Source organism: Vicia villosa, linkage group LG6, assembly GCF_029867415.1.
Source record: "Vicia villosa cultivar HV-30 ecotype Madison, WI linkage group LG6, Vvil1.0, whole genome shotgun sequence".
NCBI classification, from domain to species: Eukaryota; Viridiplantae; Streptophyta; class Magnoliopsida; order Fabales; family Fabaceae; genus Vicia; species Vicia villosa.
In genome coordinates, this window is record NC_081185.1 from 158170753 (window position 1) to 158242841 (window position 72089).

The 72089-nt window shown below is 33.1% G+C and overlaps 7 protein-coding genes and 1 non-coding gene across 8 annotated transcripts; 7 read left to right on the forward strand and 1 right to left on the reverse strand.

The window, feature by feature from the left end:
- The first annotated feature begins 879 nt into the window (after positions 1–879).
- Positions 880–1840, forward strand: LOC131612951 (large ribosomal subunit protein P1-like). The gene is made up of 4 exons (XM_058884687.1): positions 880–961; positions 1092–1167; positions 1344–1553; positions 1644–1840. The coding sequence occupies exons 2-4, from the start codon at positions 1099–1101 to the stop codon at positions 1695–1697; spliced, it is 333 nt and encodes a 110-aa protein (XP_058740670.1). The 5' UTR covers positions 880–961; positions 1092–1098; the 3' UTR covers positions 1698–1840.
- A 7562-nt stretch (positions 1841–9402) lies between these two features.
- TRNAC-GCA (transfer RNA cysteine (anticodon GCA)) lies at positions 9403–9474 on the forward strand. Its single transcript has one exon. It is a non-coding gene; the product is annotated as a tRNA-Cys (tRNA).
- Positions 9475–11646: 2172 nt separating this feature from the next.
- Positions 11647–14523, forward strand: LOC131610780 (pyruvate dehydrogenase E1 component subunit alpha-3, chloroplastic). Its single transcript, XM_058882826.1, has 3 exons — positions 11647–12058; positions 13026–13806; positions 14021–14523. The coding sequence occupies exons 1-3, from the start codon at positions 11834–11836 to the stop codon at positions 14296–14298; spliced, it is 1284 nt and encodes a 427-aa protein (XP_058738809.1). The 5' UTR covers positions 11647–11833; the 3' UTR covers positions 14299–14523.
- A 2377-nt stretch (positions 14524–16900) lies between these two features.
- LOC131610781 (conserved oligomeric Golgi complex subunit 4) lies at positions 16901–20129 on the reverse strand. Its single transcript, XM_058882827.1, has 2 exons — positions 18270–20129; positions 16901–17634 (listed from the first exon to the last, which is right to left on the reverse strand). Exons 1-2 carry the CDS (start codon positions 19875–19877, stop codon positions 17005–17007), a joined length of 2238 nt encoding a protein of 745 aa, XP_058738810.1. The 5' UTR covers positions 19878–20129; the 3' UTR covers positions 16901–17004.
- Positions 20130–23460: 3331 nt separating this feature from the next.
- Positions 23461–25093, forward strand: LOC131610782 (small ribosomal subunit protein cS22). The gene is made up of 4 exons (XM_058882828.1): positions 23461–23860; positions 24110–24211; positions 24301–24606; positions 24689–25093. Exons 1-4 carry the CDS (start codon positions 23528–23530, stop codon positions 24743–24745), a joined length of 798 nt encoding a protein of 265 aa, XP_058738811.1. The 5' UTR covers positions 23461–23527; the 3' UTR covers positions 24746–25093.
- Positions 25094–46981: 21888 nt separating this feature from the next.
- Positions 46982–49064, forward strand: LOC131610783 (pentatricopeptide repeat-containing protein At4g01400, mitochondrial). Its single transcript, XM_058882830.1, has one exon. It carries the CDS (start codon positions 47407–47409, stop codon positions 48784–48786), a length of 1380 nt encoding a protein of 459 aa, XP_058738813.1. The 5' UTR covers positions 46982–47406; the 3' UTR covers positions 48787–49064.
- Positions 49065–60832: 11768 nt separating this feature from the next.
- Positions 60833–65734, forward strand: LOC131610784 (two-component response regulator-like APRR3). Its single transcript, XM_058882831.1, has 8 exons — positions 60833–61217; positions 62133–62294; positions 62403–62533; positions 62635–62784; positions 63132–63243; positions 63329–63731; positions 64312–65038; positions 65304–65734. The coding sequence occupies exons 1-8, from the start codon at positions 61064–61066 to the stop codon at positions 65409–65411; spliced, it is 1947 nt and encodes a 648-aa protein (XP_058738814.1). The 5' UTR covers positions 60833–61063; the 3' UTR covers positions 65412–65734.
- Positions 65735–66415: 681 nt separating this feature from the next.
- On the forward strand, positions 66416–67450 carry LOC131610785 (NDR1/HIN1-like protein 26). Its single transcript, XM_058882832.1, has one exon. The coding sequence runs from the start codon at positions 66690–66692 to the stop codon at positions 67299–67301; it is 612 nt and encodes a 203-aa protein (XP_058738815.1). The 5' UTR covers positions 66416–66689; the 3' UTR covers positions 67302–67450.
- The last annotated feature ends 4639 nt before the right edge of the window (positions 67451–72089 follow it).

The following is a 72089-nucleotide window of genomic DNA, read 5'->3' on the forward strand; positions in this document are numbered from 1 at the left end:
TCCCAATCATATTTTTACAAATCTTAATCCTAAAATAATGACGAATGAGAAAAGGGAATTAGACTTAGATAAAATCATGATGATAATGAATATACTTACTCCATTTCCTTGCTCATTGATCTTAATTTCATCATCTATCTACCCAGGTCCGACCCAAAGGGTAGGTAAGCTAGGCAATGTCCTAGGGCCTCTAATTTTTCTGACTACTTATACCCTATAACAAGTAGCATTAATACTTCTCTCATGCTCTATGCTCCTTTTTCATATTATGTAGCATTAGTAGTATTACTATTAATGTTTTCAGGATGCTCTATGTTCCTTTTTCCTAAACTGACAATAAAAGATAGGGTCATGCTAACATGTGCCCTAAGGGCACATGTTAAGGATACTATAATTAGAAAAAATCAAATATAATTAAATATAATAAAGTTATATTTAAAGTTTCGAGACATTGAATGCACATGTTTCAATAAAATATTTCTATAAATAGCTTATTAAATTGTGCCCTTAGGGCACATGTTAATTTTTCCCTAAAAGATATAGGTCAACAGTGAAATCCAAGATCTTTAGAAAAACATTTTTTTAAGAAAAACTTTTCTCATTTGGCCGAGATCTTTAGATAAGCATATTTATGAGTTTTTTTAATTCTACACAAGATAATCTATATTAAAAAAAATCGAAACAACCGTCAAAATTTTAAATTAGGTTAAATTTCTAATTTTATAAGTTATTGTTTTTCTCAAATCTAAATATATTCCAAGTAGAAAGCATTGTTGCTACCTACACACCTCTTACAGCCGTTACAGATCTATGGTTTTCAATTGGGCTAAAATAGAGAGGCCCATAAATTACCATTGTCACTCCCTTTTAAACCCTCAAACCCTAATTCGATTACATTTGCGGCGCTGCAGAACTCTCCTCACTCTCCGGTCGTCTCCATTCTCGTATTCTTCCATTTCCGGTAACACCACTTCGTTTCGATCATGCTTCTGTTTTATTTAAATATGTGATTATAATCTGTTTTTGTTGTTCAACTATCGTTTCAATCAGATCTTGATTCGCATTCTCTCCTGTTACTTTTTGATTTGTAGTGTGAAAATGTCGCTTGGAGAAACTGCTTGCTCTTACGCCCTTCTCATCCTTGAAGATGATAAAATTGCCGTCACTGTATCCTTGTTCAATTTACTCAATTAGGGTTATTGAATTCATGTTATTTTTAATGTAGATTTACTCAATTAGGGTAGGGTTATTGAAGATGTTTGATTTGGGTTTTCAATTAGTGTGAAATAGTTGAATTTTGAATATGACGTGTCAAGTGTTGTACCTTAACTGTTGGTTAATAGGCTGACAATATCACCACTTTGTTGAAAAGTGCAAAGGTTGAAGTTGAATCATATTGGCCCAGCCTTTTTGTTAAACTTGCTGAGAAGAAGAATATTAAGGATTTGATTGCCAGTGCTGCCGGTGCTGGAGCTCCAGGAGCTGTTGCCGCTACTCCACTTGCTGCTTCAGGTGGTGGTGCTGCTGCTGCTCCAGTTGTTGAGGAGAAGAAGGTATCTTATATGTGAAAACTTTGTTATTATGGTATTTGTAAATTCTGGCCTTTTTTAGTTTTTCTAATTGAGTATGTTTCAATTTTGCAGGAGGAACCAAAAGAAGAGAGTGATGATGACATGGGATTTAGCTTGTTTGATTAGGTTCTGTTTTAATATAATTCAGTCAATTTTTGCTGTGGTACCTTTAGTTATCTGAATATTATTCTACAAGTTTTAAGTTTTGTTATCACTTGTGCTCATTTGAGGATTCAATCAGTTAAATGTTACATTATTCTGTCTTTTCACTATTTTGTTTCAATGTTTCACTGATATTAAATCATAGTTTTGGCTGTTATTAAGTCATAAATTTGTGAAGATTTTCTTCTGAGTCAGATCAAAACAAGTTTTGTTATCTTCCTTGATCGGTTAACATTTAGTTGTCGGTGCCTATTCTGATTTGTGGGAATTGATATTCTTGAGATTTTATTTAAGTTCAAATGTAATAAAAAATGTTAATGATTGGTGAGAAACATTTAATAGATTCTCATGAATGTTTATTGTTGCTATTCCTCTTTCTGCTTATTTTGTATAACACATGATGCCCTTGCCGCTATTTACTTTCTTTCTAGTATTTCAGTCTTATTATTACTTGAGCCGTGTCTCTTATCTATTACATTTATTTAAGTATATAACAGTGGAGAGGATACAAGCAGGGATGTTGTGTGTTCATTTTAAATTTAGGTGATATTTTTAAATGGTCCTCTATTACTGTCTTGTTCTCTTCTCTTGCAATATTTATGCTGCTAATTACCAAGTTCATCTACACATTTCATTCTGTATCTACTTGTTTGTTTCTAGATAGAGATTTCCTTCCTTTCTGATTTTGCGAAGATTTCTTTTTTGATGTAAAAAGCTCCTTTTGAAATCTGAAAATTGCTGAGCTTGTAGTTTTTTTTAGTTGTCTCCAATTTTAGTTCTGGTCTACCCTTAAATTTTCAATTGATTTTGAGCCTAAGCTTTAAACACAATAAAGTGTTGGTTTAATGAAGTCAAACAAATGTTTTCTAATTAGTCTACTTTTTATATATTCATTTGTTAATTTGAAGATTGTCATTTTCTACTCCTTAACTTCATTTGATGTCATTGGAGTCAAGCTCAGAAAAATAGAAAACTAATTATAATTAATGGGGATTATTATTATAATTATTATTGTTTTTAAAAATTAGTTATGCAAATAATTCCCTCTTATAAAAGAAATTCTTTTTTTAGAAGTACATGCTTTAATGTTTCTGTTTAAAATTATAGAAATGATTTTAAATAAATGTATTGTTTATAGTAAATTATAATTATTTTTTATAGATTTTATTAGTCCAAATTATCGACTTTTAAAATAGTGTGGAATTTTTGTCGATTTACATTTTCAACTATTAATTTAGAACATCAAAACTCTTATTTGAAGATTTATCGGCTATTTCAAATGTTCATGCTGTCCTATTTGATAAGCTATGGAGATTCCGAGAATTGATGATGTTAATTTTTTGGTAACTATTTTAGTTACTTTTTGAATGTAGATGCGGAGATTAGGAAATTATTTCATGATACACATATTTATTAGTCTGGTTTAGGTTAGGGGAATTGATGGTGAAATCATATTAGCATCTATCAAATAGAGATAATGAGAGATGGTTATCGGAAGCAATACTTCCATCCGATTTCGGTAAGTTTTTTTAATCTACTAATATACACTTCCATATTATAATGCACGTTTCGTCGAATCAACATTGACCTTGCCATCTTGGCACCTTGCCTAGTCTGTTCTTTGCTGAGCTTATAAGTGGTTAACCACATCAAGGCTTGACCATAACAGTCATGGATGAAAACGAATTTTTGTTCTAATTTTATCACACTTGGGACATAACTAACGAAGATATATAAGTGGGACCCTTGACTCTTTGAAAACTTTATATTGATCCTATTATATTGATCCTCTTATATTGATCCTATGGAAGTTGGGATTTGGCCCCCTCACGATAGTTGTGAAAGAAGTAGAAATTTGAGTAAGTCCATCATCTCTCGTTTGGCTTTAAAGGAAAGTAAAGAAAATTGAAATTGGAAATTATATTAACAAATTTGTCAAATATAATGAAGAAAATAAATGAGAATCATTGTGACTATCAATATCCAAGAACCTTGGAAATGACCGATGTAAAGGCGCCAGATTTATGTTAATGTGTGATATTCTTTGTCACTCAGAATAAGAAGTTTGGCAACAACAAAAAATCGAGCTGGGCCAATTTCTTTGGAGATAGTGGTTTTTTTTTTTTTTGATAACAAGATTAAATTTTATTAATAAAGAGTACAAGGGCATATTAATAAAATCCAAAGGAGCATGCACCAATTATAAAAGGAAGAACATCTTCTACCTCTCGATCCGATCGCATGTCAAATCCACGAAATTACTTTTATGTTCGCAACCAAGTCCTCTAGCACACAAGGCTCATTCTCAAAGCAAAGTTTGTTTCTTGCATTCCAAATTATCTATATAGTTGCCAACCAAATTAAACATATTTTTTTCTTCTTTACTTTCCTCTTGAGAGCTACTATACACTGTTCTAGATGATGAATACCAGCCCCCTCATCCAACAGCTGAATTTATAACCACATTCCTATGTTACTCCACACATTTTTAGAAAGCACACAAGAAAACAACAAATGATTTAAGTCTTTCAACTTAGTCCCGCAAAAAACGCACATTTTATCTTGTCCATTCAGAATTATACCTCTCCTAGCCAATTGAATTTTCGACTACAATCTATCAAGGAGCACTCTCCACCTAAACACCTTGAGTTTTGACGGAATTTGAGATTTCCAAAACAGATTTAGTGTCGTTGTTTTGTTCGCGTCAACAGCCTCTTCCTCAAGCCTATTGCGCAATGATAAGTAGCAGCTTTTCACAGTAAATACACCTTCCACAACCGGCCACCATTTGAAACTGTCACTCTCCATTTCCACAGGATTAACAGAAGCTAAGATTTTCACCAGTTCCATGGCTTCCATCATAGCTATTGGATCATCCAACAACAATTCTCCTGGAATGTCAAGCTCCCAACGCCAAGAACCCTCCTGCCAGCCACCCATTTCACAGACCATGGCGTTCGACCGACGCGACAAATTGAAAATAGAAGGAAACGTGGACTTTAAAGGGGAGCCCCCAATCCAATTTCCATACCAGAATGGGATGATATTGCCATTTCCCAGAACAAAGCTAATATTACCTACAAAACAATCTAAAGCGTTAGTATTATGCGTACTCGCCGCACATAAATCCTTCCACCACACTGAGTCTTTCACATTGGTTTTATGATTTGAATCCCTAAACACAGCCTGATTTAAATCACCATATCTAGCTTCCAAAATATTTCTCCACACCGAAGCTCTTTTTGTTAGTATCCTCCACTTCCATTTGCATATGAGCGCTTTGTTGAAGAAGCCCATATGTTTCACTCCCAATCCGCCTTCCGCTTTTGGTTTGCAAATATTTGCCCAGCTGACCCAACTAATGCATTTCTTTTCTTCATTACCACACCATAGGAACCGACTTTGAATAGAAATAATTTCTTTGATTATCTTGACCGGAGCTCTGTAAAACTACATCGTGAACATCGGGATGTTGGACAGAACCAAATTTAGAAGAGTTACCCTGCCCCCTATGAAAATCATACGAGCCTTCCACGTCGTTAATCTTTTCTTCAAATTGCTCACTACCGGAGTCAACGAGTTGCATCTTCTAGGATTAAGCCCAACTAGGATTCCTAAGAATTTGAAAGGTAGAACGTCTCTACTGCAACTTAGAAATTGAGAGGCTCTATCCAAAAAGTCTTCCCGCACATTAATTCTGAGTACTTTACTTTTGCAAAAATTCACCTTCAGCCCGGAGATTAATTCAAAACCCTTGAATATCGCTTTAATGCTCCATAAGTTTGCCCAGGTTCCGCTACCCACCAACACCGTAACGTCTGCAAACTGCAAGATTCTTACTTCCAAGTTATCCTTCAGTTTGTAGCCTTCAAACCTCCCCATTTCAGCAGCTTTCTGTACCAGAATTGCCAAGCCTTCAGCTACAAAAGAGATGCGACTGAAATCAATAAAGTGGTGGTGGGTAGCCTTCAGCATCAAAGGAAGATAACAGGGCAAACATACCGAAGGAATTGATATTGAAAGTGTAATAGAGAAGCATATTATTAACTCCGGTGATTTAAATGATAACCCTTTGATTGATAATAATGGTGAGCATTCTTTGTATGAGAGTTTTAATTGATAGACACCCGCCAACCAAACAAGCGATTTTCTCCCAAAGATTGAGTTATTAAAGGAGACTATCTTAGTAGTATAGAATGATTTGTCCCTTTAATTTTAAAAGTGTGTTTGGATGAGATAATTGAAAATTTTATAAAAATTTAAAATTTAAATGATTCAATTGAAATTTATTCATTTTTAAATTACTTTGTTTGGATGAAGTATTAAGATAATTCATTGTTAGGTTTTTGGGTCATTTTTTATAAAATTTAAAATTTTTAAACAAAATTAAAAAAATTGAAAAGTTAATTTGCAATTTTTAAAAATTTAAAGGACCAAATTGTAAATTTTAAAAATTATTAAGGACCAATTTGTAATTTGTTGAAAACGTTTTGGGTCAATCTTGTAATTTTGAAAAATATGAAAACCAATTTGCAAAATTTAAAGAAATAATAGTAACAAATACACTATATGAAAGTATGAGAGGAAATTTTTTGTGCCATTTTAAAATGATTATATTTAACTTACATAAAATACTCCATAAATTTCCATCATTTTAATAATTCTTCATTTTTGTATCCAAACAATAAATTTTGTGCAAATCATTTTAAATTCTCTCAAAACATTACATTACCTCATTAAAATATTTCATCTAAACACACTCTAAAGATAAATTGAATGGAATGGTGATTTGAATAAGCCAGCATGACAAAAGAATGAGGTTCCGTATGCTTAATTTATGTAGGGGGTGCCAAGCGGATATGTCCGCTCTGTTTAAGACCGCTTCCATAAATACTTGCAAAAAATACAACGAGAGAAACATTATTAAGAGTGCGAGTCTAAAATTTTAGTTCGCTTCATAAAAAATTGAATGTGGAGCGGGGTAGGCCGCATCCATTGAACTTTTACCTTTAGGGTGTATTTGGTTCAAAGATTAGAATTGCATTTCCGAGAATCTTACATTGGAAAAACAACAAATTCACATTTGTTTCAAGTTTTTAAAAATTATTCTAGGGTATTATGTATTCCAAGGAACATTTTTACACATGATTTTTGTTTAAAATTGTTTCCATGCTTAATGGGTGGGAATCCAACATTCCCATAAAAATAAAATTTAATTAATTATAACTTCCCACTACTACTTACATTTACTTTAATTTTTATTTTTTATAATTTTTAAATTAAATAAATATTATAAACATTCATAGGAGTTTTAGTTTTTAACCAAACACTTACATAGGAATATTATTCCTAGGAATAATAATCCTGAGAATAGAATTTCAAGAAATATTATTTTATAACTTGAAACAAACGCCCCCTTAAAAATAAAAAATTGCAAAAATTCCTGCGTCCGTAAAAATTCGTAAGAAAATGAAATTGGCGGAGCTATATTAGGGGTGTTCAAAATCAAACAAATCCAATAGAAAACCGCAAACCAAAACCGCAAAAAATCGCATTTGGTTCGAATATGTTTGGGTAATGTTTTAACAAAACTGCACAGTTCGGTTCAGTTTGCGGTTTGTATTTTGTAAACCGAATCAAACCGCATTATGTTACAACCTAATTTTTACTTAAACCACATCCAACCCAAACTTAAACCTATTATACATTAGCCTTATGATTACGAACAATTTTTCCATCCTTACATAAATGATTTTAGTCTCGATCTTCTCAAATCTCTAATAGCATTATCGCGCCTTCTTTGCCACATACATCTTCCCTCTTCTTCTCTAATATCTACTCTCTTATATTCTTTCTTTTTCACCTTCTCATCTTTATGCAAATGTTCTCTATTGTAGTTTCGTTTTTATGACACATCTTCTTCTCTAATCTCTCAACTCTTTTGTTTTTTCTTTTTAATCTTCATTAATCTGTCATCTCTTCTATTTTTTTAGTTTCATTATAATAATTTTTTATATTGTTTTATGCTATTATTTTATGTTTATTATTTCACTTTTGTCTAATTTATTTTTTACATATTAAATGGAAAGTTATAGTCAAAATATGACGAGATTTGTTATTATTTGATAGTGTATGAATGTCTAAATACAAAGTTATGTTGTCATCTATATGTGTATGTATGACTCAATAAAATATTAGTAAAAAACCGAATCAACTAAACCGAACCAAACCGCATCGGTTTGGTTTGGTTTTTTTTTCTAAAAACCTACTGAACCAAACCAAACTGCACGATTTTTTCTCTTGCGGTTCGGATGATTTTTTTTTGTTAAAACCGCCCAAACCGCGAACACCCCTATGTGTATGTGACTCAATAATTTTTTTAAAAAACTGAACCAATCAAACTAACCCAAACCGCATTGGTTTGGTTTGGTTTTATTTATAAAAGCCCACCAAACCAAACCGAGCCGCACACATTTTTCTCTTGCGGTTCGAATGATTTTTTCCATCAAAACCGTCCAAACCGTACTGCGAACACCCCAGAGTATATATTAGAGAATGCAACCCTAAAAATTTAGTCTGCTTTGCAAAAAAGTGCAGGTGAAATAAGAAAATCCGATTAACCGTTTTGTCACCCTTAAATTTATAATTATGTATATGATAACTATAATAATAGAAAATGAAAGATATAATTTAAAATGGAACATTTAAGTTAGCATTATTAGTATACACTTAACTCGTTGCTACACACTGAATTTAAACTAATTGAAAAGTGTAGTTTACAGATGTCTACGAAAGTGCAACATTATGAGCTTATTGGTAGATATTGAGAACATTTCAATGACATTACGTGAAACCACATAAACCAATTAATATGGCTCGAGTTTGTTGCTAATACACAAGGAACTAATCAAAGCCAAACCTCTTTCGCTTAGAGAAACATTAATGTGTGAGAATCATAAGAGGAAACATGTTGATCTAACCCCCGAAAGGGGGCAATGAAATATTATTCTGCAAGAAATTGGCCAAGAATGGGACATCTGGTGCTTTTTTCATTGGTACATTTCTCTCTACTTCTTTCTTGTTGTTTGATTTTTAATTTGGTCATTGGAGCTTTTACTTCCTTTTACTTTGTAAGGGTTGAAATACCCTTTGTGCATCTAGTATTAATAAAATTTGCTTATTAAAAAAAAATTCTAGTCCATTCCATTCGTGTTGCTTAAAATTTGTGAAACAAGTCTAATTGCTAAGAATTATAAATTTTCTACTACTAAAACCAATATACAACATTGAATAATAATCATTTGGCTTGGCTAGTATTCATTCACCGATTATAATATAATTAAATACACAGTAGTAACTAAAAAATTAGTTGGTAACTGACTCATAACAAACTAATCCTAAAATGTAAGATAAATAACAGTGAAATACAAATAAATTAAATAACTCTAATAAAGGGAGAGTTCGAGAAAATTCATCATTTGTGTATATACATTTTGTCACATACACATATGCAAACCAAAAAAATGTTGAGTTTATGTGATTTAATAATGATGATTTTAGGATTTGATGCAAATAATATAACGATGATTGGTGTTTCTTCATTAACATGATGGAAGTGTGTTATCGCTGAGTATATTTAATTAGGTTTTAGCAAGCGCACATACAACAAGGGTCCATAGCTCAGTGGTAGAGCATTTGACTGCAGATCAAGAGGTCACCGGTTCGAACCCGGTTGGGCCCTTTTTTGTGAAGCATTTTTTGAGTTTTTATATTCGTGAATCTCGCTTAATAAACTGTTTTTCATATTTTTGTACTTTTATGCTTGCACGGACTATGGAAAGTAGAAAATTATATTTTCCAAAAGAGAAAACAAGTTATTTATACACATTGATAATTTCATCGTTTGATAAGTTTTAAGGGATTTTATCTTACAATATTATAATCATAGACGGAATTTTCAAACTATTTTTACAATAAAAAGAATAAAATTTATTTTAATTTTATATTAATATCCTATGGTAGATTTTTATATGATCAATTTTATGCACATACAAATATTAGATGATGTGGTAAAATATTATGTCTTGAAGATTGAATGATTGTGTAAAAATTGATTTATTAAATAGATAGCTTTTTTTTACAAAAATTAAACATATAGATTATATCAACAATGTTTTACACAAATATAAAAACATTTGATAAGTTACTAAATTCAAATTAAATTTGTAAAGTCCTATTAAATCAACGACTTAGTTGTTAGTTATGCCTAAACTACTTACCTACTCTAATCTCCATAAGTTTTTTCTTGAGATTTTCACTAAAACAATCTTGAACTTTTATACAAGATCGACCCAAACAACCTTAAAAACAACTTGAGTTTTTTAATATGATTGAGACACCGTAAGTGTATAACAATGCAAAGTAGTATACAAAAATATTTATCGAACCAAAAACACTAAATGTTAAATATTGAATTTGAGAGGGAGAGAGAGAGAGATTGGGTGTTGTGGAGAACACATACATTATGTTGCGAATATATGAGCTGAGATCTTGAATTTATGAACTTGATGATGTGAAAGTGTGAAAGCACACACGGACTTGCTCTTAGCGTTCTATCTAGTTTTCACTAGTTAATTATAAAAGAAACAAGAATAAATCTTGAGGTACTAAGACAATTCACACACATACTAAATATTTTCAAACCTCTCGTCTTCTTGATTAAACTTCTTAAAATTAATCCGAGCAAGTGCTTAAAAGACTAAGAAATTCGATTGGGCAATTAAGAAGGAAAAATAAATTGTTTCATCGATTAAGCCTTAATTCTAATTGATTAAAACAAAGTGAAACACGTCCTAATCGACTAAAAAGACTAAGAAATTTGATTGGTCAATTAGGAAGGAAAAATAAATTGTTTCATCGATTAAGCCTTAATTCTAATTGATTAAAACAAAGTGAAACACGTCCTAATCAATTAAAAAGACTTTGAAGCGATCAAATGATGTCAAAATTCAATGTTTTCTTTTCTGGTTAAGTTATTCGATTAACACATGTTTTTAATAGATTTAAAAGTGTGAAAAGCCCATGAATTATTTTTTTTGAGCCAAATTTTTCTTATGTAAAGGAGACTACTCATTTCAAAATAAACCAATTTTTTAAACACAAAATTTTTTTCTCTCTCTTTATTTTATAAAGTTATTTTTCACTAAAGTTGCCTTAGTGTTAAAATAGTGAAAAATTTCATCTGAGAATTATATTGTATTGGTGATGTGTTATAGTTTTTTATTCAAGAGTGTAGTTCTCGTGTAATCTCTTTGTAATAGATTTGAAGATTGCAAGCTAAACCAGTAAACATATTGGATGAATGTTATTGAACTTATCTCTGTAAAAACTTTGATTGTTTGTTAAAGGTTTGTGGGTTTATCTATTCAAAAGCTCAAGTTGTTTCTAAGCTTATTTGGATAGTACCCAATATACACATTTAAGATTGTTTTAGTGAAAATCTCAATGAAAGCTCTTGAAAAATAAAGTATATCAAATAGTTTAAGCAAAATTAGAATAAATATCTAATGTGATCTTTCTATCTCTCATGTATTTCATTTTTGTTATTTATGTCTCGCTACGTATTTTTCTATCTTTTCTTTTCTCTATTATTCTATTGTTTCATCGTTATCTATTTTTTTTTTAACACAAACAACTTTAAATCAAAATATTTCTATAAACCAATTTTTTTTATAAATACAAATATCACAATTGACTTAATCTTGTGTTTGGAGTCACGTGTTTATGAATTAAAAAAAACAATGAAAGTTATTAGATTGAATTGGTGGATACTTGTAGGCAAAGTTAGTTGAGTTTTGGTAAAGTCCATGTGTATTTAATATGTTAAATGAACATAGACATGTAATGTAAAAAACATAGTTTACATAGGTGAACGAACTAACAAGAGTGAAATGAAATGAGAAATTGCCAATGCACTTGACGGTGCTTTCCACCTTTTTCTTGTTCCCTCCGCCCATTTTCTCTCTTCACTCCAAACAACAATAACAATAACAACCTCTTCTTCTTCTCTTTCTCATTCCACTCATTCACAATACAACACAATGTCTGTGTTCTCCACAACACCCAATCTTTCTCTCCCTCTCAGATCCAATGCCACTAACCCTATTCTTCCTTCTCCCAATTCCACATCACTCGCACCTTTCTTCGGATCCACTCGCAGATTTCACTCCAATTCTTCAATTCAACTTTCCAACAACCCTCGCTCCGTCCTTGCCTCCGTCTCCGATGCTGTCAAGACTAAGACTGTCACTTCGTCTTCCAATTTGGTACTCAATCTGTTTTCCCTCTTTTTTATTTTCTTATCAGTTTTTGAATCTTGACTTGTTTAACTTATTCAATGTAGCATGGATTCTTCATAACGTGTGTTTTCATTTTGAAAAGCTCTCAACTTTCTGCTTAATTTAATCCCGTTTAATTTGTTTGTATAAGCTGCGTGATTCAGGCCCTCATTGAATAAACTTTGATTTTGAGTGAATTGATTCTGTAAAATTGATTATGGTTAGAAGTGAGTTGAACATTAAATGATTTATGTTTGCATAACGTTATGCAAAATGGATTTGAACATGTAAAAAGCACGCTTAAACTCACAAGCAACAAATTCTAGCTTCCAGTAGAATTAATTTTGGAGGCAGATCAATTCTACTTTACAGGAACCAAACACTTCAAAATCAATTCTACAACTCAAGAATTACTTTTGGCTCTTCCAAAAACTAAACCTAACATACACTAAATAGATTATTTGCAACTTATAGCACAAACTCTTGTCATGATAAGAGCTTATGTTTATGCTTCTATAAGTTATTTCTACAGCAAAAGATAAAATTGTTGGATTTGGCTTTATATATATGTTATAAGTTGATTTTTATAATAAGCTATCTTGAAAAACTTATGAAATTAAGTCGAAAAAAGCTTATGAAAAATGGCATAATATGTTTTTGTAAATTTTCTCAAACTGTCTCATAAAACTTAGGACAATGGATAAGCTCGAATAAGCCAATTCAAAGAGATCCTTAATGTTATATTTCAATTGGTTAGATACTCACAGTTTGATGGTGTATGTATTTCACTTACCTTGTGTGAAATGTGAGATGAGAAAAGAAGAGATCTTGCTTTGCTGCTACTTGTCCATTTAGCTTCGGATTACAGATGAAAATGAGTGTTTGAGAGTGTGGTGTTTTTTATTTTGATTTGTTTGTGTGTGGTGTTTTTAATTGGATTTGTTTGTGTGTGCAGCTAATTACGAAGGAGGAAGGTTTGGTGATCTATGAAGACATGATATTAGGCAGGGCTTTTGAAGACATGTGTGCCCAGATGTATTACAGAGGAAAAATGTTTGGTTTTGTTCACTTGTACAATGGCCAAGAAGCTGTGTCGACTGGATTCATCAAGCTTCTTAAGAAAGAAGACTCCGTTGTGAGCACTTATCGAGACCATGTTCATGCACTCAGTAAGGGGGTTCCGGCACGTGCCGTGATGAGTGAGCTCTTTGGTAAGGCCACTGGATGCTGCCGGGGTCAAGGTGGATCTATGCACATGTTCTCAAAAGAACATAATGTGATTGGCGGGTTTGCTTTTATTGGGGAAGGAATTCCTGTGGCCACTGGAGCAGCGTTTTCCAGTAAGTATAAAAGGGAGGTATTGAAACAGGCAGATGCTGATTATGTGACATTGGCATTTTTCGGAGATGGAACGTGTAATAATGGACAATTCTATGAATGCCTAAACATGGCGGCTTTATGGAAATTGCCTATTGTGTTTGTGGTGGAGAACAATTTGTGGGCTATTGGGATGTCACATCTAAGGGCGACTTCAGATCCTCAGATATGGAAGAAAGGTCCAGCATTTGGAATGCCCGGGGTTCATGTTGATGGGATGGACGTTTTGAAGGTACGAGAAGTGGCAAAGGAAGCAATTGGAAGAGCTAGGCGTGGAGAGGGACCAACTCTGATAGAATGTGAGACCTATAGATTTAGAGGACATTCATTGGCTGATCCTGATGAGCTCCGTGACCCTGGTGAGCCTTTACATTATTCAGAAAATATAGTTTTGAATGCTTGATCCGATTTTTCCAATATTTTGATTTTGTTTTGGCCATGTATTTTTCTACCTTTCAATTTATCAATAGTCTGAGTTTAGTTATATTTTCATTGTGTTCGCCTAGTTCATATTTCTTCTATTTTTGTCTTCCAAGTTGGTAACTAACAACCCATTTGCTTTTGCTTTGGCAGCTGAGAAGGCACACTATGCTAGTAGGGATCCCATCTCTGCATTGAAGAAATATATTATCGAGAACAAATTAGCCAGCGAACTGGAGTTGAAAAACATAGAGAAGAAGATTGACGAGGTCATTGAGGAGGCTGTCGAGTTTGCAGAGGAGAGCCCCGTTCCACACAGGAGCCAGCTTCTGGAAAATGTCTTTGCTGATCCAAAAGGTTTTGGAATTGCACCTGATGGCAGTTACAGATGTGAGGATCCCAAATTCACTCAAGGCACAGCTCATGTCTAATCTTTTCAAGTCTGGTATTTTTCTGCTTGGAGCTTTCAATTTCGGATGCATGTTCTTATTCATATACTTTATAGAGTTCAAATGTTAATTAGAAAATGTATTACCCTTTATAAACTATATAAGCAGGATTTGTTCTTTAGGATGGAATTTTATATGTTTTCTCCTCCTATTTATATCATTGTTTAGGAACTAGTGTCAACAATGAAAATCCTTAAAATTTGATTCCTTCTATTCTCATATATTTCTTTTCTTCACTGTAAAACTTTATTCATGTAGTTTGAATGGATGCATTGACAGCATTCACCTGCTTATGTGATTCCTCTAGAGTGTCTTGCTTAGTTATTGGATTTGTTGTGTTATGATTTTCATGATTTGTGGAATACAAATTTACTCAGTTATCCAAAACCTTTTTTTTTAATTATAAATTGATATTTCAAGCATGGTTTATTTGAGGGGAAGGGCAGGCAAAGCATCTGTCATATTGAATCCATGTTGTTTGAGCTGAGGGACTTGAATCTCCACGTTGAGTCACAATCGTGTTCATGCTTTGTACTTCGCAGCAATTGGACGGTTAAGTGTATGTGATAATGTGAATCAGACCACTTGAACTTAATATGTCTGAGGCTTCTAGTTTAATTTGAAGCACAAAATGATTGATTTATGCCGCTAATGGACAACTATATTCTATTCTATTGCAATGGTGGAGACATTGTCTCAACATTTCTTTGAAATTGAATTTCTCACAAGCATCAAATTAAAAAGTGATTCATCCTCCTATCTAAATGATGTGATCTCGTTTCTCATATAGAGAAAGTATTTAGTTAGAAAATTTTCAGTTAATTCATTTTACTTGTTAATGGAATTTGGCTCCAATGAGTTGAACCAACGTTTAGCATGGTCCCTCAGGGAATACAGAAACAATCTGAGTTTGAGAATATAAGTTGTGATGACATAAATTTTGAAGCTATTTGCCACCTCTAAGAATTGTCTTAGGTGTAAGTGTGGATCATCTGTCGCAACATCTGAAAATTGCCGAACAGTTTGCAACATTTGAAATATCACGAGCTTATACGTAAACTCAGGCAGTGATCTCAAATCTGCTGATTCCAGCGATCATGACATTGGGATCAAATACAACATAATCTCTTATATTCAATTCTTTGTCATCAGTAATGCCAATGATGTCTTGATTTTTTATGTCTCCTTCCTCTTCCTTATCTTTTATTCCTTCTTCAACTTGCTATATCTCAACAATATGGTGTTCTTCAAATAGATAGTGATTCTGTTGAAATCTCCTTAGAATTCTAAATGTTCTTTTGGCTCAGGATCAAGTCTCTATTCAAGTGAAGTCAACCTACGCATTTACTGATGCTTCTTGTCATTTTAGCAATGATCACAGAACACATTAAATTCTCTAATGAATAAATGCAAAATTTAGAAAACAACCCCAACAGCAATGCCACAAACTTGTTTTGGATGAAACAGGTGCAAGTATACACAAAAATCTATTGTGTTTTAAGTGATTCATAAATCATCCAAAATAATAAAATAATTTATGGGTTAAAAAGATACTAAAATTGAGTAACATGTCACAAGTTTACCTATAGTAAAAAGTAATAGTAATAAGTTGTCTATAGTAAAAAGTAATAGTAATAAGAAATGAGTTTGAATCATGACAATGATTCATTTAATACGGTATGGGGTATTAAATCTTTGACTTGGAAATGGAGCTTTATAGGGGGTATTACTCATTCCATTTGTAGTTTTTACGAATTTAACAAAGATCCTTTGTTATATCTTTCGTAATTCTAATTGATTTGTAATTTCTCCTTTTTGCGGATCTTGTTCGATCTTGTGTAAAAAGGCTTTGAGAACCCTTAGTTCTCTTTATTAATATATCCTTGCTTACACAAAAAAAAATGATTCATTTAATAATTTCATATAATATTTGCGATGTCGTGTCATCTATGGCTAGGGCTAAACCTTAGTGAACAATGCAAAAATAGTTAAGATTAACTTATGTTTAAATGGTCATTAACACCATGATTCTACAAGTAAAACTTGTACTTTTTACTACATGACTCTAATCATTTGTCTAAAGTGATTTAATAAACAATGTATATCATTAAATAAACAATGTATATCTACTCGCTATTTAACCGTATTAGTTCTTGATGTATATCTACTCGCTATTTAACCGTATTAGTTCTTGATATTCATTTATTAAGCATTACCGCAAACAAATATGACCCAAAATCACAATTTATCACATTCAAAAGATTGATTACTTGTTGATAGAATTTCACATTATCCAACAAAAACAGAATTAACTTGTAATGACCGCAGTTACTACTAATAATTGAGAATTTATGTTACAAAATTCTTAAATTGAGAGGATTAAAATGATAAACTTAAGAAGGAACAAAAATCTCTTGCAATTTTCTAATTTCAAGTGACTTTTAGTGTAGTGACTCTTGGCGTCAACTTGAAACCATAATGGATATGATAATTGGAGAATAATGATGGGTGGTAAATCCGATTACACTTGTGGCTTAATTTGCTTTTGAACCTAGTATAATGCAAATACCATCACAAAACTGTGTTGCCATCTCAAACACTAAAATTAATAACATTAAGAATGAACATGTAATACATATCGAGAAGAAAATTGAAAGAAAAAAATGTGAAGAGATCATATAGACGATATTACAACTTCAGAGCAGCTATTGCTTCTGGTTTAAAATCAACTCGCAGACCCAATACACGCCTAACCTCGGCTGGAGTTAATCTCCAGGTCATAGGTCCAGAGTTCTCACCCCAGAAATCTAGAATCTCAGAGACCTTTTCTAAATTTAGAATTGTTGCCATTTGAGTAAGTCGTGCAAACTTGTCTCTAACAGTCCTCTGTGTCATGATGCTGAAATGACTAACTAGAGCTCGAGCATCTCTGTCAAGCTGAAGACCACCAAGCTGACTAAATCTTTTTTGCATCATAATGACTTCAAGCCTTTTCACTATGAAGTCAATAACCAAATGAACAAAAGTATCATAATTGTTGGAAGTCATTAGTGGCTGTAGCCAAGCCACATTTGTCTCCACAGCATGGAGAAGTCTCTGAACCCATGGGTCATTCACCTCATTATCTGCATACTCAGCCTCCGAAAGCTCATAGCTGATTGTTCCTACACTGTCTAATAGTGGCCGTATCCGTGGTGCAACGGTTGCTACAAGTTGTTCTATGCCATAATTCAAAGCTTGCTTAAAAGCATTGCTGCTATCTCCCAACTCAGACAAACAAGATTTTACCTTATCTCGATCAGCTAGTGCAGGAAACACCTGTATGAAGTAATTCAGCCAGTTAATGTGGGTATTTTATAAGAACGTACATTATGTAGGTAAATCAAGCCTCTACCAAAAAATATAACCTATAGTTTATGACTTCATAAAAGAGAAAATTCTGTTTAAATTAAGAAACAATTTTCTAAAAAAATCGCAATTCAACTCCACCTACAAACAGCATATCAATTATAGAGGGAGAGCAATTGTGGAAGCTAACGACAAAATTTGCAGTTAATTTGCAAAATTATACCAGTGAAGATACACCCAAGGTTTAACAAAAAGTGATCCTTCCTGTATAGAATTGAAGATTATAACGGTCTCTATTGGTATCAAACAAACACTGTCCTTTCTCTACTGAAAAGACGGAGAGTTAAAGATTTTACAGTAATCAGATGTCTTTCTAAGGTCATCACCAATATTTTGATAATTGACACTAAACAATATGAACATTAAACAGGAAGTATTCAGTTCTCAAAGTGAATTCATCAACAAACAATCCCATTTCCAAAGCACATTTTGATGGCATTCCTACAGTTAACTATCTTCAAATATATGTAAATAATATCAGCCATTAATAGATACAATTTCACTGTCAAGTATATATAACTAGAAATGAAAAATATACCACCTACCTCAGCACATTGTTCTTCAATTTCATGTTTCAACTTGAGAACATATTCACTACTAACATCCATGTTATTCAAAGCTGTGGCAATATCTGTCCCAGTCTTTTGCACACCAACACCACCAAAGAACAACTTTGCACCAAGGTTTGGCTCTCTAATTTTCTGTTGTAATGCTTCATGATATTCATTGTTTAGCAAACTACTAGCACCGCTCAATACAGCGACAACAGAACTGATATTGGAAGTGGATATAGCCCGTCGCAAGCAACTCTGCAAGACGTAGAACACATCATCCACCATAGAAGTGGTAAGGCTATCAGGGTCATGTTCATCAATCATTATCGCCTTCCTAACATTCTCAACCATGAAGAATCCCTCAAGAATGACGTAAAACCCAGTCAAATCCTGCGCAACTTTACTGAAGCTTCCACTCCTAAAAGCCTTGGTAGCACGAGGAAGCAATTCAGGGTCAACAGAAGTGAGGCCTTTGATCTTCGAAATCATGAACTCAGTATAATCCTCACCAAGCTGCATAAGCGATAGAATCTCTTCCAAGTACAACTCAACCTCTCTTGGATCAGGTCCCTCGGAAACTCCTCCAACAGCAAGCAAATTGTTGTTGCGTGCATTTATTTCAGACGATAACTGAGCCAATTTCCTATACTCCATATACTTGTTCAAAATAACCGAACCCCTAGAATCACATTCCTCCTGAAGCTCACAAATTGCATACACAATACCATCCTCGCCACACAAACCACTCAAAATCTCACTATTCTCTTCAATAGCCAACACAATATCCTTAAACAAAGACGTCAAACATCCAACAAAATTCACATTCCTCTGTTCATTCGACATAGACTCCACCAATTGCTCAAACTCCATCCTCGATCTCATCCCAATCACTTTCTTCAAATACCCAACATACACCTGCAAACCCTCCTCCTCAAGACCAAGCGGAGTATAAAGCCTAACAAACCTAAGAATAACAGGATGATCCCTCTGATCCACCGCAAACGAAAGCTTCTTCCTCACAATCCCCTCAAGCTGTTTCTTCACATCAAGCAACCTCTCCCTCTGGATCTGAATCTGATCAGAACCAGAATCCTTAAACTGCGCATCAATCTGAAGAAAAGTCTGAACATACCGAGCAGCAGACTCATAATCCTCACTCTCCAACGCACGCAGAACACCGTCAAGACAATTCCCACGCTCCACAATCGCATCAATCCGATGAAGCGTGGATCTAACGCGCGACTGCGCAAGATCAAGCTCCCGAACCTTCAAACTAACCTGATCGGCGAGATGAGAAGTGGAAGTCACATTCGAAAGCATGTAATCGGAATCGGATTTAACGATTTCGAGAACGTCGGAGGAGCGTTGAAGCTGAGTGAGGTGGCGATCGAGATCGGTGCGCTGTGATAAGAGATCGTCGAGCTGCATATCGAGGGAGCGCTGGTGGGCGATGCATTCGTGGAGGAGACGCGTCATTGCTCCGACGTCGGTGAGAGTGCGGACGTATTCGACGGCCTCTGATTTGCCGAAGTCGATTGACCATTTGTTTTCTTCGTCGGGTGCGGTGGTGTGAGTGTGGGGAGTTGGGATTGAACCCATTGTTGAATCCGGTGAGAATGTGTTTGCGAGGGGAATGGTTGGTTGGTTATGCAGTTACAGGGATAGTGGTTGTTGGGTGAATTGAACGTTGATGGTAGTGATGCTTGATGCTGGTGTGTTGGATTGGAAGAAGAGGAAGAAGAAGAAATAAAATTGGTTATAAGTGGATGAATTATGTATAAAGATTTTTTTATTTGTAAATTTTGCACTAAATATTTAATTAATCAAACATCCATTTGAAATCCAAAGATTAATCGACTAAACGCATACTCAATGATAAAATAACTACAATTAAATGACCAAATCAAACTCCATTGTGTCGTATCATTATCATAAATTTAAGTAGGTCTTCACATCAACGTCCTTGAATTCACAATTATAATTCTTCTGAAGATATAATTTTTAACGTGTTTTTTTCTCTATTGGTTAGCATGTGTCTCCTCCTCAGTCAAGATAGGGGATGGACTTAGGAATCTCAACACGATTAATTTCTCCGTCAATATTTAGTAAATTAGTAAAAGGGTTTATAATAAGTTGGGTGAAGAAGTTTCTTCCTCCAAAAATTCTGAAATACCCTTTTTTAAATTAGAGTTGTCAGATAATAAAAGTATGATTTCTGTTTCCAAGTGATTACGACCAAGATGGAGGAAAGTGAGAATCAGAGGATATCCCCATTCTCAAAACAAAAGAGGTATCGCTCTCAGAATCACTCCCTAAGTTAACAACACTAACACTCATCTTGATTAGAAAATAAGAAATGTTGAAGAAAAATTTGAGTTCAAGGAGGTACTTGAGATGTGAGACTGATAAAGCATAATGAATAAAGAAAGTTGAGATTTTGATTGAGAAAATGTGAACGAAAAGTTTGCAAAAAGAAATGAAGGTGATTACTAAAGCAGTGAATATGAACGAACTTGAAGACAATGATTGCGAAAAGTTTCCAAAACGATCAGCTTCTCCTACTTATAGGTGAAGGCAAAAGAGCGATCCAAATCAGCCGAGGGAGAAGTTTAAACGACTAGACTTGTCCTTGTAGATACACGCGAACTCGAGTACACTGGACTGCACTATAAACCTTTTCATGCCTTAGCTAGTCACTACCATAAAAGAGATCAACATCACATTCATTTGCATCCATTTATTGTTCCCGAACATAACTCAAATCAACAAGTATTTACAATCTTCATACATGCAAGTAAATAGATTCACACCTACCACACTGCTAAATAAATTACCTTAAAAACCAATATCAATATCACAATCATGACACACGTCACATAATATTTGCATAATCACCCAAAGACAATTAATATTCTTTCCCGAGCCATGAAATGACTCATACAATTTAAGATAAAAAGAATCATGCTTAAATAATAATTTTAACAAAATGTTAAGATTTGTGTGGTGGTGGTTATGATTTTTTTTTCTAAAATCTACTAGGCTAAATTGAGATTGAGTTGGTTTGTTTTTTATTTAATTTTAAAAAACAATCATTAAAGCTTAAAACAAACAAAAATATATTTGATCTTACCTGATCAGAATGAATCGTCAAGGTCTGCAACTATGATCTTCTATGAACTGAGCAGTGTACCTACAAGGTACTCCGATGCTACAGTAAGAATGAGAGCAAGGAGAGCAAGTACGAAATAGGTGTGAAGGAGTGAATAATGAATATCTGACCCTATAATAAAATAGGGTATTTATAGCCCTTAGTTTTGGGCTAAGATTTCCTAATTGGGCCGGATTCATTGGAGGCCCTCGTGCTAGGAAACTGCCAGAATCCTACGTGGTAGAGTTAAGTCAGCAAGTGACTTTTATTCTGGATGAGCGTAGCGTAGGGTTCGAATAGAGTTGTTCTAACCCCTCGCAAGCGAGTTTGACCACGCGCTCTTCGTGTAGCACGTGGGTTGAACTCGTAACAATCCTAAGGGGTGTGACAACAGTTGGGCCTAGAGGGCAATCTGGGTCTGCTTGTCCACTGACTGGGTATTGGGCCTGCTCGGCCCAGTCTAAAACAAGATTTATTTATTTTTTCAATTTAAATGCTAAGACTTCACACTAAAAATTAGTAATACCTACTCAAATTCTCTTTCTAGTCTCATTGATCAATGTCATCTCCCACTTTAATCACCATTGATCATCTCTCATTATCAATTTTATCCATTTATATTTTTCAATATAAATAATTTTGATTACCATTTTGACCACCACTTAAGCCATTGTTAATTACTGATTCATCCACCTCAATTAATAAATTAGTCACTAGTCCGCCACCAACTACCACTCTAATCACCACTCTAACAATCACTAATCACCACTAGTGTCCACTCTAAAAACTTTAACGTAAAATTGGTTTTGAACTTTAAAAACAAGACTATAAATTATTTACTTTTAAGAAATTGTTACGCAGATATAAACATTACACGTAATCTTAATTAAAAACAAAATTATCTCTCTTATCAGAAGTACATAATTTTAATTAAAAACAAAATTAAATTTTAAATAAATTAATATTTTATATTTATTGATTGTTTCTAAATTTTTTAAAATATATGTATTTAATGTATTAAAATACAATGGAAATTAAAAATTTTATTTTTATAAAAAATATTTTCTTTACCAAGATCCTTACTAGGGTGGCAAAACGGATTGTGGTCTGCCGTACTGGCTCACGCACCCACTAAAAAATGACGGGTTCGATTAGAATTTTAGGTCCGCCGCTTACCAAAGTCCGCCACCGGCCAAAGGATTCCTTATTATTTCTTTTACTTTTATGGTCTTTGACATCCACGTAGGGCTGGCAATGAACCAAACTAACTTGAAAATAGTTCGAAATTCGATTCGAAAATTAACTCGTTGGACTAGGTTCATGAACCAAATGAGCTGAGTATGAGCTAAAAACTAAGTTCGTTACCTAAATGAGCTGAACTTGAACTATACATAGTTCGACTCGTTAGGTTCATGAGTCAACTCGATTATATATGAGATAGATTATATTGTCTTTAAAGTAGGTTAAATATTTTCTCTAAATCTTAGTATCATATTATATTTTAATCTAACAGTTTTAATTGATAATTTATATTCTCTAGTGAGCAAAATATTTCTACAAATAATTATACAAATAAAATTATTAAATTGTATAAATTTCAATTTTATAACATTTATTTTATTTCTATATTTTTTATTTTAAAAAAATTTATTTAAAAAGTCAAATATATATATATATATATATATATATATATATATATATATATATATATATATATATATATATATATATATATATATATATATATAAATAATAGACTTTAAAAAAATTACTTTTAAGTTTGTGAAATAAGCGAGTTTGACCTGAAAAGAAAGTTCGAGATAAACTCGAACTCGAACTCAAACTCGGTCAATTCTTAACGAGTCGAGTTTGAGCCGAAAAAAGAGTTCGTCATGAACTCGAGCTCGAACTCAAACTCGACCAATTCTTAATGAGTCGAACTGAGCTGAGGCGAGTTCGACTCAACTCGACTCATTTCCAGCCCTACATCCACGTTTTATAACCACAACGGTATTTTAGAAAAAGATGAAATTAGAGATTTGGATAGGGATATTACCCGCAACATAACAGCGAAAGGAGATTGGTCAGACTTGGATAAACAATGGCTACCAACGCTACCACTCTCTCTCTTTCCTTCGCCACAACCTCTTCTTCTTCCTCGTTACCCAGCTATAAACCTTTATTTTCAAAACGATCCGTTTCATTTTCTACGGTGCCTTATCTTGTTGTCAGTCACAGCTCCAAGCCTAGGGTTTCCACTCCCTTTGCCTTAGCGGCTGTCGTCAATGACCAAACCGCAATCGTCGATGGAGAACAAAAACCACGGAAGCTCGGAAATCCGACTCCAGTTTACGTTTGCAATCTTCCTAGAAGCTGTGACAATCAACAACTAATTCAAATCTTCACTCCTCATGGAACCGTTCTATCTGCGGAGGTTAGTTTTTTTTGTTAGAGTTAGTGGTTATAATTGGTTGTTATCCGTAGTTGTTAGTTAGTTAGTTTTGTTACACGTGAGTTAAAATTTGTTAGTTGGCCATGAACGCCATATAAAATGTATATGTATTCATTGGAATATGAAATCTTACATTGACTCAATACAAAGCAATTCAATATCTCTCATTTTATTATAATTTTTTTTCTCGGGTTGGTTCAATGTGCTTAATTGCTGTGTGCTATGAAGCAGGTTTGTCGGAATGCTGAGACAGGTGAGAGTAAAGGAAGTGCTTATGTAACTATGGGATCTTATAATGCTGCTAAAAATGCAATTGATGCATTGGATGGATTGGTTAGTGACTGTGAAATTTGATCAATGTGTTTTTTTTTTTTAAGATTGGAATTTGATTTGAAACTTTGTTTTTTTTATTCGAATTGAAGGATGTTGGTGGACGTGAAGTGCGGGTTAAATTTTCAATTCAGATGAATACTAAGAAGAAGAATTCAGAGACGTTGAATCCATCTCCGTGGAGAACTATATACTATGAAGGTCCTTATAAGGTGTATATTGGGAATCTTGCTAGGTCTACTACACCTGAAGATTTGAGAAATCTCTTTGGTAAATTTGGAAATGTGGCTAGTGCGAGGGTGTTGCACGATTTTAAACAGGGGAAAAACCGAGTCTACGCCTTTGTATCTTATCTTACTCAGACAGAACGTGACGCCTCGTTGTCACTCAATGGAACTGTAAGATATGCTTTCGCCACTTTTTATCGTTTTGCTGCATAGTTCACTTGTTTGTATCTGATGTTTTGTCTTGTTTTTGCAGGAATTTGATAGTCGAAGTCTAGTGGTTAGAGAAGGCGTGGAGAAGACAGTGACGTAATAATTGGAGCTTTCAAATTCTGCTTAGAAAATATTGCAATTGGGTGTCTGGGATGGAAGAAGGTCTCTGTTCTGCTATATACAAACGATATTGGCGCGAGAACTTTCTGAAACTACAAAATATCAGTTGTAAGTGGAAGTGGTCTAGTGTAATTCTTCCATCAAAATCTGAGTTTTCATTCTTATATCTTTGTTGCAATGTCTGTGGAAAATGATTTTCCTTGTGACAAAGTATTGGTCAAGAACAAGCACTGTCACAGGCTGATAAATGAACTTCTATTCCTTTACATGTAGATACTTAATCTGTTATGAAGTGAGCAAGTATGACAGGAGATAGAATTCTGATTAATGTTCAATTAGTTTAACCGATTAAAAATACTGTTGAACAGTTTATTAAATAAATATTATGTAGCTAAACTTCATTGATAAGTTATATATAGTTATAGGTTCACAACTTAAATATTGAAAAAACACCCATTACACAAGAACAATTTGAATGAAACCAACAAAAAATTTATATAAAATAAGATAAAAACAATTCTAACCAAAATTAAACATCGCAAATTCGAACTCACACGCCTACTTCTTCTGATATCTTTGTAGAACTGACTCACACGCCTACTTCTAATATCTTTGTACAGCTGAGTTAGCTTAATGGGACAAATTAAACAATGGGACAAATTAAACATATATCTAAAATAATCTAAAATAACCGTGTAACAATTTTAAATACCTAAATTAAATAGGATAGAATACAAAATACAAATAGATAAATAAAATAAACCATCTAAAATAAAAAAGAACAGTAAATTTAAAATACTTAATTAAATAGAATAGAATACTTAATTTAAAAATACTTAATTAAAAGGATGAAATACAAAAAAAAAAAGAACAAATATATTTAATTCAAAAATAAATTAAACTAAAATTAAACAAAAACAAAATACTTAAAATAAATAGTTAATACCTAATTCGTCCATGTCATTTACAATGTAATTAGAAAAAGTTTAAATAAACACATTCCTATTTCTATACGAAGATTTTCTAATTTTGACCATTCATTAGATTTTTTTTATTTTTATGATGTGACAATGATACATTGATTATCCGTTTTATTTTGAAAGTTTTTGACCTATTTGATAGGTCTCAAAAGTAAAATAAAGGGTAAGAAGAGGAGAAAAGCAAGATGGCCATATGCATACAAAAGGCTCCCCATATGTGTATGAAAAACCTGATGAACAAAAATCCAGACACCCTCCTAGCATACATACACCCTGCACCTCTGCTGAAAGGCGTACATATGCCCCAGATGGCAGATTAAGTACGTACGCCTACGCAATAGTAAAAGAGAATCCAAACGCCCAGGAGAGGGCGTACACAAGCAAAAATCCTTCTAGCCAAAAGCGTACGTACGTCTTGTTGGACAAATGACTTCAATTACAAGCGTGGAAAGGGGTGAATTGTGTGAATTTGAAAAATGATGTTCAAATAAAAAATCTTTGATAAAATTAGAGTTTAAAACAAGTTTGTAAAACAAACAAGGAAGTAAATATAGAGAAATAAATGGTTAAAAAGATAAGGGAAGAGAAAGATGCATCAGAGATTTATAGAGGTTCGACCTAACCACTTGACCTACATCTCTCTCAAATTCTTGAGAATTTCCAGCATATTATGAGTTTTTTTATAAGTTTTGCTTACAACCCTCCTAACAAACAAACTAGAGTTTTACAAAGGTTATCCTCCAAACCAATGAAGAGTTTTTTTTTTTTTTTGGTAATAAAGAGGGCTAAAAGTCCAACAACAAAGAAACTAAACAGAAACGATTCTAGCGGTCGAAAGACCCCTAGCATCCTCATCCAAAAGGTCCAACAAGAACTCAGGAGCTAGATCAAAAACACTCATTTCTGGCCAAGGACTACAACCAAAATTAGCTAATCTATCTGCACATCTATTCGTTTCTCTATAGACATGACAAAGTTTGACATTCACAAATCCTTCCATCAATCTCCTAGTATGAGAGATAATCGCCAAGCATTCCCGCACATTAGAAGTCCCTTTGTCAACTGTAACGCCCCAGACTGCTTTTGGGATGATCGACTGACCCCACAAACCAACACGGGTCTTTTCAGCATGCTTTGACCTCACTCGCATGCTTTCCGGGAAACTTCCCAGAAGGTCACCCATCCCAATACTACTCCAAGTCAAGCACGCTTAACTGTGGAGTTCTTATTGGACGGGCTCCCGAAAAGAAGATGCATCTTGTTGGTATAGGTAGTACCTATCAATCCTTATAAGCTTTCCTTCAACCATGCAGTCTCATACCTGCACGGCCTCAGGATTCCTCTCATTCCGATGTGGCGACCACCATTGCCCACTTCGGCCTTAGGTGTTCCATGCGGTGCAACCAACCCTCGCCTTCTTCGGCCTCGGGTGTTACATGCCCACCAGCTTCCGCATGGTTCGTCCTCGAACCACATCGTACTGGGAGAAACCAGGCTCTGATACCATTTGTAACGCCCCAGACTGCTTTTGGGATGATCGACTGACCCCACAAACCAACACGGGTCTTTTCAGCATGCTTTGACCTCACTCGCATGCTTTCCGGGAAACTTCCCAGAAGGTCACCCATCCCAATACTACTCCAAGTCAAGCACGCTTAACTGTGGAGTTCTTATTGGACGGGCTCCCGAAAAGAAGATGCATCTTGTTGGTATAGGTAGTACCTATCAATCCTTATAAGCTTTCCTTCAACCATGCAGTCTCATACCTGCACGGCCTCAGGATTCCTCTCATTCCGATGTGGCGACCACCATTGCCCACTTCGGCCTTAGGTGTTCCATGCGGTGCAACCAACCCTCGCCTTCTTCGGCCTCGGGTGTTACATCAACCGCATGAAACACCAATAAAGAGTCTGTGTTAATTTCCAAATAATGAATTCCTAAAGATTTAGCAAACTTGATTCCTTCAAACAAGCCCCATAGCTCAGCCATAAAACTACTACATTTACCAAGAGACCTGGAAAAACCTCCCAACCAAACACCGCTATGATTTCTAATCAGCCCTCCGCAACCAGCTAAACCATCATCTTTACACGCTCCGTCTACGTTCAGCTTGGCCCAATTAATATATGGAGGGGACCAAGCAATCCACCTAGTAGTCTTTTCCAACCCCATGATGTTGTTGTTCAAAGCTGCAGCTTCGCCGTAATCATTCACTTTGTGCAAGATATAGGCAGTTGGCTCATTCGGTCTAACAAACTCTTCGATATGCTCTTGCTTGTTACGCCAACTCCATAGAAAATAACATGCCATGACCCAGTAGCAATTCCACTTCACACCCTCCTTAACCTTGACATTAATATTAGCATTGATCCAATCCGCTAGATCAAGCTGATAAAACACACCTGCTAATTCCACTGGAACTGTGGAGTTCCAAATCTGATTAGCTTGATGACAGTCCCGAAAAACATGTAACGTATCTTCGCACACATGACCACACAATCTACAATCTGCAGTGCCCATACCTTTTCGGCTTTTGCTATAATTTGTTAACAGTTTGTCGTGCTTCAGCATCCAAAGAAAGCATCGGACCCGTTCCGCAACATCAAGCTTCTAAATTTTCATCCAATCTCGATCTACATCTTGAGCATTCGCACTATCAGTTAGAGCTTTATACATGTCCTTGACTGAATAAGCACCTTCACCAGCTCCAGCAATAACAAGCTTGTCCTCACAATCATCGACACTAGGCGGCATAACAGTTTTGAGACTATCTAACAAATGTTGCGGCATCCAGTTTTGAAGCATGTTCCAGTGCCAATTATCATTTGCATCCACCAAATCTTTAACTTTAGCCCCAAGCATATAATCAGGAATGGAAACTACATAATCCTTAATACACTCACCAGGGATTATCCAACTATCTTTAACCAATGAAGAGTTTTAATAACAACTAATCTCCAATCAAATAGGATTTTTAGCAATAACTACCCTCCAAACCAAACACAAGATTTTGTAAAAGGCTAATCTTAAACCAGATGAGTGCTTTTGCACTAGACGCTAGAGCTGTCAAAATGGGTTAGCCCATATGAACCGGCCTGCCCTGCCCGAAAAATCATAGGGCTTTGGCCTTAAAATTGAGCCCATATTTTTCAGGGCTTTTTTAGCCCAGCCCTAAAAAGCCCGCTACCCATTAAGGCTGGTCCGCATAGGCCGTGGGTAGTCTATTAGGCCCGCATAACTATAAATTATTAAAAAATTATATTAATACTTATGTTGTCTTACTCTAAAATATCACAATGGTTTTTCTCCCTTCACTAAATTTTATATTTATTCTATTCAATCTTTCTCTTTTAAATATTATACATTAATATAATCAACACTTTTTCCTCGAATTCTATTAGTTTCACTTATGTTAAATATTCAAGTATCATTTTATACAATTTAGATATATATTATATTTAAAAACACATTATAGTATTTATAAAAAATAATATAGTACTTAAAAATATATTATGTTTAAAAGAATATAAGTTTTAATTTTATCTAAATAAATATTATGGGGTTAGTATTTTAATTTTTTATTAAAAAAAGTCCGTTTAGGGCCGAGTAGTCCGAATCCCATCTAGGGTCGGACTCGAGTAGTAATTTTCGAGCCCATATTACAACATGACTTTTTTGACCAACCCTAAAAAGTCCGGACCCACTAGGACCTGGTAGCCCATTTTGACAACTCTACCAAACGTAACTCACGAACCAATTGAAGATTTTAACAAATAATCTATTGAACCAAACAAGAGTTAACGAATAATCTCTTGAATCAAACAAGACATTTTACAACCGACGAAACTCACGAATCAAAAGTGAAACTTTGATGAAAATTCTCACAACCCAAACAAGAGCTTTTTAACTTGGCTTAACTCAGAACCAAACAACAAAAGTCTCACAAGAGATATTACACAATCTCTCCACACCAAAACCAAATATATCATAGGTAATTTTCACTCTCAAAGAACTAAAGCAAATGTGAAGAAGAGATAAAGAGGGAGAAGAAAATGGAGAGTGACAAGGAGTGTTCAAAATATATTTTATGGTGTGAATGAAACGAGAAATGGGTAATCTATTATAGGACAAAGTGTGGCTCAAAAATTAAAAGAATACATGAGTTTTTTAATGCCCGTAATTGATTATGCATATCACATAATCGATTATGTAGTTCAAATGCGGAAGGTTTTTAAATGGAATATTCACTAATTGATTATCAGGGTTACAAAAGTTATAAATGATTAACCCTAACGGGCTAATAGATAATGCCATAGAAAAAATCTCTTTAATTGTTTAGAATGAGTCTTTATTCCATTAACAAAAATGTTTTTCATCTGAAAAGGTCATGCATTCATCACATTTTGCATAACACAATCATCAGGTCAAGGTTTAGTGATGTTGGTTTTAATCGGTTCAAAGCGGATTTTTGAAGCAGATGTTATATGGTATTTATTCGAGTTTCTTTCCCATATTTATTTATGGTGTGGAATCTTTATGTGAGATTCATAGTTGTCAGAATTATTACTTAATTCGAAAATCGCTTGAATTTGAAGAAAAAGGGCAAAATTAGAATAAAAGAGAACATTTCATTAATCAGAAGTTCAAAGGTACATCATGAATCGCTTGGGATACAAGTCATAAGAGTGGACTAGAAGGAAACAACGGGAAAAAATTACATTTTTGCTTTAGTTGACTTTTGGTCAAACATTTGACTTTTTGGTCAACTATTGACTTTCGGTCAACTTTCCGCCTCCGACTCAATTTTTTATTCCTAAATTTCCTAGACCTATTCCATTATGATTTAATACAAGATTCATCACCATTCATGTGAAAAATGACTTATGTCATGTTTATGTTACATGAGAATTTCCAACAAAAAACAACTTCTATCAAGCCTTCTTGCCATGCCTCTATCTTCACTTTTCGATATCAGTTCGAGCTCGTTCTTTAGCCAGGATGTTCACCTTGCTTCAAGAAAGAAGACACGTCAAATAATTGGCAAAAATCATGAATCAAAGTCACCCAAAAGTTGCTCAAAAGTCAAGGAAAAATTCTGCAATTTACACTTAGAAAAAATTTGGCATGGTAAGGTTTTGTTTTTGCAACATTCCCTAAATTTTGCTTAAGTAAAAAAAACCAGAATTTGACCACCAACAAGAGCACTTATATCCTACAAAATTATTTCTCAAGGAAGAACATTCAAAGGAATGACTTAATTCACAAAAATTCAAAGTAAAAGTGATGAATTTAAAAGGAAATACAAAGCAAAATTCAAGTTTATTTCAAGTGACAATTAGTCTTACATTGAGACTTGGTACTTATGCTAAACTCCAACATGTTTTGCCTCTAACTTCCTTTAACTACCTATTTATTCCCAAACTCATGCATTTATCTATTTACCCTTAACCTCCCTAACTAACTTCAACTTCCTTAAAATTTCCAAACTAACACAAAATCAAACAAATTTACTACCTATTACTCATCAAACCTCCACTATTAATAACACTTGATCTACGGGTATAAATTGGTGATCTGCAACTAATCCCCAAGTCAATTCCTAACAATGGATAAAGTGCTTACTTGGATCATAATCCAAGGATCCATAATCACCTACAAACACTATAAAAATCCTCCATTTCCACAATTTTGGGGACCTAAGCATTCTAACCATTTAAACAATTTTCATACTTTAATTTTCCCCCACTATCTCTATATTTTCCACTACTTTATTCATCCCTAACCATTACTAAAGTTCATCATCATCACCATCTAAAATTTCAAAAATGGAAATTCTAGATTGGTGGAACTAAACCTCCCTCCAAAGTCCAACAATTCCACAATGAAGCATGTTCAATAATTCCACAATCAAGCATAATCAAGGATATTCAACAAGTTTTTCATTCAATTTTCATCAATTCTACATTCAATAGTCTTCACATTCATCAATTTCTACATTCAAGAGTCTTCACATTCATCAATTTCTACATTCAAGATTCTTCATACTCATCAATTTTTACTAATTCAAGATTCAAGCACTTATAATTTTTCTATCGTCTTCCAAATCTATACTCATCTTATCATCAAGTAATTTGGAAGCATAATGAAAGGATTACCTCTTGAAAGTTTCCTGATTTCTCTTCGTTAACTTTGTCGGTAAAATTCAACATTAACCGGAGCAAACCTCTGCTCTGTTGGTAAACTTTGAACATCCATCTCCTCCATGTCATGATCATGTGCTTGGTTGTATGAATTATTCTTGTTGACTGTATGTGGTGTTTACATGGATTATGCCAATGTTTTGAGTTAATTTGATCATGAAAGTAGCTTAATTATTCAAGAAAATTCACATTAAAGTAGCATGAAAATTGACATAGTGTAGGAAAATTCACATTAATTATCCAAACTTATTGCATTTAGTATCATAATAGATTGCACGTAGTATAGCAATAAGTTTGGATTAGGCAATATGCAACAATTAGTTAAAATAAACACTTTTACACTAATAAGCATTTTTCCTTACAACACAAAAATTGAGTTTTTCTTTAAGCTCAAGAACACATTTCATATTTTAGCATTTCATTCACATTTAAGCATTGCATTATCATCATGAAAGAAGCATATCCAAAAAAATTATTTTTTTCACCAAAAACCAAACAAAGCATAAGCTTAAAATCCATTTTCGAATTTTTGACTTCCTAATATCAGCCCCAATTACAAATTAAAATATATAATTGTGTTGCCCATGAAATTTTTAATGCAAGATACATGTTTATTTCATTGAATTTGGATAAGAGATGAGAAAGTTATGAATACCTCAAAACCGAGGCGAGGTCACTAATTAAAAACTTATTTTCAGTTATAAGCAATAAATCAGTAGCCTTTTTACAACACCTTAGTACACAGATAACCAAAATGGTTCTCATTTAGTATAATAAATGTGAGGGGTGTTAATACTTTTCCCTTGTAAAACCGACTCCCGCACCCTTATCTCTTTCCTTCGGGTTTTAATGATATTTTACCTTCCTTTTAGGATAAATAAAATTAAGTGGCGACTCTGTTTATATTTCGAGCATGTGATGTGCTCGGGTATTTTCCCGCTGTGATAATTATAATATATTCAAATAATAGAATATTTGTGCAGACAAATTTCCTAATCACACCTTATTGAATTTTAGTTGATGGGACATTTTATCTTACCTTTTAGAAAGGAATTTTAATGGTAAAATTGAGATTTGCACACAAAATACTTTATATAACCTCATTTTTCTCGCCCTCACAAATTAAACTCACGCACTTACAAACCTATTTATTTATTTTGGAGAATATAAATTCACCTTTTACCCATAACATTCTCACACGACAACAAAAAAAGAGAGGAAAAAATTAAAGGAAGTGCTTGTGGTAAGTTGTAGGCCTTCACTAAAATTTATAAACTATTTTTATCATTTGGATCTTCATTCATAATTTTTACTAACTAGAAGTATATAAATTTAGATGTGCTTGTTAATGCATATTTTCTTTAATGTTCGATTACTTATACATGTTTGACTAACATGTATAACTGCGCATGGTGTAGACATGAATAATTCAAACAATGAAAGTTTTTCAGAAGCAACAAACAAGACATTGTCAAAAATTAAACGTAATCGAGGAATGTCTCATAATGTTGTGTTGTGTACTTACCATGACAATACTTCACCTAGCTATGGATGGTTACTTCAAGCATGGATGGCAGAAGAACGTCGAATGAAGTCTGGCAGGGTTTACAACGTAAAACTACATGCTTATAAATTACGATACCATATATCAAAAATGAAACTATCAAAAACATTTTATATATATATATATATATATATATATATATATATATATATATATATATATATATATATATATATATATATATATATATATATATATATCAATGTTTTGATAGTTTCATTTCCGATATATAGTATCACAATTTAAAAACATATAATTTTTACCTTATAAACTCTACCTGACTTCATTCGATGTTCTTCTGCCACCCATGTTGGAAGTAATCATTCATAGCTAGGTGAAGTATTGCCATGGTAAGTACACCACCCAACACTATGAGACATCCCTCGATTACGTTTCATTTTTGACAATACCTTATTTGTTGCTTCTGAAAAACTTTTATTGTTTGAATAATCCATGTCTATATCACGTACAGTTATACATGTTAGTCAAACATGTATAAGTAATTGAACGTTAAAGAAAATATACATTAAGAAGAACATCTAAATTTAAAATTCTAGTTAGTAAAAAGTATGAATGAAGATTCAAATGATAAAAAAGTTTATAAATTTTAGTGAAGGCATACAACTTACCACAAGCTCTTCCTTTAATTTTTTTATTCTCTTTTTTTGTTGTTGTTGTTGTTGTGTGACAATATTGTTGGTAAGAGGTGAATTTATATTCTTCAAAGTAAATATATAGGTTTGTAAATGTGTGATTTTAATTTGTGAGGGTGAGAAAAATGAGGTTACATAAAGTATTTTGTGTGCAAAACTCTATTTTACTGTTAAAAATCCTCTCTAAGAAGGTAAGATAAAATGTCATACCAATTGAAATCCAATAAGGCGTGATTAGGCAATTTGTCTGTATAAATATTCTCTTATTTGAATATATGATAATATATTACTATTAGATTTAAATTTATATACTTGACCTATCTATCTCTGAGACGCCGTGGAAAAATCTCATAGTGAAGAAAAGTGAGTAATGCACTTTTAGAATCCCTTTTCACCTAGAGTTTTCCTCATCTTCTAGCCCGAGTTTTATCAAAAGCAGGATAGATAAAATTTCTGCCTGAAGGATCATTGTAGCTAAGGCTACATGAGAAGCCTCCAAAGTAGCAGACTTGATGGTCTTTAACTATTGCGCTAGTTTGCACTAAATCCCATATAACTAAACCGTCCATGTTAATTTGAACCCATAAAGTTGTTTGGTTCTTCTATATTACCCCATCTTGATAGAAGAAGTGTTTCTAAATTTCAATTTCATTCGCACGTTCTTAAGGATTTTCATTTCATTTCTCAAACGCCGTCCTTTGGAGATTCCAGAACTTATAATAATTGAAGACATGATTGTGATTTTTTCTATAACCAATAAAGGTTTGGAGTAGTTGAATTTGATGCAGCTCTTTGCAATCTAGATTATTTGAATGGTGCAGATGATGGCTTCTAAGATAAAGTCTATAATTATAGTTCTCGAACCTAGGTTGTTGTATGCTTGGATGAGTTCATGCATTGAGCTTAGAGTGGTTACCTAGGTTAGGTGTTGTGTTACACCCTCTATATTTTGACTGCAAAGGGGGAAACTAGAGAAAATGGGTTGAGAAAATGGAGACAATGGTGCCACCTTTGGATTAAGGTTTTCATCAAAATGTATCTTACCATGGATCAATTACCGGATAATGAACATAGGTAAAAGGAAGGATGAAGGTCATCCAAATTAAGGTGGCCCAATTAATGTGTGTTGAATCACTGTATAGATAATTTAGAGTATCATTTACACGTAAAATTTTGGAGTTTGTATGCTTCCAAACTAGATGATCATCTATTTGGTCTTGAGAAATGTGTATTTTCTAAGTTTCTTCTACTAATGTATATCTTCTTAAAATGAATGGTGGTATAATCTATCCGCCCTCAATGCGTTGCATATGTCTTAAGGAAACAAGGTTTAATATGATCTTTGAAAGCAATTAGAATATTCGTAGGATGATTTGGAAATAGTAATTCAACATGCTTCAAAAGACTCGAAGATGGAAGAGGACCAAGAAACACTAAACATTGATGATATAATATGAAATGGATAAGTGCACGAGATCTTCATATTAATCATTTACTTCATCTTTTCCATGATTCGATAAATATTCCAAATCATATTTCATGTCTAACTTAGCATTTTAAATTGATATTGAAGACAAACTATAAGAAAACATTTTGTTGGTAGAAATGATAATGAATTTTCGAGACACTTTTTGAAATGATAATGTGTAAAAGTTATGCCAAATTTATGACATAAGGAAGTTTGAATTAAAAAAAATATAAAATAAATTAAAATATTTTCTAGAAACTTTCTTTAATGAGACTTTCTAAAAGGTAAAGTTGGTTGAAAAATAGTGACTAGAAAAAGTGTTACCTCAACGTGTGCAAAATTAGTGATATAAGTGCAATCATGTTTTTGATAAAGCGACTCAGTGAATTTTTAAATTTAACAAATATTGTGAAAATAGTAAAACAAAATCTCTACGCACGTGGAAACAAACCCTCAAAAGAGGAAAAACAGCAAAAAAAATCAAAAATAAAACTTACAAATTTAATATTCAACTTCTAATTTCTTACAAGAAAAAATTTACAAAATCTTTCATCCAATTGCAATATTTCAAGAGAAAATTAGAAATCCTCTAAACTTTGATTTTTGAACCAAAAAATTGTAATACTGTCAACTTCAATTTTAATAAGAAAAATTCCAATCCCTCTCAACTATAATTTTTGTACAAAAAAATTATAAACCCTCTCAACAACAGCTAGTCATTATGAAAGAGAGGGTATTTTAAAAAAATAAATGAAGAATAACTTTTTTTATTGAAGTGGGATGTTTTTTTTCTCAAAAGAACTTTCTAAATAGTTTATTTTCCATTAAATTGAAAATTAGATGAAAATTTTGAAAGTACTTTATCAAAATTCCTTGCTAAGTTGAATGTGTATTATGATAGTTTTAAAGTCAAATTACGATGACCGTTGTCTAAAGTATTGTGTGAAGTGTCGCAAAAATATGATAAATAGTATATTGTGACGGTTAGGCCTTAACTTCCGCAATCCAACTATCACAAAAATGATTAGTTTTTTGTAGTGGTAGTTCAAGTTCCAAAAAACATTTTATAGCTCCAAGTGCAATTTTACAAAATAAATAAACAATACATCTAATTCTTATGGATTCAGTCATCTTCTACAACAAGTTCAATAAAGGCAACCTAGAATTAATAAAGCATATCATTCTCATTATATATATATATATATATGTATATATATATATATATATGTATATATATATATATGTATATATATATATATATGTATATATATATATATATATATATATATATATATATATATATATGTGTGTGTGTGTGTGTGTGTGTGTGTGCGCGCGCGCGCGCGCGCGCGCGCGCGCGTGCATTTTTAAATAGAATTTAAAGAAACTTGAAATGCTTAAAATTTTGGAAAGTGGCATGTAAGTGTATGAATGAAGACATACCGTGGAAGTCTCATTAGGAATTTCTCAAATTGTGCATCTTAAGGGAAGCTTCCAAGGGACGTCGACAAGTCCTTCAAATGGAGCAAGTGACACATCAGTTATCATTTGTGTACTAGTATCAACTTGTTGACAATAACATAGGAAGTAAAATTCCCCACGTCGCACTAGACATGAAAAAATGTGTACATATCCATCCATCTAAAAAGAGTTAAAAATATAATTAGCAATGTAAAATATATTAAGGATATATGGAAGCAAAATATTGAAAAATACTAGTAAAATACTTTCATTGTAGTTAATTTGTGTTATTATATGTTAAAGTTGTTGCATTCTTAAGTAATGATGGTAAAGATTTATAATTTTAATGAATAGTTGAGTGGTAAAATATGTAGTTAGAATCATTTTAGATGATTTATAGAAGGGATTTGCACTTGTTTTCATGGAGTCACACATTTGACGTAATCATCGAATCTGATCAAGGTCATAAGATAAATATGCACTAGCTTTGATAAATTGTGTTCAAGATAAGGTTAAAAATGTGAATCATTTGATTTTTAATGGAAGATCAAATTTGATGATTTGATGATTACCTAATGTAAAAATGTTTATCCATTGGTTGAGAAATATACCAATTGTATGGCTCCACTTAGATTTATCAATGAACCAATATACGTGTTACACTTATAAATATATTTACAATTAACTAACCGGTCTTAAACCTTAAGTTTATATTTCATCTATGATCAATACTCCCCCACCCCCCATACAAGAAATACGAACTTAAGAAGAAATATTTTTTTTGAAGAATACATTCAACAAAAATTGGTTGCAACTATATACAACATGTTTGATTTCTCTAATACAAATTTAACACAAAGAGGTAATATTGTGGTAAGCAAGAAAAAAACACGTTTAGATATAATGATATATAGATCCACATTTTAAGAGCAATGTAGTTTTACAACTTGATGATATATTTTCATCTCCAGCTCTTACAAAACAGACATATGGATCAAAACTACATATTAAAATAAAATTTTAAAAGATATTCCAAAAATCATATGAAATTAATTTAAAAGTTACTATAATATAATCTTTACCTTTTTATGTGGGCCATTATTGTCATTTTAATCCAGGAAATTACGATGGATTGAGATGTAGGTTGAACATCATATAGCATATCGTAGAAATATAATACAATATTAATGACTTCCATTGAATCAAGCTTATAATGATAGTCGATGAACAAAATTTCAGTCCTTTGCTCATGGATCTGGTCGACAAAAAATAACATGAGGTTAAATCGACAAATATATATTGGGATACTATAGATGAAATAACTGCTGAAACAAAATAGATGCACTTGACTATTTCATTCGTATAGTGGTGGTATGTGTTATGAGCCAACATATCACCATAATCAATTTAAAATACAAGTATATATGTGAAAGGATGATAGATCTATAGTAAAAGATACTCATACCAATGAAAGATAAGTCGCAGAGAGAAAGAACTCGCTTCCATTTGGAAAAGTGGCGCCGATCCTTGCTACTAGGGTTTTAGGGAATGCAATTATAAATTTATATGAAGTTCTATGGGTAAAATGCCTGTGTTGGGCCGATCCAATGTGTTTTGAGGCCTAAAAAGAATTATTCAATATCATACTTTTAAAATTAATTATATTTTATTTAATTTATCTTTAAAATTAGTATTTTATTTTTGTGTAATTTTTTAAACTTTTAATATACTCCACTTATATATATATATATATATATATATATATATATATATATTAGAATTTAACCATTATTTAATGAGATGAAACTGGTAGTTAACGTATATATTAAAAAGTATATAGAAATAAAATATTGTTCATCAACTAACTACATAAGATAAAAAAAATACAAAGACCCGCCTAGAGTAGATCTTTTTGAAGGTTTTACTGTCTTACGAGTAGACGTAATGGTGGTAATGTTTTTAAGTAGGGTCCGTGACATTAGGGATCTTTTGTCTATAACCTTGGAGTCGACAATTATGTAGTGTTGACCTTTGAGACGTAGGTGTTGCACCCCAATTTTTGAACACTGAGATCCCATCATAGCTTAAATATTAGGATCATCATTATCATCATGCATTTATCATTTTCTAACCAAAAATACAAAAAAATTGTTGTTTGTTGCTTGTGTCCTAAGACAGGAGACTGGTCAGGAAGAAATTGGGTAAACTAGGGTTTTGAGGCCCACAAAGAAATTCAATATTCTTCTATGATTCAAAGGGTTCTTCAATCAAAATCAAAACCCAAGGATAGGTGAATACAAGATCAATCACCTTCAAGTTCATTAGAAGCTCCAATTAGGGTTTTTGACCTAATTTCTATGGAGGGTTGACTTTTAATCAGGAGATGGTTCCAAGACTCAAAATATGATTCAAGGGCATCCAAATCAACATTATAGTCCATTCATATCATTCATTTGAAGAGGAGATCTTCATTCATTTGAAAAATCACAAAACTACAGTTCATCTAGAAAAAGTCAATTGTGCAAGTCAAACTTTGACTTTTGAGAAAAATAGTCAACCATGTACTTTTAAGGATCCAAATCATCATCATATGGATATTGAAGACATTTGATCAAAGAAAATTCAAAGAATTCATCAAGAATAAAAAAGTCAACAAAAAGTCAAACTAGGGTTTTTACGTGTATTTTGACCTAATTCATGGATCTCCAAATTTTGCCTACACACTCAAAAATCTCCCAACATAAAAGTTGTAGATCTTGGGAAAATAAACAACTTATCACAATAGAACTTTTTTCAAAAAGTGATTATTTTGAGAGATATGGAATTAAGAAGATAATTTTCAAAGACTTTTTAAATTTTTCAAATGTTTTACTTGGAATTTTTCTTAACTTTATGGCCATTTTTCTCAATGATCCAAAAGGAGTTTGAGGAAACTTTTAACTACTCATTTGAAGTATGTAGCAAGGGCCTTCTAAAGAGCTAAGTAGCATGAAAATCCATGGCTCCATTCATGAGATATGATTTTCTCAATATGGCACCATGAACACTTGAAAATGAAGAAGAAAATGAAGAAGTTATGAACCAAAACCATTTCAAATGTAAAGATTCCTTTCTTGCAGCCCATATAACTTGTTTAAAGCACCATAGTCAGAAGATTACACTTGCTTTTGAGCTATAATCCAAGTGTTTAAGACATTATCCAAGTGATCATCCATTAATGGCATAAAGATCACACTTCCATTTTGATAAATAGGCTTTATGCACACCGTCCACTCTCCTTGAGCCTCTCCCATGTCTCCTCTACACAAAAAGCAAATTAAACACCACAAGCAAGCTCTCCAAACTCAGAATAAAGTCATAGAAGCATGCTTGAACTTGTACCTTGCCATTGGAACTCCAATTTTCTCATTTCTTCACAAACAAGCAAAGAAGTACAGAGTCACATGGGAGCTTCAAAACTCTGAAATTTTTCCTCCCACAAACCCTAATTCTTGCCTATAAATATAGGGCATTGCTCATTGCATCAATGACACCAGAATTCTCCAAGTCATACCTCACTTGAAATTCTCCATTTTTCCATCTTTTCACTTTTATAGTAAAATCTTGTTCTAAGAGTTCTGGGTGTCAACTAATGGTTTAGACAACTTCTAAACATCATTTAGAAGGTGCCTATACCTTCCTTATCCTTCCAAACACTTCCAAACCAAAAATTACTTTTTAACCTCCATTAAAGCTTTCTTTAAGCTCATTACAAACCAAAACTCAAACCAAACACTTAGCCACTCAAATAACCTTTCACATAGCTTCTATATCACATATAGAAACTATCCATAATACACAAACACCTACCAAAGGCCTTGAACCATAAATCACCATTTCAAAACTCCATTAAAGAACCTTTGAACTCAAACTTGCAAAAACCAATTCCACTCGTGTGTTTTGAGGCTTTATGGTTTAGATAGCTTCTAAACATCATATAGAAGCTATCTAAACATCTGCATTTGATCTTTAACACCATTTTCATAGCACACTAACCATAACTTTTTCAGTTTCAAGTTGAAATCAAATTTTGAGTTGCAGGTGTGATCAAGACTTTTTGAGCATTGCAAAAGCTTCCCTGAGGTTCATAGGAGCTATCTAAATACTTGAGGCATTCCCAGGTCCTCTCATTTGCGCTCCAGACCTCCATTTTCAGAGGTATGTAACTCAACTTCAAGCTCCCTCAAAAGGAGCTCAATTCATGTGCTTCTTGTTACCAAAATGGAGGTTTTGATCATTGACTGTTTGAATTAAGAGTTTAATTTTATATTTTATTTTTAGGGTTCATATGATTTTGAATGAAATTCTTGAGTTTCAGAATGAATTAATGAATGATAACTATATGGTTGAATTCGTGATTCCATGCTGATGCGTTTAGAGTCTTATTTTGCTTGAAACGGTTAAGATTTGAGAATGTTTGAATTTCCCTCCATTGTTATTGTACACGATGCTGAAGGTTGAAGATGATGTGGGAAAATAATTTTTGAAACTTGATTTATTTTAAGTTTAATGGTAGTTGTTCCTTAACAACTACATCGTTCTAGCAGGATTGGCAATTATGTGTGTACCTAGCGCTTGCAACCCTTAGGTCCGGGGTTCGAATCCCCCTCGCCCCAGACCTTTTGCATTTTATTTTTTTTCGCATTTTCAATGTTAGTTAAGTGTTATGTTGAACTGTTTGCATCCTTTTATCACTACACGCGCCCAGCCCAGTTGGTCCATAATGTGTGTATATAGTGATAGGGCGTGGGTTCAAGCCTTGGCTCCCACATTCCTATATTTTTATCACTAGTTTATTTCACTCTTTTTATTAAACTTCAAAAAACCATAAAAAATAGTAGAAATATTATTTTTAATCCCTTCTTTTTTGTGTGGTCAATTTATGTTGTCTATTTTAATGTCATGTTAAAAAATCACAAAAATATTTATTTTATCATGATTTTAAAATTAATCAAAAACGAGTCTTTTAATACATGAAAAATCAACAAAAATATGTTTCCTTTTGAATATTTTTTCTAAAGTGACTTAGTATATTTTTGTAAATATTTGTTTAGGATTAGGTTAGAATGTCATTGACTTTCTCATGTACCCTTAGACCAATTCCCTTAAAGAATTTGATATTTAACAACTAAAATCAATTAGGTCTAGGTATTTCTTTCAAAACCCTAATTTGAAAACCCTAATTTAAAAAACCTTAGGTTTAAACCCTAACCAAAAAATTTGCAACATATTGATCTTTGTTTATCCATGTTTATTTGTGCTTCTACATACTTGTTGTACACGCTTTGTACTTAAATGTTAAACTTTGTCTTGTACATATACTTGTTGATTTTATATCCTTGTGATTTGTACTTATTGTTATATTTTGTTTATCTAACCCAATGTTTAATCATCACATTAATCATTCATAATTCATACATGATTTGAATCCAAGGGTTTAGATACATTCATCTCTTGCTTGTTAACACTCACTTGTTTGTTCTTGCACATACATGAGGCATTTATTGTTAATTGTTTAAGCTTGATGTTTTATCCAAAGGATGGGAATGATATTGACTAAATTGTCAAGGTACTTAAATTCTTTTCCAATCTCTTTTATGTTTGTGCAAGGTATTTTAAATCTTTTCACTTATTTATGGTTTAGTATTGTTAATGTTTAACCAAACCCTTTTGTTTTGAAACCTTGGTATTAAGAATAGAATTATTCTTGGTGAAACTATTATTGATCCATTGATCTTGTTTTTTAAACCTCGGTGTTAAGAGATGAATTATTCTCGGTGAAACTTCTCTTAACCCATTGATCTTGTATTTTAAAGCTTGGTCCTTCTTTGATTTGTTTTAAACTTGTTAAGTATTTTAAAGCTTAATCTTTTAAACTTATTAGGTATTTTAAAGCCTAATCCATTTTCTAAAATTGTTAAGTATTTTAAAGCTTAACCTTTTAAACTTATTAGGTATTTTAAAACCTAATCTTCTTTTAATCTTGTTAAGCATTTTAAAGGTTAACCCTCTTTTAAAGAAACATTTGTGAGTATTTTAAAGCTCACACCCAAAAAGATTTTGGCCACTTTGGCCCCCTTTTTTTCCTTTTTTAAAAGAGGAACTACAGAAGCTCTGACTTCCCTATTACACTTAAGGGGTATGTAGGCCTAAGATGCGATATCTTATCGAGCTCACTTTCAAAAACTTCTCTTCCCATCCCCACCCTCTATTTCAAACAAGTTTTTCACATAGATTTTTCACAAAAAAGGTTATTTATAAACAAAAGATAATAACACAAAAACAAAGAGGTTCCCATGGAGTACCATGGATATGAGGGGTGCTTAAAACCTTCCCCTTGTATAACAAACCCTTCGTAGCCAGAACTCTGATAAGTTTATTATTTTTTATTTTAAAAACTTCTATGGGTTTTATTCGCTCTTTCACCCATTCCTTTTTTGGGAATAATAAAGCGCGGTGGCGACTCTGTTTAAAATGAGCTAAGTCTTCCCATGACTCTAGTCTCACCAATTTCACAAAATCTCGTTGATGAAAAAATTGGAATACTTTCAACGTCGTGCTAAACTTGCTTAATTATGGGATTGTCTTATTTCCTAATATCAACGCTTTCATAGATATGACAGCCATACACATCTTTCTACTCAAAAACCCTATTCCCACGTTGCTTGCTGATGTTTATCACTCCATCCATTGGAGGCAGAAGAAGGAGGAAGGAATGGTTCAATGTTGTGCACATTTGTTGTAAAATGGTTCTTATCCCACTTACCAAAGAAATGACCTTTTTGTCAAAAATAAAGGTAATCTTAAGTGGTATCAACAGATTATGTCTCTCATTGCCAATAACATCCATTTGTACTCTCATGATTATGATGGCATCGAGATAGTGTTCAGTTGTGGTAACTTCCCAAACGTTCCACTCATAGGAACTAGGGGTTATATCAATTATAATCCTATTTTGGATTTGCGATAACTTGGATACCCCATTATGGACAAACCTAAAGGCAATTTGTTAGAAGGTTATATCCTGGGACATGGGGTGGAAGATACTAGTCTATTGACATGGATAAGCCGAGCTTGGAAAAAAGTGCACATAAAGGGGAGGAATGAACTCGGAAAAATAATTGCATTACTAAAGAGCCGTATACACAGTGGGTCTGTGAAAATTCCTTAAAATGGAGCTACCATATATATCCCATTGAGCCATCCATGTGCCCAGAGTCCCCTAAACCTACTCATATTTCAATAGAAGAAGCTGATGAGCTCAAGGCAACTACCTTAGGCTTGAAAAAGAAAATGAAGGATTATGGCAGAACCTCGATCGAGTCAGAGATGAAAGAAATAGGATAAAATGGGACCTCAATCAAGAGGGTAAATAACTCAAGGTAAGTAAGGAGATGTTCAAGGTCGAAAGGGGTGAGACAAAACAGACGATAGAAGGCCTATTAAGTGTTATCTTTAATCTTGATATCCGTAATCAACAATTAGAGGCAACTTGGAAAGAAAGTCATAGTTGGAATAGTCTTTGGGAACAAACTCTAAAGGACAGAAAAGAAATGAGAAAAGGTTTTAAAGCTCAAATCTTAGATCTCAAAAGAATGCTCAAGGAGTCCCAAACCTTTGCATCAAATGAATTTCTTCTCCAAGAAGAAGCTGAAAGGTCACTCCCTGCTAACTGGAAGAAAATGTACAAAGAGCTACAAATTCTCAAGGAGCATAAGTACCACCGAAGTCAAATCAATGAAGCCTTAAGGATCCAGAACCTACACTTAGAAGGTGCAATCCAAAACTTGGGGAATATTGCAAATCAGGATCAAGTTATCATCCAAGAGCAACATCAGACTTTGTCAAATGTTATCTTTGTGTTGACACTGCTTCTGATCACTCGAGGCTTTATATACTTTCCACTTTGCTTGCCTTCTTTGGATAGTTCATCAAACTATAATACTTAGGTTTGCTTTACTTTATTTTTCTTCTTCTAGGTTTACATATTTAACTATTCAAGTGTTGTGTTTGACTCGTCATTAGTTGTCATCATCTAAAGTTGATGTCTTAATTAAAGATCTATTTCATGGAAAACAAGTTTCCACACAAACTTTACTTCTTGATAGGTCTCTTCTCTTTACAGTGAACTGTGGGGTTCAACTCCTACATGTTTTTGTACCTGATACTTTTCTTGGAATCACGACCCAATTTTTTTTATCCCTGCCTCTTCCAGGTATCGAGGTGGATCATGATGTTCTCTTAGATTTGGTGACAGACACATCACGGTCTCGTTATCAAGCTGATGTATGTATTGATAGTGAAATTCGCTGGTACATGGTAGACACATATTAATCCTGATGTTCCTACATCAGAACATGACATCAAGACAGATGTTATGGCATTTGATCCTGATACAGAACAACTGTATTCATTTGTAACTTTTGCACATATATAAATCACAAAATGACAATCATCACAAATTCCAAGTTAAGGTCAAAATCTCAACTTAAACAATATCAGGACAGATATCTTGATATCATCTGCTGACAGAACACATATTTACCAACTTGAAAGATCTACATAAAACAATTGCAGAATGGTAAATAACCCAAAGGAATTGTTAACACAATTCAGTGCAACATCACATAATCTGGGGACTATCAAGCCAAGAAGGAAGTCCACTATCAACAACATTACTTCAAAGCTAAACATTCCCAATTTACAACTTCTCACCTAATCACTACCTAAAGCTACCTCTGCCTAGAAGTTGACATCTAGACCTAGGAAGTCGACATCCCACTTCTAATCACCGGAGTGATAAAACAGTCACACACCATGTGACCAAGGGAACCCAAATAAAAAGATTACACTTTCCAATAAAAAATACTTAGTTAAACACAATAACTAAGAACAATACTTAATCTTGCTTAAAAGTTTTGATCAAGAATAACTCTTAACTCTCTTGCTTAAAAGCTTCAAGAGTGAGAATAATAGCTTGACTAATAGTAAAGTAATAGACAGTCTACCACACAATATCAAGGGATATGTGAGTGACTAGCACACACACAGGAGACTCTCAAAACGGAATTCCTAAGACTCCCCTAATTTTCAATTGTCAAAAGTTATCTTGCATTAGGTTAGTATTCTCTTTAAATAGACTTTAGCAGTCCATGAGCTTTGTAACCTTTTGCCCAATTCTTTCCTAATCCATACGCTAAGAACTGCACCAAATCTGTAGAGCCTCTTTTTTAATCTTGGAACAAATCTTTAAGTTTCCTAAATTGTTCAATTAATCAATATTAGAAGCTTTAATTCTAATGTGATTTGATTCTAAAGTTCCAAATTTAATCTTCTTGACCTGTGAATATTATTGAGATATATCTTGAAAGAAATATCACAAAATCAAATCAAATCTGTCAAGAGTTAATATAGCTTTACTGATGTTATGGTTCAAGATGTCATGACACCTATTAAAACATTTGTCTTCTATATAAGCTCAAACTCTTTTTAGCAAAATTGTTGTCAACCACAAAACCATGGAACTAACAAATAGTTCGACTTACTTGGTTGCTACTTCATTGTTCCTTTCTAGGTGTTATTTTCATGGGGAACTTAGTACGGTTTCCTTGCCATCTATGGTATTATTAGATTCAAAATGTATGATTCCCTTCATAAATGGTTGATGAATTCACTGTATTCATAGAGTGTTTCTTCTCATTCCACCTCAGCTTCTGCGTGGGAGATCTACCTTTATGATCGTCTTGATTTATGTTTGAATCTGTCAAGCTCCCACTATAAATTGTTCCCTCTAAAGTGGTATGGCATGTTGCGATGATAAGGGGGAATTTCAACATTAAAGGTTTGTTTACTCTACTGCAATATCACTGAATCGATAGAAAGAGATTTAGCGGTGGAAGATCGTTATTATCGCAATATTTTCTTCCCAACCTCCTTAATTAGAGTAATCGAAATCAATATTGAATCGGGAGGTTTGAAGGAGTTATCTAACATAAGGTTAGGAAAGAATTCCAGTTACGATTCTATTGTGATCTAGTTTTAGATCAAACAAAATTTAATCATGAAATTTAGCGAAAACCAAAAATCGTTTCCCACCTACAGCGTCACTGTTTCGTACTAGAACTATAACTTTCAAGATTAGTACTCTTGGAGGTGTTTGTTTCATTTGCCAAATCACATTGATAGGAACAAGTTAGTTAAAAAATCAAAGAACAAAACGTTCTGTTCTTCTTCAGTCTTCACTCATTCACTCTGTTCTCAGTTTTCTTCAAAAGCCATGCACCGATCGTTTACAGTGTTATCAAAAAATCTAAGAACCATTGCTTCAAATGGCACATTCTCATCATCTTCTTCTTTACTGCAACACCAATTCCATTCTTCCAACAACAACAACTCTTCATCTTCTTCTTCTCCAATCGGTTCTCCAACCAGAGTCCAGAAACTCATCGCTTCCCAATCAGACCCTCTTCTCGCCAAAGAAATCTTCGACTACGCTTCTCTCCAACCCAACTTCCGCCACAATTACTCCACCTACCTCATCCTCATCCTCAAATTCGGCCGCTCCAAACACTTCTCCCTCCTCGACAATCTCCTCCGTCAACTCAAATCTGAATCCCAACCCATTACCCCCACCCTCTTCTCCTACCTAATCAAAATCTATGGCGAAGCTAACCTACCAGACAAAGCCCTCAACACTTTCTACACCATGCTTCAATTCAACATCAAACCTTTAACCAAACACCTTAACCGCATTCTTGAAATTCTCGTTTCTCGCCGGAGTTACGTTCGGCCCGCTTTCGATCTCTTTAAGGATGCTCATCGACATGGTGTGGTTGCTGATACTAGATCTTATAACATTCTCATGCGGGCTTTTTGTCTTAATGGTGATATCAGTATTGCATACATGCTGTTTAACAAAATGTTTAAGAGAGATGTTGTTCCTGATATTGAGTCTTATAGGATTTTGATGCAGGCTTTGTGTAGGAAGAGTCAAGTTAATGGAGCTGTTGATCTCTTGGAGGATATGTTGAATAAAGGGTTTGTTCCTGATTCTTTGACTTATACTACTTTGTTGAATAGTTTGTGTAGGAAGAAGAAACTTAGGGAGGCTTATAAGCTTCTTTGTAGGATGAAGGTTAAAGGGTGTAATCCTGATATAGTTCATTATAATACGGTTATATTAGGGTTTTGTAGAGAAGGGCGAGCGCACGATGCTTGTAAGGTTATCGGTGATATGCGGGCGAATGGGTGTTTGCCGAATTTGGTTTCTTATAGGACTTTGGTTAATGGTTTGTGTCATTTGGGAATGTTTGATGAGGCAAGGAAGTATGTGGAGGAGATGCTTTCGAAAGGCTTTTCTCCTCACTTTGCTGTCATTCATGCTTTAGTGAATGGGTTTTGCAATGTTGGTAGGGTTGAGGAAGCTTGTGGACTTCTCACGAAATCGCTAGAGCATGGGGAAGCTCCTCATAAGGATAGTTGGATGATTGTAGTACCTCAAATATGTGAAGTGGAGGAGGATGGTGTGAAAATTGGTGGTGTTTTGGAGGAAGTTCTTAAGATTGAAATCAAAGGTGATACTAGAATTGTGGATGCTGGTATTGGTTTGGAAGACTACTTGATTAGGAAGATACGGGCTAAGGCGAGGCAATTTTAAACTTTTTTGTAATATAAAACCGACAAGCTTGCGTTTGTCATCCATGTAAGATATTTGTATTCAGTTACAAGTGACAATATCATTTGATTCTTACTAGAAGAACACTACTACATATATGATATATGACATGTTGCAACATTTTATCTGTAACATTTAAGAAAGTGTTGCAGACACTCTTTATTTGTCACTTTCAGTAACACCTGGAAAATCAAATTTTACCACATACCAATGAAGATACATTCTTCTTAATCTCTTGGTATCTAATAATGTTTTTTTTTTCCCTCAGTTTCATTTTTATATTTTTACTTTCACATTGTTCGTTTGCTATCACCCAATTCTCCACTTCGTTCATCGCTTGGTTCTTCATTTGTCTCTCTAATCTTTGTAATGTGTTTCATCTTCATCCGTGCTTGTTCATGGTGATTGACCTTTGGATATTTCTGAGGTTTCGATTCATTGAGGTATATCTCACTAACTTATATTTCTTACTTTTCTTACTGCTCAGAGGTAGGTTTTGGAATCAGAGCATATGTTTTGTTCTCTTTCTCCTGCGCTGATAGATTTTGAGTATTAGATTTTGAGATTTGAAGAGAAACAACCAGTGATGAAACAGCGGCAAAAATGCAACTATAAACAACATTTTAGATTTACCTCTAGGTTCTTGTACTTTACCAAATCAGTGACTGTGACTTTTTTTTTTAAATGTTTCATTCCCATTGTTTAAATGGTTGCGATGTATTTAATGCTTTTTTCCCTCATGATTTGCATCATTTTTTTTAATCAAAGGAATGACTTTATTGAAGATTCAAAAATCACAATACAATCAAGTGGTCAACTGATCCAACTAATCCAAACAACCAGGAAACTAAAACCCACCCTCAAGGCATAAGTAATTTACCTATATGCTCCCTAAGCTTGGGTTTCTCCCAGCACTTGAAGACAAAAACATCCATCCATGATTCTTGATACAATCTTTTGGTGATTGATCTTGTTCCCAAAACAAATTTGATTTCGATACAACCAACATTCATGAATAGCTTCGGTAAATGCACACTGAAGCACTTTCATTTTTCAACCTATCTTGTTGCACATACTAATTAACCAATGAATTTCATCCTTTCAACTTTTCGGGTTATGGTTGATACCAATCCAATACAGAATTTGTTTCCAGATATGATTAATACCATGGCAGTCAAAAAGTCATAGGTTTTTTCTCTTTATAGAAGCAACATCCATTATTGTTAATCATTTCAAATCTCATCAATATATGATTAATACCTGGCAGTCAAAATAAATGATCTCAAGTTTTTTTCTCTTTGCAGAAGCAGCACCCATTATTGTTAATCATTTCAAATCTCATTAATCTTTACTTTGTTGCCAAGCTTAAGTGAAAAGCCATCCAAAGGGTGTGCATGTTTTTGGTTTGAAATTTCTCACTGCTAAGCATCTTGCTTCATTCTCGGAGGTTTCTAATCTCATCTCTCACTTTCAAAATTCTTGACAGGGAAACTCAAAAAAGTTATCATTTACCAAAAATAAAATAGTTATCATTGTCTAAGGTTTCTAATGTGTCCTCTTGTAAAATAAAAGTTTAATATATTACAAGATAGATTGTCTAATGCTTTAAAGATTTGTAATGTATTATTCTATCCCATACTTACCAATTTGGAATCAAACACGCCTTCATACTGATAAAATAAAATAACTAAATATTTTTATTTACAGTTTAATATTTACAACATTTCTGCTCAAATGGATGAATGAATATCAATCATTTCAAACTTATACATAAGTTAGTTGAATTGTTCTGATGGTAAACTTTGTGTCAACACTTTTGTAGTTGATGCTCATAAGGTATATAGGCGGTAATTACCAATCCATTATTTACTTTTTCTTTGATGTAATGTCGAACAATCTCAATATATTTAGTTTTGTCATGTTGAATTGGATTATGTGCAATATAAATGATTGATTTAAGGGAAATGTTATTGTTACACCTTTAATGACACCTACACCGTATCATTATACGGTTTTGGATTTTTTTATTATTATTTAATAATTATTTTTTCTTTATTTTGACAAAAACAACATAAAGTAGGCAGTATTTTCTACGGTGTAAGCAATGATGTCATTTTTCCAGTGTACAAATAGCAATGCTCTTGATTTAATGTTCTAAAACAACTTCATATGACTTTTGCATTGTATCATCAAATCTTTTAGGTGTGCAAGCATATTTAAATGCATATCATTTGATTTATGACTTAATTCTTTATTTATTTAATTTATAATTTTTATATATCACATATTTTTTGCTTTAAAAAGTTACAATTCACTACAAGAAATTTTGTGATTTACAATATTCATCCTATATACATTCTTTTAAGATTCTGATTTTGTTTATCAAATAATCATATTATAACTATGTTATTTTGAATTGATATTAGTTCTTTGTTTGAAAAGGATTTGAGAAACTAATATGGTAGTGAATAATTGGATGCTTACTTACATTTTTGTTGAGCAACTTTGGAGTTTGTCAGGTCAGGCGACATATTTTTCCGTGCTGAGAAGTGAGAATTATGTTTGGTTTGGAGTAATGATGTAACTTGAAAAATTTTTACGTCGGATTTATTCGGGCTATCTATTCAAGTTGGATTCATCTAAGACATTTGACAAAAACACATTGTGCATGTTTTTGCAAAAAGTTTTTTTAGAATTCAAGGGTTGTAACAGGTTAACACGAGTGTGTAACCAGTTACATGTGTCAAAATAAGTCAAATAAGATGAAAAAAGTGATTACGGAGTTGGTGTAACCGGTTACGCATATTCAAACCATCCATTTTCACCAAATAAGTGATTTCAAGTTCTAACATTTGGCATTAAGAGTCTGATTCGATCCATAATACATCTAGTGTGCAACAAGAATTCTGTCTCAAATGAAGAATCCTTACAAACCTATCAAACCTTGATGCAAAGAATTACGACAAATTTTGCAAGCAAATGAAGGTGTTATTTGGCTACCAAGATGTTCTTGAAGTTATCAAGAACAGGGCGAGTCCTCTTTTCAAAGGAGAAAAAGATGCATAACGAGTAACACACAAGGAAGATAAGAAGAAAGATTACAAAGGGCTATTTTTGATCCATCAATGTGTGGATGGTGACACATTTGAGAAAATTGGTGATTGTGAATCGTCAAAGCAAGCGTGGGAAATTTTGGAAAAGGCATATGCATGGACTCATAAGGTGAAGGCGGTGAGGTTACAAACTCACAAACGTTAACTCGAATTAATTCAAATGGAGGAAAAGGAGAATATAAATTATTACATGACGATAATTACTCGATTAGTGAACCAAATAAATTTATGGAGAGAAACTATTATGGAGCAGAATGTTGTATCGAAAATCTTGCGTTCTTTGATGGCAAGATTTGATAACATTGTGGTGGCGATTGAAGAATTGAATGATCTTGCGACGATGAGCAAATAAGAGCTTCAAATCTCTCTTGAGGATCGTGAGCAAAGGATGAAGGAGAGAAATATCGACAAGGCAAAGGCAGAGATCTCTTTGCAAGCTCGGTTCAATGAGAAGAACAAGAAGTCGACAAGAAAATGTACCATAAGGAGTAAAGGGAATATTCAAAAAGAAAATTTTGGTGGAAGAGTCCCAAAATTTGAAGGATTCTACTTGTCAAAAGGGAGATAACAGTCGCAACAAGAATGATGGTAAAGGAAAATTTAGAGGGGAAAGGGAAAGTTTGACAAGAGCAAGACAAATTCGACCATTTTACAAGAGAATGCAACCTGAACAAGACATAACCTCAAGGGGGGATGAAGTAAATGTTCAAAGGAAAAAGTTTGATGAAAAGAGCACACTCTTGGTCATGATCACAAAAGGAGAATGCAACAGCACATGTTGCGGGATAACAACAACATCAGTTTCGAGAACACTGCTGAAACATGTTGTAACCGATTACATAAAAGCTGTAACCAATTACAGGCAGGAGAAAACGTTATGATGAGTAAGAAATAGGGAGTTCATAGTAACGAAGAATGATCTTTGGACTACATTTGTTCAATGCATATGACAGGGATGAAGGATTGGTTTGTCAAAATCAATCATGTCACAAAAAACAAAGTGAAGTTCGCGGATAACACCGCTCTAGCGAATGATAGGATCAATGATATTTTGATCATATGAAGGGATGATGGACATTCCTTGATCAAAGATTTATCGTATACTCCAAGAATCAAATGTAACCTTTTAAGTATTGACAATTTCTTGAGAAGGGATGCAAATTTTACATGGAGAACAAGGCGCTACGCGTTATGGATGCAAACAAGGTTTTGGTCTACCAGAAAAATAATACTTGGGAGTTAGTTGATCTACCGGAAGAAAAGAAGCTGTGTGGTGTAAGATATGTCTATAAGGTGAAGGCAAATCCCAAGTGTGAAATAATCAAGCATACGACTCGATTAGTTGCAAAGAGATTTTTGCAAAGATAAGGCACCTACTTTGAAGATGTATTTGCATCGGTTTCTATAATTGAACCATTATACTAGTTATTGGTATTGTAAATAAGAAAAATTGCTCTATCTATCAAATGGATGTCAAATATGCGTTTTTGAACAGGCCGCTTGAAGAGGAAGTTTATGTAGAGCAGCCCTTGGTGTTGTTGTGGTTTAATCCCCTGGTGTTGTTGAGAAAAACCAAGAGTCAAAGTTCTACAATTTAAAGAAATCGTTGTACAATTTAAAACAAACTCCATGATCTTGGAACAAGAGGATATATAGGTTCTTAAAATAGATTGGCTTCAAGAAGTGTGTATCCAAACATGGTGTGTATGTGAAGACATATACAAGTGAATGGGTGATCATCCTTTATATATACATAGATGATTTGTTGATTACGAGCAGTGACAAAAGTGTATTTCTAAGTTCAAGAGTGAACTTATGAAAGAATTCGAGATACCCGACTTTGGCCTCATGACATACTTTGGCATTGAGTACTACAAATCCAAAAAGGGATTGCTCATGCACCAAATAAGGTATGTTCTTGAGATATTGAAGAATTTTGAAATGGAGCATTGTAATGATTGAGGATGAGCAAGAGGTTAATCCAACTCAGTATAGGAGGATGATTGGATCATTACGTTACTTGTGCAATACATGACCAAACTTGGCGTTTAGTGTCGGTATTGTGAGTAGATTAATGGATAGACTGGATGTGTCTCAGTTGGCAGTAGTAAAGAGTATCCTAAGATACATCATAGGATCTATTGGGTGCGTAGTTCTCTTAGTACAATATATATTTATTTTAGGGCAAAAATATACCCAGTATTCTTTAAGTTGTTTTATTGTAACAAATTGGTCCTTAATGTATTTTTCGCTACAAGTTAGTCCTTTATGTTAACTAACGTCTGCACCGTTAACCTTGTTCTCAAACTCGTTTCCAAAAAAGCTGAAGTGACACTAATGGTGTACTCAGGGCCGGCCCAATAAACGCAGAGACCCCGTTCTAATTTTGAAAATAGGCCCAAATTTAAAATATAAATACAATTATAATAATTAAAAAATACACATAAAAATTATATTTATGTATTAATCAATAATATATTTAATTAAAATCATTTTGAATTTTGATATATCTCCAAATTTTGTATGTATTGAATTTTTATTATAGCATTTTTTTTATTTATTGAATTTTTATCATAACATTTTATTTATTTCAATTAATATTTATGGAAAAAAAATGGACCTTTTAAAATTTTGGGGGCCCTAAAATTTGGGGCCCTGTGCTGTAGCACTTCCTGCACATGCACAGGGCCGGCCCTGGGTGTACTGTTGATGCGCCACTTAACATAGGTCAAAGACCATCATAGAATCATATAATAAAATTTTGGGTAAATGAATTTTTTGGTCCTTCTAAATATCTCAAACTTCGTTTTTAGTCCCTCTAAAATTTTCCTTCAAATAATAGTCCTCCTAAACTTTTAAATTTTAACTTTTGGTCCCTCATGACAAAATCGTAGCTAAAACGGTCTCTATTTCCGTCGCTAAAAAAAACGCTAAAACCATCGCTAAATTGTAGGAGGGATCAAAAGTTAAAATTTAAAATTTTATGAGGACCATTCTTTGAAGGAAAATTTTAGAGGGACTAAAAACGAAATTTGAGATATTTGGAGGGACCAAAAAGTTCATTAATCCTAAAATTTTCAGAATTTTTTAGTGCATAAAAGTATTTTTAAACTAATTAAAATGAAGAAATTAAAGAAAAAAAATAGTAAAAAAGAAAATAAAATTCTCATAAAATGACATGAAGTGTAAAATGAGAAGAAATATTTTTAAGAATTTTTTCATAATTTTTGGAACAAAAACGGATTTAATATAAATTTTAAAAGTTAAAAACGAATTAAAATAAAATTAATAGAACAAAATAAGTCAGAAAAAATGTCAACGGTGCAGACGTCAGTTAACATAAAGGACTAACTTGTTGCGAAAAAACATAAAGGGTCACCTTATTACAATAAAATAACTTAAAGGATTCTGGATATATTTTTGCCTTATTTTAATTTAAAAGATACATTTTTTTTTATTTTAATACAATTGAGTTTATATAATAATAATAATAATAATAATAATAATAATAATAATAATAATAATAATAATAATAATAATAATAATAATTATTATTATTATTATTATTAATTTTTTTTTGGAAATAATATAACTTTATTGATATTCAAAAAACAATGAAGTACAAGTGATGATCATTGATCCAACTAGATCTTAGTAACCAACAAAACAAAATGAGCCAACTCTTAACCTAACATTAGGCTACCAATCTTCTCTTTATACTTAGCCTTATACCAACAACTATAGACCACTGTATCAATGAACCAATCAACAACAACCTGAGTAGTTATAACTTCACCAAATATCATTTGATTTCTAAACATCCGCTTTCGTGTACTGTTTCCGTAAAGGCGCATAACATGATTTTTGTTTTTCTTCCTTTTTTACCACATTCTCCAAGTATCCAAGTAAGCTCATGCCCCCATCACCCGGGTAGTGTAGTACACCCAGCCAATTCAGGACTTGCTCCCAAATAATCTTCATGCCATGACAGGAAAAAAAGGAGGTGGCTCTGAGTTTTAGTTTTATGACAAAAGTGACAATTGTTACTACTAACCAAACCAAAACGACACAACCTTTCCTTAGTGGCTAAACTGTTGTAGCAAGCCATCCAGGTGGTGTGTATTGCACGTGGTCTTGCTATATTGTTAAACATTAGCTTTTTTCAGACTACATCCTGCAATGATTCACATAAGGCATGATAAATTTTTCTGGTTGTATACTTGCCCTGCTGCACCATCATTTGCCAAGCCTGCAGACTACGTATTGCATCTCTAGTTTTTAGGATGCTCTTCATAATCCACAAGCTATACTGTTTAATTGGTATAATCATGATGTCCACCTTTTTTTTTTATAATAACCGTGTATTCAGCGGATCCAAAGACCGTAAGCTTTCCCCGATAAATTTCATATATTCTTCATCAAACAAGCTCTATTCCAGGATGGAGTGCTATGATGTTAAGCTCACCTTTGTTTTTGGTTGCACAAATCTTCTTCCATGCCGCTAGTGACTTCCTAGTGATTACTTCAGACCCCGACCATAAGAACGATCTACAAACTGCTTCCACCATATTAACCACTATTTTAGGAATAGACAAGCATTTCACTCAGAAATTGCTAATTGAAAAGAGCACACTCTTAATCAATTGAATTCTCCCAACAAAGCTCAGAAGTCTAGAACTTCAATGCTTAATCATACACATAATTCTATCCACCAACCCAATATAGTTGTTAACTGTGAGTATTTTTACTAGTTAAAGGGATCTCTAGGTATCTAAAGGGAAGATGACCCTCAACAAAAGAAGTAGCCTTTAGGATGCCCCTTCTCACATGATCCTCAACATTCCCCAAAAAGGTTTTACACTTGGAGGGATTGACTGTTAGCCCTATGAAGTTAGAGAATTTGAGAAAAGCTTGCAAAACCTGTTGGACAGAAGAACATCTCGTCTTAAAAACAGAAGAAGGTCATTAGCAAAACTTAGATTCACAATCTTCAGTCTTTTACACTTGGAGTGATACTTGAAATTTTTATTCTTATCAAATTTATTTATTTTATATCACGTGTCGAAATATCTAATTAGTTTGAACTTAATGTATGAAGTTATTGTATTTCAAAATTTTTTGGTAGCAGCCAACCAAGACAAATGTATGAATGAGATATAAAGATAAAAAGTGTATAGTAATGCAAGTAGTTGGGAATCATTAAAGAAGAAAGATGCGATAGGGCCACTTGAGACAAAGGAGAGCCACGCAAAATGTGTCGACATTCCACGTGTTTCACTCCCCGCCAACAATTCTAATTCTGGTCCCATCATATAATCACCCTGCCATTCCTCAACTCAAAAAATATCTACTACAGTATTTACTATAGCAACAAAGAATAATAAAGTTGGTTCACGTCACAAAATGAAGTTAGATTCTTACCACAAAAATTACTACTCCTCTTGTCTCAGTTCGCAACAAAAGAAAATACTAGTAACTACTTTTTTAATTAAAACTTTTTTTATTTATAAATTTGAAACAGTAGTGTTTGTTTGGATGATTAGCAGCCACATAGTGAATTGAATATTGGAATATCCATTTAGACAGAAAATAAAAAATAATTTTTTAAATAATTACTTTATAAATATGAACACTTTATTTACACCAATATATAAATAAATGAGTTTAAAGATAGTGCGCTCTCAGCGTTAAATATTTTACACATACAACCAATTAAAATACTTTAATTTATTATGTAATTTCAATTTTTTAAAATTAAAAGTGGAATTTATTCTGACGCATGTCTCTCATTGGTTGACAGTGTAAAAATACTTTACACTGTCAATGCATTTTTTTCTAAATAAATACTATTAATTAATATTTTATTTACTTAACTAAATTAATTTTCATTCATCTAAAAATTAATAAATGAACTTTTTTTTTGAACTCTGGTTCCTAAAACATGAAGCTCTAGTAATTTTAAAAAAATATTTTTTAAAAAAGATATATATATGATATTTTTAAAAATTATTGCTTTCATCAGGAATCAAATATATGATATTTAAAAAAACAAAATCATGACACTTAAAAGTTAGTAGATGGATTATTAATTTTATTAAACCAAAAAAATAGAGTGTAATGGTTAATGTTTATGTAAGATTATTTAATACATTTTTGTAGAAAAATGTAATATAATTAAATACTTATTGACTAAAATTAATTAATGCATTTTAAAAATTGAAGGGAGTTTTATAAGAAACAAAATAGAGTGTATAGGTGTTTGGAGCATCATAAAGGCCGAGTTATGGGGAGTGTACCATGGATTTTCTATAACTAAGGATTTGGGTTATCAAAGAGTGGAACTAAATGTTGACTCGTCTATGGTGATTAAAATCCTTAACCAAAAAAATAAAATAGAGTTTAATTGTTATGCATTGGCAGTATAAAAAAGTTTTACACTGTTATCCAATTAGAATATAATGTTCTGTCATGTCATACAACTTTTTTTAAATTTTCAGTCTGATTTGTCCTGATTCATGATCGTCATTGATTGACCGTGTAAAACTATTTTACACTCAGTGCATATATTTTTTCCAACAAAATGTTCTCTTAAATATTGTTATAATTAAACACGGAGGTAGTAAATAATTAACCAAATGGAAAATTACTTATTTTAAAAATATTTAACAAATTTTGTGTTTGTATATATATGATGATTATATTTGTGAATTAGTTTTTAGAAGGTTTTGTAAGGGAAGAGTTTAAAAAATTATGTATAAATTTTGAGATATATTATTATTTTTTAAAATATAATAAAATATTAATATATCATATTAATTTTTTCAAATATTGAAAGTTTATTAAATTTAAAAATAGTTCTCAAAATTCTTCTTTACAATTTTTCAAAACCCAACTTGCAAATAGATTCTAAATAATTACTTTATTCAAATAAAACAAAAACCGATACAATATTCATTTTTTGAAAATTTAGATTGATCCAATCACTTTGAAGCAATAGTGTTGGGACAATTTGCAGCCACATAGTGAATTGGTTCTTGGACAACAATATACCTAAAGGGGCATTATCTCGCCGATATCTAAAACCTATCAATGGAACCAATTTTTTTAGGCAAGTTTATGACAAAAGAGAGATAATGATCCACAATCTTTCATCTATCCAATCGCTGATCATATTCTAGATTTTTGCAACCACACTTTGTTACAAGTGGTATTCGATTTGTTCAAACTCAAAATATGAACATCATTCATTTGTTTGTAACAATCACCAAGGAACCAAATTTTGTAAAGGGCATTATATCAAATACCAAGAGAATAAACTCAAAACAACCTAAACTTAATACTCCCTCCGTCCCATAATGAGTGACCCAGCACACCATTTTACACAGTTTAAGAAAAGTGCTAAAAGTAAGAGAAAGACTATTCTTTTTACTATAGTACCCTTATCATGTATTGGAAATGGTGAAATCTTTATTAATTAGAGGATAGATTTGAAAAAAATACATTAGAAATTGAAATGGGTCATACTTTTTGGGACACTATTTTATTCCAAATGAATCACTCATTGTGGGACGGAGGGAGTAAACCATAAAACAAAAACACCAATTGAAGAAATCACAAAACACCGACAAGCAAAGGTGATTTTGTGGGAGCTGAATATCCTCATACATTATATAATTATAACTAATTTTAATGGTAAAAATTCTCATATACTATCTATTCAGATTCATCGTCCTAGGTGTAAATGATAAATTATCGCATGTATTTTAAATTTTTGTTAGAATTAAATCATGATTAAATAAAATTTCAAAAAATATAAAATCATTAATTTTTTTATAGTTAAACTGCGGTTGACCTATTCAGAATTTTAAAATAATTGAGTCAATTATGAATCTAATCATAAACTTTTAGAATATTAAAATTTTCATAAATATGTTTTTTAATTGTAAAAATTAATTTAAACCATCCCACTTACTAATTTATTACTCCCTCCGTCTCATAATAAGTGTCCCATTTGAGTAATACGCGGTTTTTAAGAAAATGATTGGATGTGTTGGTTTTAGTAAAAAAGTTAATGTCATTTACTAGAATACCCCTATTAATAGTAGTTGAAAAACGTGAAAGTTAATAAATAGGGGTATAATAGTGGAAAAATAATAATGATTGATGCATTGGAATTGTAAATGGACAATTAATTTGAGACAAGAAAAAACTACAAATGGGACACTTATTATGAGACGGAGGGAGTAATAAATATAAACAATTAAAAAATATTTTAAGATAGAGAAAAAATTCATATTTATTTAAAAAAAGAACTAAAACTACAAACAAGAAAATACACAATTAAAAAATATTTAAAAAATAATAAAAGCAAAAGGAAAAAGAAAAAATAGAAATAATGAATGACCAGAGTAAAATAAAAACGAAAATTTTAATAAAAAAAATCAATGTCTCATTTAAAAATATCACATTTCTATATTAACTATCACATTTCTATATAACTTTTCATTTTTATGTCACTTTTTTTAGTATATAGTATATTACAAAAACATTATTATGTAAATAAAAGTAAGTAAATAAAGCAATGTCTCATGTGATCCACACTATTGATGCATTTTTTTATGGTCACAAATATATAGGCATATTTGAATATTTATGTGTGACTATAACTTTATTTTAGGAGGATGCAAGAGAGACACGTGTCAGATAGTGGCTCCCACGATGAAAACAGATGGCTAAAAACAAGCCACATCATCAAGTATTCGGATACTCCACGTTTGGAAGAAAGCTAAGAGAGAAGAGAAATAGATCTCATTCTCACACCCATCCAATCTAACAAGAAAAAGATATTTTGTACCATTTTCGTGGCTGTAATCCTCTCAACCATTGAAATCACTTTGAAAATTTTGTATTATTCTTCTCTTTCTCTCTCTTCTTTTTCATCCTCATCCACTCAATTTAACCAACTTTTTCTTTAGATATTTTTTTTTCACTCTTCATTCATATTTCAACAACTTCTACTTAATAAAACTACAACTAACATACATCGACCATTTTGTTTTGGTTCACACCGATTTGAAATTTAGGGTTTGTTCTCTGTTTGATGCGCTTTTTGTTATCGGTTCATAACTGTAGTTCATCGTTTGAGAATGGGTGAGGTGGTGGTGAATGCTTCGATGCAGAGTGATAATGGTAAATGGGAGAATTTTCTTCCTCCGACGATGCTCAGGGTTTTGCTAGTTGAGCCTGATGATTCTACTCGGCACATTATTTCAGCACTTCTTCGTAAATGCGGTTACAAAGGTTTTTTTCTTCTTCATCATCTTAACTTTCTATTTTGATTTGATTTTTTCAACAACTTATAAGCTGTTTTTCTTAGATCATCATTTACTACAAATTTTTTTGGAAAATTATTTATTATGAAACGAGAAAGTGAAATATTACTGGTTTTTGAGATCCATTCAACCGTTATTGATCTTCTATTTTGGTGTTTGTGTGTATATTATTATTGTTGATTAGTGGATTCTTGAAGAGAAAACGTTCAAGTATGTAATAATATATGTAAGTCAACACTGCAGCCAAACTAGATCGGAGGAAATGAAGAAGATTATTGGTTTACTGGTTTTAACACCCGATTTCTGATCTTCGAATTGATTCATTCTAAGCATGCTATCATTAAAATGTGTTTTTTTAAATTTAAAATAAATGTAATAATTGTGTATATATTCTCCACCAAAGTAAGAGTAGCTTAGCTTTAAAGTTTTCGCAATTTCGGTCGGTACATGTGTATTGCGCTCGTCGCGGGTAACGATGAATAACGGTATCGACCGTTTCGTTGCGGCCATTTTCGAGGCTGCAGACCCTTTTTTAAAACCCTGGTCTGATATGTGTATGAATTCTTAATGTTCTAATTGAGTGTGTGTGTGTGTGTGTTGGGTTACTGGTTTTGACACTTGCTTTTGAACTTCAAACAGATTCATTCTAAACATGCAAACAAACAATAAATATGATTTAAAAAAAAATATAAATGTAATTATTGTGTTCATATTTTTTATTAGAGACAGAGTAGCTCAGGCTTAGTACTTGAGAATATGCGGGGTTTGATATGTGTATGCACTGTTTTAAGCGATGTTCTGTCGAGTGATTGTGTTGAAAGTGTGTTTACCTTTAAGCTCGAGATGCTTATGAAATTCTTAATGTTGTTTTTATTACATGTAGTTGCTGCGGTTCGAGATGGCTTAAAGGCATGGGAAACATTGAAGAACAAATCATGTGATATAGATATTGTATTAACAGAAGTAGATGTGCCAACAATATCTGGTTTTTCATTGCTTACTTCAATCATGGAGCATGACAATTGCAAAAAAATTCCTGTCATAAGTATGTATTGACTTGGTATTTTGTGTCCTTAATTATTAATCTTGAGATTAGTTACTTATGGCTAATGGGTTAGGGCTAATTCTTAATTTCTCATGGTGTAATTTGCAGTGATGTCATCTCATGATTCAGTTAGCACGGTGTTCAAATGTATGCAAAATGGGGCCGTTGATTTTCTCATTAAACCTGTTCGCAGGAACGAGCTAAGGAACTTGTGGCAGCACGTGTGGAGAAGACATACTGTATGCCAATATTCTTAGATTGTCTTGTAGCAACGTTATATTTTTTATTGTCTTTAGTGTGGAAGTACTTATAATCCAATTTCTGTTTATTTCATCTACAGATTAGCAAGCCTCCTCAAAATATAACATTGGCACATGATAAACTTGATGTTGCTGAAGAAAACAATACTGCAAGCAATAATCCTAGTGGTTCTGTTGCTTCCACGCAGAAAATCGAATGCAGTGGAAAAAATAGTGAGGCTCAAGCTCAAGTAAGTTCTGCTTCTGTAAGCCATTAAGAAATCACTGAAACAATTTAATATTATTGTTAGATATGTCAGTTTCTGAGGTTTCCGCGTGTTAATTGTGAAATAGAAGTTACCTTTTATATGAGCTGATTTCATTACTAATGCATATAAAAGGTAAAGTTATAAAAAGACATACAACTACAGTTTGTACAATGCATATATGAAGCTAGATGAAAATTTTCTCTCTAGAATAGTTTAGGCTCTTGAAGTTTCACATAGAAATTGCATGTTTTGGCAACTCTTGTGCAAAATACCTTTACTTGTACATCACCATTTTTGGAAGCTGATCATGGATCTTGAAAAATATGCAGGATACGTCCCAGCTGAAGAGTTCTTCGAGTTTGAGCGAGACAGACCAGGTGAAGCACGAAAATTCTACCAAATATGAATGGGAGTCTACTGAGTATAATGACGAAACTGGAGGTATGTAACTTACTCTTATCGTATAAATTTGTTCAATTTTTTGGCCTTTATTTTGTTGCTTGCTGACAATTAACATTTATTGCAGAGAAATCAACTTTAACAGCATCTAAAGCTGCAGGGTGTGGCAAAATTTCAACAGGTTTAAGGCTAGGTCAAAGCTATGAATATAATGAAACAGAAAACCAAGATGAAGAAGGGTTAAGAACAGGGTTAGGCAAAGCCAATCCTCATGTTAATACAAAGATTCATCGACGCAATGATGAACTAGAAGAACCTTCTGTTGGAGCTATTGACTTGATGGCTACTTTTGAGAATCTTCCTAAGAGCAGTTATGCAGATTGTAGTTTCAACGGTGGTAACACAGCCAAGTTAGAATATGATACACAATTGAAACTTTCATTACAGAGAGATTATCCTGGCAGCTCATCTAAACCTACCACTGAGGAAAGGCAAATATTGAATCATTCAAATGCTTCTCCATTTTCTCGGTGAGCTCACTATTTGATTATGATTTTTTGAATTCTTATTGATAGCAAATAAACTAAACATATATTTCATACAAATTTTTCATTGTGTTGATAAAGCAAGAAACTTTATTTGACACAATTGACAGTTATAATTAGTTTCCTGTAATTCTGCTCATGCATGCTCTTTACTCGTTCTTTTCCCTGTCTTGTTTATGCTGTTACACATGTATAAATGGTTTTTAAAGCCACCTAAATTGTAGATATCATATGAACTAAAACAACATGGAGAATAAAAATTTAGTCTCCGGAATGATGGTAAAATTTGTCAAACTTCTTGGGAGACAGCTGACATATTGGTGTGTTTATCATCAGAACAATTTCTTGAACGCTTCAAAGAGATGTTAATAGCAAAATTTGAATGGCTGGTATATAGTATTTTTTGTATATCTGTCTGTAATAGGGTTTTATTGTGTTGAGAACTCTTATTTTGTTGAGAAATGAGTATCAATTCTTGCTTTACAGAGCATATTTCTTATTCAGCATTTCAAATAAAAAACTAAAGAATTTTTTATGATGCTTATAACAAAATTCCTGTTTTCAGGTATGGCAACTGTATGTTGTTGCAGCCTTTTTTTCCAACAAATAATTCTTATGAATCACAAAAGTTATCTGAAAATACAAATACTAATCAGTGTGATGGAAAAAACCAAAAAGAGGAAAGTAACACCTATCTGGTGATTGGTCAATCTGTACAAGATGATGCAAAATTTCTGAACCGTCAACATGAATTCTTTCCAGCCAACACCGGGGACACTTCTGATAACAAGTCTATGGAACATGATACTGTTTTTAATTCTATAAGCAACGCACAGTCAGACACGAATCCCACATGGAAACCAAAATCAATGTTCCAAAAAGAAAGTTCTCCATTTCCCACAAGTATTTCCTCCCATTCCAATCCTAAAAGTCAGAACTCAGAAGCTCATCAATGGTCGGATAACACCACCTATACTTGTGATCAAAACAAAAATGATCAAAGTAATATTGATTGTTCTATGCATGAATCTCCATCTAATGGTCAAAGTTGTGGTACTAGCTTTTACCATGATGCAGAAAATCGCAACACTAGTGGTGTGTGTGAAGGCACAGGCAGCGGGAGTGATGGAAATGCCCCTCTATCTGTTGCAGCCAAGAATCATCTTGAAAGTTCTATTAGTAATGATCACTATGGCGAGCTTAGAGGCGCAAATTCTCACTGCACCAGCCATAGAGAAGCAGCTCTAACAAAGTTTCGACTGAAGCGAAAAGACAGATGCTATGACAAAAAGGTACTGCAACCACCGCGCTTTCACTGCTTCTGAAAAGAACCACTACAAATAGTCATCATCACTGTCCAATAGGGACTTTTACAATTACTTGCAGCACCACTATTTGCTCTGAAATTACCATTATAAGCGTGTGAATTTATGTTGATTTATCATTTGCTATCATTGTTTTTAATAAGCTCATCATGCTGAATCTGCTTACAGTAACTAATTCGTTGACATTTTTGAAGCTATTCTTAGATATTCATTGCTCAAATTTATTTTACAGGTCCGATATGAAAGCCGGAAAAGACAAGCAGATAAACGTCCCAGGGTGAAAGGGCAGTTTGTTCGACAAGTACAAAGTGAACTCGTGGTTGGTACCGGAGGTTACTGAGATTGTTTTGTTTCATGTTGCCTTCGTTAATGATTTACAGTCTGACTTCCAACACTAATTTTACTCGACAATGATTAAAAGTAGAACTGGTGAAATCTGTTTGATTTTAATACCTTTGTTGGTGTTTTCTGTCAGCTTGTTATATGGACTCATTAAGTGTATGTATCCTACAAATTTAGGATTGTAATTATTTAGTGACTGGTTTGAAGTTTTGATTTTACCTCGTGTAAATGTTCTTTGTTGTACAATGTTGAAGACTCAAAAACATTATAGCCTTGTTTAATTTATGGCATATTTGATATCAAGTGAGTTTGTTAGAATCACTTTGATTCTTCTGACGTGTGCATACTAGTTGTGTGATCCAACGAAGCATGGTCCAAACACAACCAAACAAGTGTAAAACTAAGGTAAAAACACATAATCGCACCAAATTTTGCTTGCATGCAGAATCTGTTGGTTTTGTAAGTCTACAAGTTTATCCAATTGTCGGTAAAGGAACTCAAACTAAGCCACGTCTCTTTCTTTGGCTCTTCTTTCCATTGTCCCTTCTCCACTTTTGTTCTCATTTATTCTTTTAATTTTTGAACAAAGTAAAATTAAAAGCACCACGCACTAAAAGATAAGGAAACTATTATTCTTTTTGTTTTTAAACACAAACCGCATTAGCAAACGGTGAACTATTTAATTATTTGTGATGCTTACTCTTTAAGAAATTTAATAAACCACTTAACTTCAAATTTTTAGTATTTGTGACAAATGAATTAGAATTATTTTCATTAACTTCGGTAGTGATGACTAAATATAGCAGAAAATGAAGTAACTCATTTTTTGTATACTTTTATTTAACATTTTGTTGTCTTCATCATCCAATTTTTTAAATACTTTTGTTTATGATGATAGTGAAGTAAAAGCAAGTGTAAAACACACTGCCTACAAAAGAGTGATCATTCATCATTACGCATATCAAAATAAAATTCAGTAACTGGGGTCATTGTACTTTATCTAATCACAAATGACTTAATATTATCTTTACTTTATATAACTTTTTTATGGTCCATTGAAGCTTATTAATTTCCTTTTCCCTCAAATTTGTAGCAAATTCACTACTAATACACCCCCACCAAACCAATCTTTTTCTTCCTTTCTGTCACTATCAAAGTCGTAACATATTCCACACCTTTAACTTTAATATCTAAACATCAAAATCTCCTCTCCCATGGAAGAAAACCAAATCACTCCAACCAACAACACCATCTCCCTCCTGAACACAAACTCCAAATGAACAACAAACCAATTTCACCTTCTCCTTACAGCACAAGCTCCTCCAAACGTGCTTTTGCCACATTCATAACCATCTTTCTCATACTTATCGGCATCACACTACTTGTCCTCTGGCTTGTCTACCGTCCACACAAACCTCACTTCACCGTCGTCGGTGTCGCCGTCTACGGCCTCAACACAACCTCACCACCTCTCCTCTCCGCCACCTTGCAGTTCAACGTCCTCATCAAGAACCCAAACAAACGTGTCTCAGTTTACTATGACAGATTCTCAGCTTTTGTTTCCTACAGAAACCAAGCCATAACACCACAGATCATGCTACCACCGTTATTCCTAGAAAAACACAGTCAGGTTTCATTGTCACCTGTGCTCGGAGGGACCGCAGTCCCGGTGTCGGTAGAGATATCAAATGGTTTGATGATGGATGAAGGTTATGGAGTAGTGGGTCTGAAACTGGTGCTTCTTGGAAGGTTGAGATGGAAAGCTGGTGCAATAAGAACAGCACATTATGGTTTCTATGGAAAGTGTGATGTTTTGATTGCTCTGAAGAAAGGTTTTGTCGGTCAGGTTCCACTGCTTGGTACTCCACCTTGCTACATCGACATATGAAACTAAGCTATGTACAAAAACATAGTTTCAAGTGTAATAAAATGCAATATGTTATTACTTTAATGTTGTTCCATTTAATTAGCATATCTATAATGTAAGAGTTTGAATTTTTTGGGCTTGTTTATGAAATCAGTGCATGTTTTAGACTAGATTTTTCTTTCTTTATTTTTTCTATGAATGTTAATGTTGGAGTGATGAATAGTGTGTACAAGAGGTGTTTGGAAATTTGGAATGGGCCCATAGAATATATATGAAAGATAGTAATGAAATAGTAAGTTGTTATGTGACTATGAATTTCAATGGTGGGTATCGCATCTAGGTATTGAAGGCTCCTCCTCCATTGGAGTTCGATTCTCAAAATGTACGGAGATGGATAGTGCTCAAGGTATCAGGTTCCTGTGTCTTTCTTATGTTTACTGGGTGGATAGTATTTTTAGTGGAATGGAGAACATTTACTATTATTATTAACAACTAAAGTTAAGGGAATCACTTTGGATGTTAGTGGGATGGCTCCTTTACAAATGTGTTGCACAATAAGTTATTTCATTCGAAGGATATAGGGTCTACATGGATAACGAGCTTATTTGAAACTTAAAGTACAATTGCTTATCAAAATAAACACTTAGTTAGTTTTTAAGCAAAAGATAAAATAAATTTTAATTATTATTTTATATGTGTTATAAATTGTTTTTAATAGTTATCTTTGAGAACTTATAAAAATAAGTTCAATTTTTTTTTTTCATTTTATGAATAATGCTATAAGGTGTTTAAATAAGCTATTTTAAATAGTGTCACAAAACTTATGGCATAAAATAAGCTCAAATAAGTCAATCGAAATAGACTTCTCATCCATTGTTCCGTTTTAGAACCAGAAACATAGAAGGTTACGGAAGATACGACATATTATAGCTTCCAATGCGACCGAGTTAGAGTGTATTTGCGAGGTTAGCACTCCAACGCTCTAGTCAGTATGTGAATGAGTAGAGAATACTCAAATGGTATTTGAAACTTGTTACCTGATATGGCATCATTTCTTATATGTAGGGAAAAAGAATAACAACATCGCCATCTTTCACACAGGGAATGCTGAGGACCGTTGCACTAACATAGTACCTCTTGCATGACATTTATACAAAATTCATCCCTTAGTGCTTCTTTGACATTCTTAGTTTCAATCTTAGAGATGAAACATGAGTTCGCAGTCATATTTCTGGATCTCATGATGAATCCTTTAATCATACTTCCAATGACGTTGTCAATCAGATGATCCTTTTGAATTCAGCTGGATGGTCCTTTGATGATAGTGGTTTCTTCAAAATTTGTACTTCCAGTCTCAATGTCAGGCCCCTTGTTTGAGACATCTAATAGGACTTCTATTTGTTGAGGGGAAACATCATCTTCATCTTCAACAACTTCTTTCTCACGAGGATTGTCACCAATAACAACAATTATGGACTCCATAATTGTCTTGGTATGTGTGTTGTAGACCCTGTATGCTCTATTATTGATAGTGTAACTAAGGAATATCCCTACCACACTCTTTATATCCATCTTTCTCCTTTGTTCATGATCAACCAAGATATGTAACACTTACTACTAAGACATGAAAGTATTTAATATTTGGTTTTCTTCCTTTCCACAACTCATACAAAATGACTTTGATTCCAAATCTAATAGTCACTCTATTGTGAATATAGCAGGCAGTGTCTATGGCTTAAGCCCAAAACTGATAAGGTAGATTATTGGCATGTAACGTGACTCTAGTAGCCTATTGTAAGGTTTCTATTCTTGTATTCTACCACCCCATTTTGTTGACGTGTGATAGGTGTAGAGAATTCATGACTAATCCCTTAAGTAGAGTAAAATTAGGAGAACTTGGATTTATCAAACTCATTGCCATGGTCACTTCTTATCTTTACAATATTACTTCCCTTCTCCTTCTGCATACGAAGGCCTATGTCTTTGAAAATTTTATAAGTATCATATTTTTATATAATGAAGTTAACCCATGTATATCTTGAAATATCATCCACACATACATATCTCTTTCCACTTGCATGGGCCCCATGAGGCCCGTATGAAGTAAATCAAGTACTTTTGAGGTGGCTAGATGCTGAAGCTTCTTCTGGGATATCTTGGTATTCTTTCCTATTTGATATTCTCCACATATTTTTCCTTCTTCAATCTTCAAATGAGGCAATCCTAGGATGGATTCAGAAGATATAACCTTCTTTATGCCTTTCAAATTGAGATGACCAAGGCTTTGATGCTATAGCTTGGTTTCATCAATTTTAGATATCATGCAAGATGATGGATGAGATGTCCACATATAGCTATTGTCTTTGGATCTAGATACCTTCATGATAAATTTTTGATCCTCATTGGTGACAATACATTCAGATATGCTGAAGTTTACATTTAAGCCTTGATCATACAATTGACTAATGCTGATCAAATTTGCAGTTTTACTTTCTACCAACAACTCATCAATAAGACATGGTAGACCAGGTCTAACCATATTTCCTATTCCATTTATTCTTCCTTTTGCTCCATCACCAAAAGTGACATAACTATTTGAGTAAGATTTCAAATCCTCAAGATAAGTCTTCTAACTAGTCATGTGCCTGAAACACCCACTATCAAAATATCAATCTTATCTTGAGGAAACTCTAAGAGATGTATGATCAATAAAACTGTTGGCAAAAACTTTAGGTTTCCACTCCTTCTTTCACTATCTTTATCTTCGTACCAATCAGCTTCAGGCTTAAAGCTTGTAGAATCATCTTAAGAAGTGATCAAAGGATGTTTCTGACCTTTAACCACAACCTTCCAAGCTTCATGTCCTATAAGTTTAAGAAAAGTAACCATCTTGGTTTTTCAATAGTCATAATTTGTGCCATCCAAAAAATATGGTCTGTTAGCTGAAACTTCATCCATAGTGTTTTCCATTTGAACATAAAATATCCTCCATAGAGCTTCCCTAAACATAACTGAGTGTCTTCTCTGATACTAATTGAAATTCTATTCTCGAGGGTACATATGTTGGACATGATATTGGAATAACTGGTTCAAAAAGATAAACCAAATTAAATACACAAATGAATAGTTACACATAATGAATGTAAAATCAACAAATAACATCAGATATTGGCAACCCATTTCAGTGCAAACAACACATACATTTGGAGGGCACTCTATCCAAGAAAGGAGATTCACTACTTTGAATTAGTACAATTAGTGTTCTATGAACACCAACCCCATGATTATTTGCGTTCATGTCATCCAATCTGTCAGCGGAATCATTCTCATCCTATATATGGTGAACACAACACAATTATACTTCAATTTTGTTAGAACAACAACTCTTGTTCAAAAGAATAATATAAGAATATATGCAAACAATAACGCTTAATGTTCAATAATCAAGTTTGGCGAATTGAACCTATTTTAAGCTTGGGATTTACACTATACAAATTGTATTTCCCTTGAACCATGCCGCCTCAAGTGTAATGCCTACTTATCAATAACTATGAGTCATAGCCAACAATTTTTATTGCATTACATTTACATGATTTCATTTTTTATCATAAAACAAAAATCACATAGACTTCTACCACCACAATGTAACACATTCGTGATTGAGGTTGCATCAATTGCATTTAAACATGATATCATTCGCAATCAAGAATTATGTCGCAAACAAACGTATAACATCATGTTAATATAATGCATTGAAGGTGCATTAGTTTAAGTATGTTAACTTTTTAAAAAATGGTTAACAACTACATGTTATAGGAGAGGAGGAATAAGATAAATTTATAGTTGAATCACATAAACCTATAAACATGTTTTAAATCACTATTTTAAAAACTGAACTAAACATCAAACTAACAAAACATTCTGGTCACAGTTCAAGAATCAGGATGAAACAGAAACAAACCGCTCAATAATGAAAGAGCCTCTCTTTTTTCTACCAACAAAACATTTGATCGAAGAGCCTCAATAATCAAAATAATCATCTTCCGATGATCATTTTCCTGCCAGCATTAACAAATCAATGGTTACTTCCAACTTCCAGTTCCAAAAAAAATAGAAAAATATAAACTAAAAGATACAAAGCCATTGGTAAACGTGAAGGCACCTGCTGCAATAATGTATCAAAAGAATTACCTGATAAGAATGATACCCTTGATGTATACTGTTTCAGAATTACCTGATAAGAATGATACAACGAATTTATTACTATCTTAGAAAGTATGCTAATAACACAAACTTCATGGAAAATTTTGGCACATGTATATAAAGGAAAATCATCAATAATATTTAATGAATTATAAAGATATTTTCTACAAAGTAATCATCCACATCCACATTTCTAGTTATCAGTTACTCACCAATACTCCTGCTCCATCCAGGCAAATACTTTTGACCCTTTCCTTTCCATTCTTCTTGAAATCTAGCAAGTTCGTCTAAGAAAAACAATGCAGAACTTTCAGTAATACTGATATACAAAGGCATTGAACCTATAGTAGTTAACATATAACACAACAAAAAACTGAGTATAAACTAACTATCCACCTTACCATCTGGATTAAGCTTTCTTGAAAGAGTATGCCCTTATAAAGTGTAAGGAAAAAGTTAAATAAATAAAATTAAGGACATGGTAAAAATCACTAAACTAACACAATACATGGTATCCCGAAACCAAACCAACCAAATATAATATTGCCACAAAAGAGGATACCTTGTCATGCAGTCCTCTAGAAATCTTGTGAGAAGCTTGCCTTG

Coding starts and splice junctions, on each gene's coding strand:
- LOC131612951 (XM_058884687.1), top strand. CDS start 1,099: ATGTCGCTTGGAGAAACTGCTTGCTCTTACGCCCTTCTCATCCTTGAA. Junction 1,168..1,343: donor ATGATAAAATTGCCGTCACT/GTATCCTTGTTC, acceptor GTTGGTTAATAG/GCTGACAATATCACCACTTT. Junction 1,554..1,643: donor CAGTTGTTGAGGAGAAGAAG/GTATCTTATATG, acceptor TCAATTTTGCAG/GAGGAACCAAAAGAAGAGAG.
- LOC131610780 (XM_058882826.1), top strand. CDS start 11,834: ATGTCTGTGTTCTCCACAACACCCAATCTTTCTCTCCCTCTCAGATCC. Junction 12,059..13,025: donor TCACTTCGTCTTCCAATTTG/GTACTCAATCTG, acceptor TTGTGTGTGCAG/CTAATTACGAAGGAGGAAGG. Junction 13,807..14,020: donor TGATGAGCTCCGTGACCCTG/GTGAGCCTTTAC, acceptor TTGCTTTGGCAG/CTGAGAAGGCACACTATGCT.
- LOC131610781 (XM_058882827.1), bottom strand. CDS start 19,877: ATGGGTTCAATCCCAACTCCCCACACTCACACCACCGCACCCGACGAA. Junction 17,635..18,269: donor TTGAAGAACAATGTGCTGAG/GTAGGTGGTATA, acceptor TACTTCATACAG/GTGTTTCCTGCACTAGCTGA.
- LOC131610782 (XM_058882828.1), top strand. CDS start 23,528: ATGGCTACCAACGCTACCACTCTCTCTCTTTCCTTCGCCACAACCTCT. Junction 23,861..24,109: donor GAACCGTTCTATCTGCGGAG/GTTAGTTTTTTT, acceptor GCTATGAAGCAG/GTTTGTCGGAATGCTGAGAC. Junction 24,607..24,688: donor CGTTGTCACTCAATGGAACT/GTAAGATATGCT, acceptor TTGTTTTTGCAG/GAATTTGATAGTCGAAGTCT.
- LOC131610783 (XM_058882830.1), top strand. CDS start 47,407: ATGCACCGATCGTTTACAGTGTTATCAAAAAATCTAAGAACCATTGCT.
- LOC131610784 (XM_058882831.1), top strand. CDS start 61,064: ATGGGTGAGGTGGTGGTGAATGCTTCGATGCAGAGTGATAATGGTAAA. Junction 61,218..62,132: donor TCGTAAATGCGGTTACAAAG/GTTTTTTTCTTC, acceptor TATTACATGTAG/TTGCTGCGGTTCGAGATGGC. Junction 63,244..63,328: donor GTATAATGACGAAACTGGAG/GTATGTAACTTA, acceptor CATTTATTGCAG/AGAAATCAACTTTAACAGCA.
- LOC131610785 (XM_058882832.1), top strand. CDS start 66,690: ATGAACAACAAACCAATTTCACCTTCTCCTTACAGCACAAGCTCCTCC.